The following is a 68,623-nucleotide window of genomic DNA, read 5'->3' on the forward strand; positions in this document are numbered from 1 at the left end:
TGCTGAAACCTTGGTCCATTTATTTATATAGCACATAGTTCGGTTGCATGGGGTACCGGTGAATGTGGTGTCGGATAGGGGTATGCAATTTGTGGCCAGATTTTGGAGAGCGTTCTGTAAGAAGTTGGGGGTCACGTTATCATTCTCCTCTGCTTATCACAATCGTCGTTAGAGCAAATTCTGAGATGCCTGGCCTCGTCCAGACAGGAAGACTGGTGCGAGGTATTACCCATGGCAGAATTTGCATTCAACTGTCCTATTAATGAATCTACTGGAAAGTCTCCCTTTCATAACAATTATGGGTTTATCCCGCAGTTTGGTGAATTTTCCCGCATGGATTCAGGTTGTCCTGGTGCTGAGGCCATGGTACAACATTTGAGAACCCTTTGGAGGGAGGTTCAAGGGAACATCTCTAAAGCCCAGAAAAGGTACAAACGATTTGCAGACAGGAGAAGGGGGTCAGCTCCGGCATTGGCAGTGGGGGAGATGGTGTGGATGTTCACTCGTAGCATCAAGCTTAAGATACCCTCTATGAAGCTGGGCCCCAGGTTTATTGGTCCATACAAGGTTGTGGAGGTGATCAACCCAGTGGCCTATAGATTACAGTTGCCCACCTCCTTCAAAATATCTAATGTCTTCCACAGGTCCCTATTAAAACCTGTGGGGATGGTTAGAGAAGATTCCTCATCCAATGTTCTGCCAGTGTTGGTAGAGGGTCAGCTGGAGTACGAGGTAGGGTGCATCATTGATTCACAGTGGGTGCGCTGGAGGCTTCAGTACCTAATACATTGGAAGGGATTTTCCCTTGAGGATCGGTCATGGGTTCCGGCCAGTTCTGTGCACGCTGATCGACTGGTGCAGGCTTTTCATACCAGATACCCTGAGAAGCCTGGGGGTCCAGTGGCCCCCCGTTAAGAGGGGGGTACTATCATGGTATAGGGCATGGTTCATGTCCTGCTCTCTCAGGGTTAGTATTGCTGGCCTCTGTTTGGATCTGGGAGGGGTATTTATACACACTCCAGACTAGGATTCTGTTATGGACCTGGTGGTTAGGAGCACCCGGAACAACCTGATGGTTAAACTCACACAGGACAAGCTCTGGGAAGTGGGAGCTCTGCTGACCACAACCCCTAATCCTATCACACAACTAGAAATAGCCGTGGAGCGTACCTAACACGACCTAGACGCCTCTTCACAGCCTAAGAGCTAACTAGCCCTAAAGATAGAAAATAAAGCCTACCTTGCCTCAGAGAAATTCCCCAAAGGAAAAGGCAGCCCCCCACATATATTGACGGTGAGTTAAGATGAAAGTCACAAACACAGAAATGAAACAGGTTTCAGCAAAGGGAGGCCAGACCTACTAAACAGACTGAGGATAGGAAAGGTATCTTTGCGGTCAGCACAAAAAACTACAAAAGACCACGCAGAGTGTGCAAAAAGACCTCCGCACCGACTCACGGTGCGGAGGTGCCACTCTGCATCCCAGAGCTTCCAGCTAGCAAGGCAAAATCATGATAGCCAACTGGACAAGGAAACAATGAACAAATAATTAACTAGCAGGGACTTAGCTTCTGCTGGAGTAGACAGGTCACCAGAAAGATCCAAGAGCAAACTGAACCAGTACAAGAACATTGACAGCTGGCATGGAGTAACGATCTGAGTGGAGTTAAATAGAACAGCCAGCCAAAGAATAAACTACGTCACCTGTGGAAGGAACCTCAGAAGCAGCAGCTCCACTCACAGCCACCAGAGGGAGTCCATGGACAGAACTCGCCGAAGTACCATTCATGACCACAGGAGGGAGTTCGAAAACAGAATTCACAACAGTACCCCCCCCTTGAGGAGGGGTCACCGAACCCTCACCAGAGCCCCCAGGCCGATCAGGACGAGCCAAATGAAAGGCACGAACTAGATCGGCAGCATGAACATCAGAGGCAAAAACCCAGGAATTATCTTCCTGACCATAACCCTTCCACTTGACCAGGTACTGGAGTTTTTGTCTCGAAATACGAGAATCCAAAATCTTCTCCACCACATACTCCAACTCCCCCTCGACCAACACCGGGGCAGGAGGATCAACGGAGGGAACCATAGGCGCCACGTATCTCCGCAATAACGACCTATGGAACACATTATGGATGGCAAAAGAAGCTGGAAGGGCCAAACGAAATGACACAGGATTGAGAACTTCAGAAATCTTATACGGACCAATGAAACGAGGCTTAAACTTAGGAGAGGAAACCTTCATAGGAACATGACGAGATGACAACCAAACCAAATCCTCAACACGAAGTCGGGAACCAACACAGCGCCGGCGGTTAGCGAAACGTTGAGCCTTCTCCTGGGACAATGTCAAATTGTCCACCACATGAGTCCAAATCTGCTGCAACCTGTCCACCACCGTATCCACACCACGACAGTCCAAAGGCTCAACCTGCCCTGAAGAGAAACGAGGATGGAAACCAGAATTACAGAAAAAAGGCAAAACGAAAGTAGCCGAGCTGGCCCGATTATTAAGGGCGAACTCAGCCAAAGGCAAGAAGGACACCCAATCATCCTGATCAGCAGAAACAAAGCATCTCAGATATGTCTCCAAAGTCTGATTAGTTCATTCGGTTTGGCCATTTGTCTGAGGATGGAAAGCCAAAGAAAAAGACAAATCAATGCCCATCTTAGCACAAAAGGACCGCCAAAACCTCGAAACAAACTGGGAACCTCTGTCCGAGACGATGTTCTCCGGAATGCCATGCAAACGAACCACATGCTGGAAAAACAATGGCACCAAATCAGAGGAGGAAGGCAATTTAGACAAGGGTACCAAATGGACCATCTTAGAGAAGCGATCACAAACCACCCAAATGACCGACATCCTTTGAGAGACAGGGAGATCTGAAATAAAATCCATGGAAATATGCGTCCAGGGCATCTTCGGAACCGGCAAGGGCAAAAGCAACCCACTGGCACGAGAACAGCAGGGCTTAGCCCGAGCACAAGTCCCACAGGACTGCACAAAAGAACGCACATCCCGTGACAAAGAAGGCCACCAAAAGGATCTAGCCACCAAATCTCTGGTACAAAAGATTCCAGGATGACCCGCCAACACCGAACAATGAACCTCAGAGATAACTCTACTAGTCCATCTATCAGGGACAAACAGTTTCTTCGCTGGACAATGGTCAGGTCTATTAGCCTGAAACTTCTGCAGCACACGCCGCAAATCAGGGGAGATGGCAGACAAAATTACCCCCTCTTTGAGAATACCCGCCGGCTCAGGAACACCCGGAGAGTCAGGCACAAAACTCCTTGACAGGGCATCAGCCTTCACATTCATAGAGCCCGGAAGGTACGAAACCACAAAATCAAAACGGGAGAAAAACAGCGACCATCGAGCCTGTCTAGGATTCAACCGTTTGGCAGACTCGAGATAAGTCAAATTCTTGTGACCCGTCAAGACCACCACACGATGCTTGGCTCCTTCAAGCCAATGTCGCCACTCCTCGAATGCCCACTTCATGGCCAACAACTCTCGATTGCCAACATCATAATTGCGCTCAGCAGGCGAGAATTTTCTAGAAAAGAAGGCACATGGTTTCATCACCGAGCCATCAGAATTTCTTTGCGACAAAACAGCCCCTGCTCCAATCTCAGAAGCATCAACCTCAACCTGAAACGGGAGCAAAACATCTGGCTGGCACAACACAGGGGCAGAAGAAAAACGACACTTCAACTCCTGAAAAGCCTCTACAGCCGCCGAGGACCAATTGACCACATCAGCACCTTTCTTGGTCAAATCAGTCAACGGTTTAGCAACACTAGAAAAATTAGCGATGAAGCGACGGTAAAAATTAGCAAAGCCCAGGAACTTCTGCAGGTTCTTCACAGATGTCGGCTGAGTCCAATCATAAATGGCCTGAACTTTAACAGGGTCCATCTCGATAGTAGAAGGGGAAAAAATGAAACCCAAAAATGAAACCTTCTGAACCCCAAAGAGACATTTCGACCCCTTCACATACAAGGAATTCGCACGAAGGACCTGGAACACCATTCTGACCTGCTTCACATGAGACTCCCAATCATCCGAAAAGACCAAAATATCATCCAAATATACAATCATGAATCTATCCAGGTACTCTCGGAAGATGTCATGCATAAATGGACTGAAACACAGATGGAGCATTAGAAAGCCCGAATGGCATAACCAGGTACTCAAAATGGCCCTCGGGCGTATTAAATGCTGTTTTCCATTCATCGCCCTGTTTAATTCGCACAAGATTATACGCCCCTCGAAGATCTATCTTGGTGAACCAACTAGCCCCCTTAATCCGAGCAAACAAATCAGACAGCAGCGGCAAAGGGTACTGAAATTTGATTGTGATCTTATTAAAAAGGCGGTAATCAATACAAGGTCTCAAAGAGCCATCCTTCTTGGCCACAAAAAAGAACCCTGTTCCCAACGTTGATGATGACGGGCGAATATGACCTTTCTCCAAGGATTCCTTTATATAACTCCGCATAGCGGCGTGCTCTGGCACAGATAAATTAAACAGTCGGCCCTTAGGAAACTTACTACCAGGAATCAAATTAATAGCACAATCGCAATGCCTATGAGGAGGTAGGGCACCGGATTTGGGCTCTTCAAATACATCCCGGTAATCTGACAAAAACTCAGGGACTTCAGAAGGAGTGGAAGGCGAAATTGACAGCAATGGAACATCACCATGTACCCCCTGACAACCCCAGCCGGACACAGACATAGATTTCCAATCCAATACTGGATTATGGACCTGTAGCCATGGCAACCCCAAAACGACCACATCATGCAGATTATGCAACACCAAAAAGCGAATATCCTCCTGATGTGCAGGAGCCATGCACATGGTAAATTGAGTCCAGTACTGAGGCTTATTCTTGGCCAAAGGCGTAGCATCAATTCCTCTCAATGGAATAGGATACTGCAAGGGTTCCAAGAAAAAACCACAGCGCCTGGCAAACTCCAAGTCCATCAAATTCAGGTCAGCGCCTGAATCCACAAATGCCATAACAGAATAGGACGACAGAGAGCAAATCAGCGTAACGGACAAAAGAAATTTAGACTGTACCGTACCAATGGTGGCAGACCTAGCGAATCGCTTAGTGCGCTTAGGACAATCGGAGATAGCATGAGTGGAATCACCACTGTAAAAACACAGCCCATTCCGACGTCTGTGTTCTTGCCGTTCAGCTCTGGTCAAATTCCTATCACATTGCATAGGCTCAGGCCTATGCTCAGAGAATATTGCCAAATGGTGCACAGCTTTGCGCTCACGTAAGCGCCGATCGATCGAATGGCCAAGGACATAGACTCATTCACACCAGCAGGCGTGGGAAATCCCACCATGACATCCTTAAGGGCTTCAGAAAGACCCTTTCTGAAAATTGCCGCCAGGGCACACTCATTCCACTGAGTAAGCACAGACCACTTTCTAAACTTCTGACAATACACCTCCACTTCATCCTGACCCTGACACAAAGCCAGCAAGATTTTCTCTGCCTGATCCACTGAATTTGGTTCATCATAAAGCAATCCAAGCGCCAGAAAAAACGCATCTACATCACGCAATGCAGGATCTCCTGGCGCAAGGGAAAATGCCCAGTCTTGAGGGTCACCACGCAACAAAGAAATAATGATTTTTACTTGTTGAACGGGGTCACCAGAGGAGCGGGGTTTCAAAGCTAGAAACAGTTTACAATTATTTTTGAAATTCAGGAATTTAGATCTATCCCCAGAAAACAAATCAGGAATTGGAATTCTAGGCTCTAACATCGGATTATGAACCACAAAATCTTGAATGTTTTGTACCCTTGCAGTGAGATGATCCACACAAGAGGACAGACCTTGAATGTCCATATCAACACCTGTGTCCTGAACCACCCAGAGGTTAAGGGGAAAAGAAAGACAAAAAACACTGCAGAGAAAAAAAAATGGTCTCAGAACTACTCTTATCCCTCTATTGAGATGCATTAATACTTTGGGCCAGCTGTACTGTTATGGACCTGGTGGTTAGGAGCACCCGGAACGACCTGATGGTTAAACTCACACAGGACAAGCTCTGGGAAGTGGGAGCTCTGCTGACCGCAACCCCTAATCCTATCACACAACTAGAAATAGCCGTGGAGCGTACCTAACACGACCTAGACGCCTCTTCACAGCCTAAGAGCTAACTAGCCCTAAAGATAGAGAATAAAGCCTACCTTGCCTCAGAGAAATTCCCCAAAGGAAAAGGCAGCCCCCCACATATATTGACGGTGAGTTAAGATGAAAGTCACAAACACAGAAATGAAACAGGTTTCAGCAAAGGGAGGCCAGACCTACTAAACAGACTGAGGATAGGAAAGGTATCTTTGCGGTCAGCACAAAAAACTACAAAAGACCACGCAGAGTGTGCAAAAAGACCTCCGCACCGACTCACGGTGCGGAGGTGCCACTCTGCATCCCAGAGCTTCCAGCTAGCAAGGCAAAATCATGATAGCCAACTGGACAAGGAAACAATGAACAAATAATTAACTAGCAGGGACTTAGCTTCTGCTGGAGTAGACAGGTCACCAGAAAGATCCAAGAGCGAACTGAACCAGTACAAGAACATTGACAGCTGGCATGGAGTAACGATCTGAGTGGAGTTAAATAGAACAGCCAGCCAAAGAATAAACTACGTCACCTGTGGAAGGAACCTCAGAAGCAGCAGCTCCACTCACAGCCACCAGAGGGAGTCCATGGACAGAACTCGCCGAAGTACCATTCATGACCACAAGAGGGAGTTCGAAAACAGAATTCACAACAGGATTCCCTGTCAGCTATACTTTCATTTAGTCTGTGTGCCTGACCCCTTGAGTTTGTGCTCAGTTTGCATTTTCTTGTTTGCTCTCCATGCTTTACTCTGCTTGTTTGTTCTGCTGGTTTTCTGATCTTTGGCTCCCTTTCTGACTATCCCTCCGCCTCACCCCTCAGTGACCTCGTTATTACCTGGTTTTGATCTTGGTGGCACGTTTAACTATTCTCCAGTGTGTATCATCTCCTTTGAACCCTGGCATCTGGAGCTGCCCTCGACCACCTCCTACCCTGTCACGTGATTCAGGCCCTGTTTGCTACCCGGTGAGTTCCCCGGCTCTCAGCTCCCTTGCTGCAGAGCGCAGCTCTCCCCGCAGCAGTAATACCTTGGAGTCGTGGCAATCTTTGTTGCTGAAATTATTTTGTTTTCTCACACCAAGCCCAAAATTAATTGTCTTAACCTTAAAAGCTAACATTATGTCTGCCTGCAGCTACCACTATGGGGAGCTTAAAATATTACTGCATATTGTTTTACTATTAACCCCTTCGCGACATGCGCCGTACTAGTACTGCGCTGCCGGCACTGCATTAGTGCCAGCAGCAGTACTAGTACGGCGCACCGATCACCGCGGTTCTCGCGCTGAGCGCCGCGGTGATCGGGTGCGGGGGTCAGCTGTATATGACAGCTGACACCCCGCAGCAATGCCCACGATCGGCACTATCGCCGATCGCGGGCATTTAACCCCTCTGATGCCGCTGTCAGTAGTGACAGCGGCATAGAGGGGGCTCGCGCAGGGACGGGGGCTCCCTGCGCTCTCCCACCGGAGCAACGCAATGAGATCGCATTGCTCCGGTGACCCGGAAGGAGTCCCCAGATCCAAGATGGCCGCCGGACTCCTTCCGGGTCATGAAGTGACCTGGCTAGCCGGCGCCTGCTGAGAGCAGGCGCTGGAAGCCAGCTAAACTGCATGTCAGATCGTTGATCTGACAGTGTGCTATGCACAGTGTCAGATCAACGATCTGATCTAATACAGAGATGTCCCACCCTGGGACAATGTTAGAAAGTAAAAAAAAAAAAAATAGAATGTGTAAAAAAAAATAAAAAAAAATCCCCAAATAAAAAAAAAAAACATTTCCCAATAAATCCATTTATTTATGTAAAAAAAAAAAAAAACAATAAATGTACACATTTTTGGTATCGCCGCGTCCGTAACGACCCGCTCTATAAAACTATCCCACTAGTTAACCCCTTCAGTGAACACCGCAAAAAAAAAAAAAAAAAACAAGGCAAAAAACAACGCTTTATTATCATACAGGCGGACAAAAAGTGGAATAACACGCGATCAAAACGACGGATATAAATACACATGGTACCGCTGAAAACGTCATCTTGTCCCGCAAAAAAAAAGCCACCATACAGCATCATCAGCAGAAAAATAAAAAAGTTATAGCTCTCAGAATAATGCGATGCAAAAACAATTATTTTTTTATATAAAATAGTTTTTATTGTGTAAAAGCGGCAAAACATAAAAAAAATTACATAAATGAGGTATCGCTGTAATCGTAGTGACCCGAAGAATAAAACTGCTTTATCCATTTTACCACACGTGGAACGGTATAAACGCCCCCCCTAAAAGAAATTCAGGAATTGCTGGTTTTTGTTCATTCCGCCTCCCAAAAATCGGAATAAAAAGCGATCAAAAAAGTCATCTGCCCGAAAATGTTACCAATAAAAACGTCAACTCGTCCCGCAAAAAACAAGACCTCATATGACTCTGTGGGCCAAAATATGGATAAATTATAGCTCTCAAAATGTGGTGATGCAAAAACTATTTTTTGCAATAAAAAGCGTCTTTTAGTGTGTGACAGCTGCCAATCATAAAAATCCGTCAAAAAAACGCTATAAAAGTAAATCAAACCCCCCTTCATCACCCCCTTAGTTAGGGAAAAATAATAAAATGTAAAAAAATGTATTTATTTCCATTTTCCCATTAGTGCTAGGGTTAGGGCTAGGGTTAGGGCTAGGGCTAGGGTTAGGGCTAGGGTTAGGGCTAGGGTTAGGGCTAGGGTTAGGGCTAGGGCTAGGGTTAGGGTTAGGGCTAGGGTTAGGGTTGGGGTTAGGGTTTCAGTTATAATTGGGGGTTTCCACTGTTTAGGCACATCAGGGGCTCTCCAAACGCGACATGGCGTCCGATCTCAATTCCAGCCAATTCTGCTTTGAAAAAGTAAAACAGGGCTCCTTCCCTTCCGAGTTCTCCTGTGTGCCCAAACAGTGGTTCCCCCCAACATATGGGGTATCAGCGTTCTCAGGACAAGTTGGACAAAAACTTTTGGGGTCCAATTTGTCCTGTTACCCTTGGGAAAATAAAAACATAGGGGATAAAATATCATTTTCGTGGAAAAAAAAATATTTTTTATTTTCACGGCTCTGCGTTATAAACTGTAGTGAAACACTTGTTGGTTCAAAGCTCTCACAACACATCTAGATAAGTTCCTTGGGGGGTCTAGTTTCCAATATGGGGTCACTTGTGGGGGGTTTCTACTGTTTAGGTACATCAGGGGCTCTGCAAATGCAACATGACGCCTGTAGACCAATCCATCTAAGTCTGCATTTCAAATGGCGCTCCTTCCCTTCCGAGCTCTGCCGTGCACCCAAACAGTGGTTCCCCCCAACATATGGGGTATCAGCGTTCTCAGGACAAGTTGGACAACAACTTTTGGGGTCCAATTTGTCCTGTTACCCTTGGGAAAACAAAAACATAGGGGATAAAATATCATTTTCGTGGAAAAAAAAATATTTTTTATTTTCACGGCTCTGCGTTATAAACTGTAGTGAAACACTTGTTGGTTCAAAGCTCTCACAACACATCTAGATAAGTTCCTTGGGGGGTCTAGTTTCCAATATGGGGTCACTTGTGGTGGGTTTCTACTGTTTAGGTACATCAGGGGCTCTGCAAATGCAACATGACACCTGCAGTCCATTCCATCTAAGTCTGCATTTCAAACGGTGCTCCTTCCCTTCCGAGCTCTGCCATGCACTCAAACGGTGGTTCCCCCCCCACATGTGGGGTATCAGCGTACTCAGGACAAATTGGACAATAACATTTGTGGTCCAATTTCTCCTGTTACCCTTGGGAAAAAAAAAATTGCGGGCTAAAACATCATTTTGTGGAAAGAAATAATGATTTTTTAATTTTCACAATGCTACATTCTAAACTTTAGTGAAACAATTGGGGTTAAAAGTGCTCACCACACAACTAGATAAGTTCCTTAGGGGGTCTTCTTTCCAAAATGGGGTCACTTGTGGGGGGTTTCCACTGTTAAGGCACATCAGGGGCTCTCCAAATGCGACATGGCGTCTGATCTCAATTCCAGCCAATTTTGCATTGAAAAGTCAAATGGCACTCCTTCCCTTCCGAGCTCTGCCATGCGCTCAAACAGTGGTTTATCCCCATATATGAAGTATCGACGTACTCAGAACAAATTGCACAACAACTTTTGGGGTCCAATTTATCCTTTTATCCTTGGGAAAATAAAAAATTTGGGGCAAAAAGATCATTTTTTGTGAAAATTAATAAAAAATTTTTTTTTACGGCTCTACATTATAAACTTCTGTGAAGCACTTGGAGGTTCAAAGTGCTCACCACACATCTAGATTAGTTCCTTAGGGGGTCTACTTTCCAAAATGGTGTCACTTGTGGGGGTTTCCACTGTTTAGGCACATCAGGGGCTCTCCAATCGTGACATGGGCTCCGATCTCAATTCCAGCAAATCTTGCATTGAAAAGTCAAATGGCGCTCCTTCCCTTCCGAGCTCTGCCATGTGCCCAAACAGTGGTTTACCCCCACATATGGGGTATCGGCGTACTCAGGACAAATTGTACAACGACTTTTGTGGTCCAATTTCTCCTGTTACCCTTGGTAAAATGAAACAAATTGGACCTGAAGTAAAAATTTTGTGAAAAAAAAGTTAAATGTTCAATTTTTTTAAACATTCAAAAAATTCCTGTGAAGCACCTGAAGGGTTAATAAACTTTTTGAATGTGGTTTTGAGTACCTTGAGGGGTGCAGTTTTTAGAATGGTGTCACTTTTGGGCATTTTCTGTCATATAGACCCCTCAAAGTCACTTCAAGTGTGAGGTGGTCCGTAAAAAAATGGTTTTGCAAATTTTGTTGCAAAAATGAGAAATCGCTGGTCAACTTTTAACCCTTATAACGTCCTAACAAAAAAAAGTTATGTTTCCAAAATTGTGCTGATGTAAAGCAGACATGTGGGAAATGTTGTTTATTAACTATATTATGTGATATAACTCTCTAATTTAAGGGCATAAAAACTAAGAGTTTGAAAATTGCTAAATTTTCATAATTTCCGACAAATTTTTGTTTTTTTCACAAATAAATGCAAGTCATATCGAAGAAGTTTTACCACTATCACGAAGTACAATATGTCACGAGAAAACAGTGTTAGAATCACCATGATCCGTTGAAGCGTTTCAGAGTTATGACCTCATAAAGTGACAGTGGTCAGAATTGTAAAAATTGGCCCTGTCACTTAGGTGAAAACAGGCTTTGGGGTGAAGGGGTTAAAGAGTAACTTAACTTGATTTCATTTATTATTGATCAGCCTTTGTAAAGTTATGAATCTTTTGTAATATTACATTACTCTATTTTGTTTTCTTCTATCTCCAAAATCATGCTGAAAGTGCTGGTTTATCTGCCTAGCTCGTGCTCTTTTCAAAGATACACTGGACTGTAGTTTTAGCAACAATCTGTTCTCATACACTCACTGTGTGAGTGTCATGATCCGTTCCAGGGTTTATTAGTGTCTGCCCTTTTTTGGACGGATCATATCAAGGGTTAACTTTGCTCTGCCTCATTCTGGGTTCAGGTTTGCTATTTGGCTCCCATGAATCTTGCTGGCAGTGTCAGTTGTAGTTCTGTCTTCGGCTTGTGAACCTGACTCTGGAAACCCTTGGTTTGTCCTGCTGTGAACCTTGACTTGTCCTGTGTCTGTTATCCCCCTCTGTCTGCCCTTTCCCTGCATTTGTCTGTTCTGATTGATTCTCTGATTCTGATCTCCTGGCTTGGCTATTGACTCTGTCTTGATTTGTCCCTATTGTACCGTATTTTGCTCGCCCTGGTTTACTGATCTCTTGCTACGTCCTGACTATCCTTTCTGTTTTATTCCTTTTTGTTCTGACGTGTTATCTTGTGCCCTGACTCAGCTTTTTCTGACTACTCTCTTGCCACTAGGTGGCATCTGTTCAGCTGCTCAGTGTGTGCATCCCTATTAAACTCCCCCTGGTGTAGGTTGTGCTGTATTGCACTGCAGCTTCATGACAGTGAGCTTCTCTGCTCCCCTACCCAATGCTCATATAATGAGAGTGTTTGTTTCTAGTGTATCATGTAGGATTAGTGTTAGACCTGCAGTTCAAAACAGCTACTAAAGCAGCTTGAAGTAGGCAGATAAAACAGCACTTTCAGCATTGTGTTGGAGAATGTAGCAAGATAAGGTAATGGCATATATTACAAACATTCATAGCTTTGCAAAGATTGTTCAATGAAGTAACCTTAAGGTTACCACATAAGAATGCATTCACGTTTTAATTTTTGTAATTCTGTTTGCACATCATTCTGCATCACACAAATTCCTTCACGATCAATGCATAATTATTAGATTTATTTTACAATTCACATTTGTGTGTAAAATAGCAGCAGTGCAACATGAATAGTAAAGACACAACTGAATAACGGAGGTCACAGTCTTCAGGTTTTACAAAGCTTTGTCCATTTTCATCAGGTTCACATGAATGCCATTCACAGAACGTAAGACAAGCTCCTGAATCATCCTTGGTTCATTGTCAGGGTCTAGATCCAGTTGGAATCTCTGTAAAGTCAGTGCGATGGTAACTTTCATCTCATTCATAGCAAAGATCTGTCCAATACAATTCCTAGAGGAGAGAATATAAAGGTTAGTTGATTATTTTTATACATAACCAGTACAATATATAACATAAAATAGTAAAAATTATGTTAAAAAGAATTTTGGTTGTGGCAAGTGACTGCAGCTGATAGCAAATCTACTATTTACCTATAGAACCCCACACAATCTCGAATAGTGATGTTTAACTTGCAAGTTCTGTGCCTCAACTGTGATGTGTAACTACCAAGCTCTGTGTCTCAACTGTGATGTGTAACTGCCAAGCTCTGTGTCTCAACTGTGATGTGTAACTGCCAAGCTCTGTGTCTCAACTGTGATGTGTAACTGCCAAGCTCTGTGTCTCAACTGTGACGTGTAACTTCCAAGCTCTGTGCCTCAACTGTGATGTGTAACTGGCAAGCTCTGTGTCTCAGCTTTGATGTGTAACTGGCAAACTCTGTGTCTCAACTGTGATGTGTAACTGGCAAACTCTGTCTCGACTGTGATGTGCAACTGGCAAGCTCTGTGTCTCAACTGTGATGTTCAACTGGCAAGCTTTGTGTCTCAACTGTGATGTGTAACTGGAAAGCTTTGTGTCTCAACTGTGATGTGTAACTGGCAAGCTCTGTGTCTCAACTGTGATGTGTAACTGGCAAGTTTTGCATCTCAACTGTAATGTGTAACTGGCAAGCTCTGTGTCTCAACTGTGACGTGTAACTGGCAAGCTCTGTCTCAACTGTGATGTGCAACTGGCAAGCTCTGTGTCTCAACTGTGATGTGTAACTGGCAAGCTCTGTGTCTCAACTGTGATGTGTAACCGGCAAGCTCTGAGGCTCAACTGTGATGTGTAACTGGCAAGCTCTGTGTCTCAATGTGATGTGTAACCACCAGGCTCTGTGCTCAATTCTGACATGCAACTGCCAAGCTCTTTGCTTCATATCGAGTAAACGCCTTCCTAGTTAAACTGTATGCAAGTCACAGCATCATCTTCAAGTGGAATGTAGAAGTAGGGGAGCATTCAAAGATGTCTTACCTTGCTCCAGCTGAGAATGGAACATATGCATGTGAATGTCTATTTGATGAATTCTCAGGTGAAAACCTCAGTGGATCGAAAACCTAAAATCATAAGATACACAAACACCTGCTAGTAAGAACACAACACAAACTACTAAGGTTCATTCACAATATATATAGAATACAAAAAGAACATCGTCAATAACCTGAAACTCATCACGAAAAGTCAAAACAAAGAAAATTATGGTCAAGACCATGTGGTCTATCATGCATCTCAAATTCTTCATAATTTTGGGCAACGTGTTGTTTTTCCAAAGTCAGTACATTACATCATACACATCACATATCTGATATATCCACAAGATCTAGGTAGATATTACAATTCTAATGCCAATGACTTACAGGGACCATTAAAATTATTCTATACAGCTAAATACCTATGGTGTGTGGCCTCCACTTACTTCAGGGTTATCCCAAACACTGGGAGATCTGTTCATGCAAAACATACTCAGTACTACCAGGGTACCTGTCAGATCAAAAGATAAAAAGAGGAATTCATGATTAATTGCTATAAGATAATGCAACAAAATATGTAACCAATATAAACTATATTCCTAGCACAGAAACAGCACATCCGGTATGGATCGGCGCAAGCATCCAATGTACAAAAAAGCCACAAAGACAAAAATTGAAAGAAGCGCTCCAAAAGCAGTGTAATATAAAAGTGGTTTGTGACATCCAAAGTTGAAAATAGCTATAGAAGACCTGAGACGTTGCTAGCTGTCTCACGAAGTTTGGGTTTGGACACAATAAACCCTTCTTTCATCTGACTTTTTGGAGCGCTGCTTTTGAGTTATGTCTTTGTATCGATTATTTCATCAATTTCAACAACAAACCTATTAATATTATTGTAAGAAAGTGACGGGACAAGTAGATTGGTATATTTTCCCAGGAGTCCTCCTATCCGTACATCGCTCCAGGAGATAGAGTTGCAATCAACATTATTTAATCCCCGTTGCAATTTTAATTTATTAGCAAAAATGTACAAACTTTCTGCTGTTTGAATCAAACAAGAACAATATAAAATGGTCGATACCATGAACAGAAAAAGTAGATTCGCCAAATTCAACACAAAATTCAGTTTTTTACTAAATACTGCAGTCTCAGAATTATTCACCCCCTTCATGACCAGTGTTTTTAGTACTTAGTAGGGCACCTCTGGCTGTTGTGACCTGCTACAAATATGATGCAAAGCCTTCAGCTTTGCATCATATTCAGTTGCCTTCAGAACACTAATTGCTGGGTTTAGATGCCGCAGTCGACTTATTCAGATCCATTCAGAGATGTTCTATGTGGCTTAAGCCAGGAGTTTGCGATGATAATTCCAGAAAATGATTTTTTTTTTAGAACTTAGTCGTTCCAGGTGTTGGGCTAATTAATTGCTAGATTTAGAAAACTGCATGCATTTTAGTATATGGAAAACTGTTTGGAGAGGTAGAAGGTGTCTGTCCAAGATACTGCTATTCTGCAGATGGAGCAAATTTTTTTTAAATTTTTTTTCTGGAGGATTATATCATGCCACATATACAGTATGTTAAGCTGATGTATAGTTAGTGTTCAGCTGAGCAGGTGTTTAATTTGTGCCCGAATGTAACAAAATTAGTTTATCCCAGCATTGGCTCTCACATTGAAACAAGTCTGTATTGAGATAATCAAATGTGAAGGGCAGGATTTTGTTTTATTTTGTACTTTTTTTTATTATGGTTTTATAGTTTTAATTTTCTTAAAAAATTGACCGACCTTTGGGCAAGCTCCGTCCATCAAAGAATGTGATTGGTTCTTTCAGCTCACGAGTTATTGCCGGTACAGGAGGGAAGAGGCGCATACTCTCCCTTATACACATAGCGGTATATGGCAGCTTATTCAAGTCTTCCCTAGAAACACAAAAATTAACAATAGAAAATACTAATATCACTCTATCAATATTGTCTACTCTGTCAGTTATGTATAAATGGTCACACCCATGAGGAGCTTCTCACTGACATTATTAGGAGAAAACCTATGACATAAAAAATGTTTATAAAACCTGTGATCATGGAAATCTTTTTAGATATTTTCTCTAGTGACATGTTCTTCTAGTAACCTGAAGGAGCAGACATGGCTTCTGTAGCTGTCACACACCAGTAAAGTGGCCTGCTCTGGACCTGTGTGTGAGTTGGAAGTGTATTCCAGGCCTAGCCAAATCAACCTGAGGCTGGGGTTTACACCAGCCGATATTAAGGAACCGCAGGTAAGTGGTAATTTAATAGATTATTTAAACAGGCCCATGCAATATTACTGATTAAATAGGACAATGGGCTGTCGAGAATGATGATCTTTCTAGCAAAACAAAAAATCCTTTCATCTAATGAAGGTGATGGAATTCCTCGGAATGCTTTTTTTTTTTTTTGCAGCACTGTCATTGGCTTTATTCTATTGATGATAACATAAAAGCCAATAAATATTATATATTAGGATCTTACCATTCTACTGTGGTCCGATCTCCCAGGACCTCTCTAGCCTCCTCCTGGCATTTTTCCTGGTGCTCGGGATATTTAGCTAGGCAATATAATGTCCAGGAGATGGCACTGGCCGTTGTATCATGTCCTGCAAACATGAATGTGTCCACCTCTGCCCGTATATCTTTATCAGATAGACCCTGACCATTTTCATCCTGATCAAGACAGACAAAAGTCTTTGTAACGGCAAATATTTGGATAGTATGGGAGTTGTCCTTCACTCTTGCTCATGGGCGGTGCTTAGTATGGCAGCTCTGTCTTGTTCACTTAAGAGGAGCAGAACGGCACCACCTTCCATCTGTAAGTATCGTACAGTATACTTGCCCACCAGACAATACTAGGGTTTACCTCTTTTACTTAACTCTAAGGGCTTATCTCTGTAACTTAAGCCTTGCCAATGAAATATCTACAGTAGGTCTTTCCACCTACCATGTGCCTTTCTATGTATTCTCGATCTTCTCAATCTCCAAGTACAACATCTAATTTTATTTCCAAATTTAGTATTAAAAAGAAATCAGGAACCTAGAACTACTATTTGATATTTATAATACTGTTATCTTCTAAGGTGGCAGAGAGACCTTTAGATGCCCTTATGACACCGGGGCCTGGGTGCAACTACTTCTCCCCCTCGTATAACCTCTCCCCTGGATACATGGTAAATTATACTTTTCAGTACCTTGGCACATAAGAGAATGTCCAGAAAATCCAAATGTCTCTTCTGCTTGATCTTCTCAACCTCTCGCTCCTGTTTTAGTGATTCTTTCCTCAGTTTGATTACGCTATCTATATGAAACCGGAGAAAGTAAATTAGTAAATGAAGACAGCTCTCGGAATAGCTGTTTTTTTGGGAGATTTCACCAAACTAGTTGCATGGTTCACCTCTGTGACATAATTGCCAAATCTCCTGTAACGTCCAGGAGACTTTTGGAATAAGGGTAGACCTCTTGGACTGCCGTAAGAGTCAGCAAGTTTCTTGGGTCTTGCCAAGCTTGTCTAAAAAAGTCGCCAACGGCGGGCCTCACTCTTTGCAAATGTACATTCCATGGATGCTTGTCATTGAGAGTTAGAAAGTATGCTCCATGGTGGAAATGCAAATAGTATCTTCTATACTACTGTGGCCAGGCTGGTCTATCATTGTATATGTGTAAAATATTTTAATAAGCTAATTTATTGAATTATTAAATATATAAAAATATCTAGTATTTTAAGATAAAATGTACAACATTAACAAAATCTTTACTTATTTTTTAAAACTGGTAAATCATTTATGATCTACCTGTGTGTTCGTGTGCTATTTTCAGAGCTCTCCGGAAACGAAATCCATGCGGGCTCAAGTTAAAAATAAAATCATTATGATATTGCAAGTTGCAGGTTCTATAATCCACGAAGAAGCCAAGTTCATACACAGCCTTGATGTAGGCATGCTCACTGCAAAAAGAAGAAAGCGGTCACGCATCTTACAGAACCCAGTAAGTACATGTCACGGCTTCTACTAAACCACAAAACAATTCGGAAAACTGACATGTTTACAGATTAATCTTTTCTTTATTATTGATTAATAATAAAAACAGCACATAAAATTGGGAGAATTAGCCCTCATTCAGACGTTCGTTTCTTTCATTCGCGTTCTAACCCCGTTTTTCAGGGATAGAACTCCTCTTACACAGTACAGTCTATGGGACTGTACACATTTCCGATTTTTATGTGGCTTGAGTGGTCCACCAACATCACTGAGACACACCCGATTGCATGGGCAATGCACGTCTATGGGTCGGTGACAAAAAACGGGACAGCACTTCGATGCCATATGAGCTAAGTGGAAGAAGGTAGAAAAACGTTTCCTTTTTTTTAAATTTCTCATCTGAGAAAAAGTGATGAAACTTGGACCAAACTTGATGAAAATTTGCTGAAACCCTGATCAACGCCATTGATAAAATTACGATAATTTTTCTCATATGTGAAAAGAAAAAACGAACGTCTGAATGAGACCCAACCCAAAGGAAACTACTAAATGGTTGTATAACACAGAAGATTAAATTATATCAATATACTATGGGCCACTAGATAATATTTTATGTGAAAAATTAATCGCACACCGATGATGGTCAGAGTAATAAGTGATTGGCATTACCCTATGATCAAGCGAGGCAAAACGTGATTTTTGATGTTCCAACACCACAGGGTCTGTATAGATATCCTACCATTATGATACATTTCAGATTTCTTTGCTTGCATTACTCTGACTATTTTCAGTGCTGGATCGATTTTTTTTTTATACGCCTTAGTATATGATAAGAAGTTGTTAACTACTTACAAATATAAAGTCTCTTTAACCTATTGTTTATGTATGTACATATTACCTGGTAGTCAGTAGTAGCTTACAATATCATTTAATATATTGTGTTTGTATTATTTATCCTATGTAACCCTTGATGTTGCCTTTGTATAAACCTCCCAAAATTTGTGTTTTTTTTTTCTTTTTTAAATTAAAAATATAGATAAGATTAATTTGTGTATACTATTGTTGTCTGGATTGTTTTTTTGGTTTAGTATAATACTCCCGAGTTGGACACGGAAGCCATTGGCTCTCTCTCCTATAGGTGCTTGGCTAGTTATAGGTTTTCTTATGACATGACTTTGGCAGCAGGATGCAGGTTGCCTGAGGAGGAGAGTCCTGTTGCCACCAAGTTGCAAATGTGATGGGACCACCACGACTGGGATACTTCTCTCCAAGGACCCTATTGTAACTACATGATATGCATATTTCGTATTGTTAGATAATACATTGTTGGTAAAAACCCAACCTGTTATTCTGGCAGTTGCTCTCATAACTGAAGGCGCATTTCATGATGGTGTCCAGGGTCATGAGACTGACGTGATGGAAAAGCTCCACTGGTTTCTTATTTGGGACCAGTTTCTCCCATTTTTCCTAAACAAGATTCAGCATTAACCCAAGTCATTACAATCAGAAAATAAGTTGGCTGTTTAGAACGACGTTGGGGTGACTGAGGTGGTTTCTAAACTTGGAAATTTCTCCTTACCAGCATGACATTAACACTGTCGGACATCACTTTGACATACGGCTTCAGGACATCATAATGGAATCCCGGTGTCAGCATTTTTCGGTGTTGGAACCATTTCTTCCCTGTCAGCACCACCAAACCTTTCCCTGAATGATATGAAGGCCAAAGACAGGTCAAAGTAGGGGACCTATATTTCGAGTTACTGTTACTGGGCAGAGGAGCATGCACAATAATTGTAGATTTAGTAGACCTAAATTGTAAAGCTTATTTAGGTGAAAAAATAGCCAATATTGTTACACATGAGCGAATGGATTTGATAGAAATCAAATTTGATCTCAAAGTTTAAATAAGTCGATGAATCCAATGAGTTTGAAAAATGTGTAATTTGCTTCACGTGTCTAGAGTGGCCACTGCTTTTTTTACACATTGCAGAAGATTGCATTCGCCAAAGAAGGCTCAAAAGACTTCCATAACACCTTGCAACTATCACATGGTATAACAATCAGGAGGGACCACCATGTCCCTGACTAAATGGACTTTTGGATCAGCAGACTGGACCTGTGGTGAGAACCTGGATATGTGGTGAGAACTGACCCAATGTTGCTTAGGGCATACAGTTTTGACTAACCTCTAGTGTACGGTCAAGGAGGATATTAAAGAATACCAAGTGGTTTTCTCTTGCCCAATTTGGACAATATCATCATATGCAAGTGTTTAAAACCTTACAAAATGAATCAAGCATGAGACAAAGGCCAGTCTTCATTCCACTTTCAGATGACGCCAATTAAAAGATTGTCCATAGCATCTCCCTGCCCTTTTATTATGTTCCATTCTGTTCTGCTGCTTCCACCAATGCCTCTCCTGTGTGTTCATCATGTTTTATTTATACAGTGCAGCTGATGCAGAGGTTGCAAGTACTGGTTCTATACAGCACATGTCCTGCCTTTCCATCATATTGTATACGGTGCTATTGCTGCCACTGCGACTGGCAGTAGACAGGCACACATCTCCGGCCTTTCCATTGTGTTTTATATCTCTATTGTACTGCTGCTAAGGAAGCCAGTGCTGGTCGTACACAACTGGACATTTTTTTGCCTATATATATTTTATACTATGCATTTTCTGCTAGTGTCACTGTTGATAGACAGCCAGGCATCTCCTGCCTGCCATTGTGTTGTGTTCTATATATTTACTGTACTGCTGCCAGGGATGGGAGTGCTGGCCCTACACAACTTGTTGCCTGTACATCATATTTTATACTGTACAGTTGTTGACAGTGTCACTACCGATAGACAGACACACAACTCCTGCCTGTCCATTTTGCTCTATATTTATACTGTATTGATGCTGGAGCCCTAACCTGCACAGAGTAAATAAGATAAATTTTAAACTTATCCCCCCAAAAATTGGATAATTTTTGGACGGCTTTTCAAAAAGCCATTGCTTTTTTCACTTTCCAAGCAGAAAACTGTTATGAACGTAACACACTCTGTCAGAAAAATATGACTTATTTCCCATTGTTCCGGGGACACAACCAGAGCTGGCCTACTACTCCTCCCACCATTGGTTTCTGTAGGACCAAATCCTACATACAGCCTTCCCCTCTCTATCTGTGATTGTCCACCCCCTCCCTTCAAACAAATGGTTGGCTTGGAATGCTGAATTTATTGCCTGCCAGAACTAGCAGAGCCAAATGCATTTTCCTTCAAAAAAACTCTTTGTCTTCTAAGCAAAACCCTCAAAGTCAAATTCAATAATACACATTAATCCCAGAAAACAGCCTAGATGTGAGTTCAGCAAAGTTGGGAGTTCTTAGTTTTATGGTCGAAGCATAAAACAGGAACATCCATCTTTGGCATTCATTCAGGGCCAGGAGACACAGCTGAACACCATGCTGTGGTGGTACTGGATCATTTCTATGGGATCTCTCCTCCCCTTTATCGACATGTCATACCTATGACTGAGATTTAGTAAGTTTCATATTTTTATCCCATTTTATTTCATAACTGTTTATACATATTTGCATTTTGTCTCTTTTGTAATATCAATTGTATTTTTTGTAAACACTGCCGATTCTTCTGGAGTAAAATTATAAATTTGCGAGCTGTGTTCTTCTTGTACTATGAGTGACCCGCCACGTACTCTGCACAAATCCGCATTACCAAACGGGTGGAACAGGAAACGGGTGTCCGATCCACCTATAAGAGGTGGGTGGTGGCAGCATAGTTTTCATATTTATGTGGTGTTGGGAATTTAATGGTGACTGGATCGAGGTATATATATGTTCCTATCAGGAACTGGTGGTGTATACATACATCCAGTCAAGTCACGTGCCACAATATTCAACATAAATTAGAGCAGCTGCACTCATTTACTTATCCTCTGTCAATACTCTTATTGGTCAGCAGGGTAAGGGGCACCAGAAAGATGCAAATTCGAACTAAGTTTCCTGACACACGTTCACTCAGATGTAACAGAAAAAGGGAAGACCTAGTACAAAGAGATGCCACACCCACACCCAGCTGGTCCCTGTACAGACTGGAAAGACCCTAGCCGCACAACTCAAACACCATCTCTGACATGGCTCCCTAAACGGCCACTGAGGGGTTTCTCGTGCCTCCTGAAGAATCAGAGGGAAGGTGGTAACACAATGCCCACAAGAGGAGAAGAAATTGTGCAGGAAGATACCAAACCCAGGGTGATAAAATTAAAACAAGTTCATATAAGGTAGAGAGCGAAAGCCAAATGTAAATGGAACAAGTATAACCTCCAGAAACCTAAAGAGGTAAAAGGAAGAGGAACTGGGAAGGAAAACAAACAGACTCGCTGAAGTGATTCACTGGCATTTACCATGCAAGTTAAACTCCTTAGCTGAAGGGCTGGAACTCCTAAACCCAACCCAACCTAGAGGTATAGCCAGCAAGGAAGTGCAGCGAAGGATGAATATTTAAAACCTAACCCAGTATGTGATAGGGCAGACCAAAATAGGAAAATGAAAAACACCTGGAGAGAAGCCAACCAAGAAAAAGTAATAAAGACAATTACTGTAGAACCTGTTGTGAATTCTGTGGCTGAGTTCACTTCTGTGGTCACAAGTGGTATTGCAGTCTCTGGGCTTCCTCCCTCAGGTGTTTTGGTGAGCTCGTTGGCTGCCTTGCTATTTAGCTCCACCTGAGTCTGTCTTCCTTGCTCCTTGTCAATGTTCCAGTGTTGGATCTGAGCTACTGCATCTTTCCTTGGGCCTGCTGCTCTGCTAGATAAGTGCTTCTAGTTTGTTTTCTGTTTTTTCTGTCCAGCTTGCTATTAACTTTTGCTGGAAGCTCTGAGAAGCAAAGGGGTGCACCGCCGTGCTGTTAGTTCGGCACGGTGGGTCTTTTTGCCCCTTTGCGTGGTTTTCGTTTTAGGGTTTTTTGTAGACTGCATAGTTCTCTTTGCTATCCTCGCTCTGTCTAGAATATCGGGCCTCACTTTGCTGAATCTATTTCATTCCTACGTTTGTCTTTTCATCTTGCTAACAGTCATTATATGTGGGGGGCTGCCTATTCCTTTGGGGTATTTCTCTGAGGTAAGTCAGGCTTGTATTTCTATCTTCAGGCTAGTCAGCTCCTCAGGCAGTGCCGAGTTGCATAGGTAGTGATAGGCGCAATCCACTGCTGCTTATAGTTGTGTGAGGATAGATCAGGTACTGCAGTCTACAGAGATTCCACGTCTCAGAGCTCGTCCTATTGTTTTTGGTTATTGCCAGATCTCTGTATGTGCGCTGATTACTGCACGCTGTGTTGCCTGATTGCCAGCCATAACAGTACAAGGAGCCACACCAATGATTCCCAATAGAGGGAAAAAAGAAATCCTGACATCATTTTTTTTTCTTAGCTCTGTCTTCAGTCTTTTTTTTCCCCTAGACATTAGAGTGCTTCAGGATACAGCTGTGGACATGGATATTCAGGCTCTGTGCTCCTCAATAGATAATCTCGTTGTAAATGTACAAAAGATTCAAGATACTATTGATCAGAAATCGATGCTAGAACCAAGAATTCCGATTCCTGATTTGTTTTTTGGTGACAGAACTAAGTTCCTGAGCTTCAGAAATAATTGTAAGCTATTTTTGGCCTTGAAACCTCATTCTTCTGGTAATCCTATTCAACAGGTTTTGATTATTATTTCTTTTTTGCGCGGCGACCCACAGGACTGGGCGTTTTCTCTTGCACCAGGAGATTCTGCATTGAGTAATGTTGATGCATTTTTCCAGGCGCTGGGATTGCTTTACGATGAGCCTAATTCAGTGGATCAGGCTGAGAAAAATCTGCTGGCTTTATGCCAGGGTCAGGATGATGTAGAAGTATATTGTCAGAAATTTAGGAAGTGGTCAGTACTCACTCTGTGGAATGAATCTGCACTAGCGGCTTTGTTCAGAAAGGGTCTCTCTGAAGCTCTTAAGGATGTAATGGTGGGATTTCCTATGCCTGCTGGTTTGAATGAGTCTATGTCCTTGGCCATTCAGATCGGTCGTCGCTTGCGCGAGCGTAAATCTGTGCACCATCTGGCGGTATTGTCTGAGAGTAAACCTGAGCCTATGCAGTGCGACAGGACTATGACTAAAGTAGAACGGCAAGAACACAGACGTCTGAACAGACTGTGTTTCTATTGTGGTGATTCTACTCATGCTATTTCTAATTGTCCTAAACGCACTAGGCGGTTCGATAGCTCTGCCGTTATTGGTACTGTACAGTCCAAATTCCTTTTGTCCATTACCTTAATGTGCTCTTTGTCATCGTATTCTGTCATGGCGTTTGTGGATTCAGGCGCTGCCCTGAATCTGATGGATTTGGATTATGCTAAACGTTGTGGATTTTTCTTGGAGCCTTTGCGGTGTCCTATTCCGTTGAGAGGAATTGATGCTACACCTTTGGCCAAGAATAAGCCTCAGTACTGGGCCCAGCTGACCATGTGCATGGCTCCTGCACATCAGGAAGTTATTCGCTTTCTGGTACTGCATAATTTGCATGATGTGGTCGTGTTGGGGTTGCCATGGCTACAAACCCATAATCCAGTATTAGATTGGAACTCTATGTCGGTAACCAGCTGGGGTTGTCAGGGAGTACATGGTGATGTTCCATTTTTGTCTATTTCGTCATCCATTCCTTCTGACATCCCAGAGTTCTTGTCGGACTTTCAGGATGTATTTGAAGAGTCCAAGTCTGATGCCCTACCTCCGCATAGGAATTGTGATTGTGCTATCGATTTGATTCCTGGTAGTAAATTCCCTAAGGGTCGTTTATTTAATTTGTCCGTACCTGAACACACCGCTATGCGCAGTTATGTGAAGGAGTCCCTGGAGAAGGGACATATTCGCCCATCGTCGTCACCATTGGGAGCAGGGTTCTTTTTTGTAGCCAAGAAGGATGGTTCGCTAAGACCGTGTATTGATTACCGCCTTCTTAATAAGATCACTGTTAAGTTTCAGTATCCCTTGCCATTGATTTCTGACTTGTTTGCTCGGATTAAGGGGGCTAGTTGGCTTACTAAGATTGATCTTCGTGGTGCGTATAATCTGGTGAGAATCAGGCAGGGAGATGAATGGAAAACGGCATTTAATACGCCCGAGGGTCATTTTGAGTATCTGGTGATGCCGTTCGGACTTGCCAATGCTCCATCTGTTTTTCAGTCTTTTATGCATGACATTTTCCGTGAGTATCTGGATAAATTCTTGATTGTTTACTTGGATGACATTTTGATCTTCTCAGATGATTGGGAGTCTCATGTGAAGCAAGTCAGAATGGTTTTCCAGGTACTGCGTGCTAATTCCTTGTTCGTGAAGGGATCAAAGTGTCTCTTCGGTGTGCAGAAAGTTTCATTTTTGGGGTTCATCTTTTCCCCTTCTACTATCGAGATGGATCCGGTTAAGGTTCAGGCCATCCAGGATTGGACTCAGCCGACATCTCTAAAAAGTCTGCAGAAATTCCTGGGCTTTGCTAATTTTTATCGTCGCTTCATCTGTAATTTTTCTAGCATTGCCAGACCATTGACCGATTTGACCAAGAAGGGTGCTGATTTGGTTAATTGGTCTTCTGCTGCCGTGGAAGCTTTTCAGGAGTTGAAGCGTCGTTTTTGCTGTGCCCCTGTGTTGTGTCAACCTGATGTTTCTCTTCCGTTCCAGGTCGAGGTTGATGCTTCTGAGATTGGTGCAGGGGCGGTTTTGTCACAGAGAGGTTCTGGTTGCTCAGTGTTCAAACCATGTGCTTTCTTTTCCAGGAAATTTTCTGCTGCTGAGCGTAATTATGATGTGGGCAACCGAGAGTTGCTGGCCATGAAGTGGGCATTCGAGGAGTGGCGTCATTGGCTTGAGGGTGCTAAGCATCGCGTGGTGGTTTTGACTGATCATAAGAACCTTACTTATCTTGAGTCTGCCAAGCGCTTGAATCCTAGACAGGCCCGTTGGTCGTTATTTTTTGCTCGTTTTGATTTTGTGATTTCATACCTTCCGGGCTCTAAAAATGTGAAGGCGGATGCTCTGTCTAGGAGTTTTGTGCCCGACTCTCCGGGGTTATCTGAGCCGGCGAGTATCCTCAAGGAAGGAGTCATTGTGTCTGCCATCTCCCCTGATTTGCGGAGAGTGTTGCAGAAATTTCAGGCTAATAAACCTGATCGTTGTCCGGCCGAGAAACTGTTCGTCCCTGATAGGTGGACTAGTAAAGTTATCTCTGAACTTCATTGTTCGGTGCTGGCCGGTCATCCAGGAATCTTTGGTACCAGGGAGTTGGTTGCTAGATCCTTCTGGTGGCCATCTCTGTCACGGGATGTGCGTGCTTTTGTGCAGTCCTGTGGAATTTGTGCTAGGGCTAAGCCCTGCTGTTCACGTGCCAGTGGGTTGCTTTTGCCCTTGCCGGTCCCGAAGAGGCCTTGGACACATATTTCGATGGATTTCATTTCTGACCTTCCCGTTTCTCAAAAAATGTCGGTCATTTGGGTGGTCTGTGATCGCTTTTCTAAAATGGTCCATCTGGTGCCCTTGGTTAAATTGCCTTCCTCCTCTGATTTGGTGCCTTTGTTCTTCCAGCATGTGGTTCGTTTACATGGCATTCCTGAGAATATTGTTTCTGACAGAGGTTCCCAGTTTGTCTCGAGGTTCTGGCGAGCCTTTTGTGGTAGGATGGGCATTGACCTATCTTTCTCCTCGGCCTTCCATCCTCAGACTAATGGCCAGACCGAACGAATCAATCAGACCTTGGAAACATATCTGAGATGTTTTGTTTCCGCTGACCAGGATGATTGGGTGTCATTTTTGCCGTTGGCTGAGTTCGCCCTTAATAATCGGGCCAGCTCGGCTACCTTGGTCTCTCCATTTTTCTGCAATTCTGGGTTCCATCCTCGTTTCTCTTCAGGACAGGTTGAGTCTTCGGACTGTCCTGGTGTGGATTCTGTGGTGGACAGGTTGCAGCAGATCTGGACTCAGGTAGTGGACAATTTGACCTTGTCCCAGGAGAAGGCTCAGCTTTTCGCTAATCGCAGACGCCGTGTGGGACCCCGACTTCGTGTTGGGGATCTGGTTTGGTTATCTTCTCGTCATATTCCTATGAAGGTTTCCTCTCCTAAATTTAAACCTCGTTTTATTGGTCCGTATAGGATTTCTGAGATTCTCAATCCGGTGTCTTTTCGTCTGACCCTCCCAGACTCCTTTTCCATACATAATGTATTCCATAGGTCGTTGTTGAGAAGATACGTGGCACCTATGGTTCCATCTGTGGAGCCTCCTGCCCCTGTTTTGGTGGAGGGGGAATTGGAGTATATTGTGGAGAAGATTTTGGATTCTCGTGTCTCTAGACGGAAACTCCAGTATCTGGTCAAATGGAAGAGTTATGCTCAGGAAGATAATTCCTGGGTTTTTGCCTCTGATGTCCATGCCCCAGATCTTGTTCGTGCCTTTCATGTGGCTCATCCTGGTCGGCCTGGGGGTTCTGGTGAGGGTTCGGTGACCCCTCCTCAAGGGGGGGGGGTACTGTTGTGAATTCTGTGGCTGAGTTCACTTCTGTGGTCACAAGTGGTATTGCAGTCTCTGGGCTTCCTCCCTCAGGTGTTTTGGTGAGCTCGTTGGCTGCCTTGCTATTTAGCTCCACCTGAGTCTGTCTTCCTTGCTCCTTGTCAATGTTCCAGTGTTGGATCTGAGCTACTGCATCTTTCCTTGGGCCTGCTGCTCTGCTAGATAAGTGCTTCTAGTTTGTTTTCTGTTTTTTCTGTCCAGCTTGCTATTAACTTTTGCTGGAAGCTCTGAGAAGCAAAGGGGTGCACCGCCGTGCTGTTAGTTCGGCACGGTGGGTCTTTTTGCCCCTTTGCGTGGTTTTCGTTTTAGGGTTTTTTGTAGACTGCATAGTTCTCTTTGCTATCCTCGCTCTGTCTAGAATATCGGGCCTCACTTTGCTGAATCTATTTCATTCCTACGTTTGTCTTTTCATCTTGCTAACAGTCATTATATGTGGGGGGCTGCCTATTCCTTTGGGGTATTTCTCTGAGGTAAGTCAGGCTTGTATTTCTATCTTCAGGCTAGTCAGCTCCTCAGGCAGTGCCGAGTTGCATAGGTAGTGATAGGCGCAATCCACTGCTGCTTATAGTTGTGTGAGGATAGATCAGGTACTGCAGTCTACAGAGATTCCACGTCTCAGAGCTCGTCCTATTGTTTTTGGTTATTGCCAGATCTCTGTATGTGCGCTGATTACTGCACGCTGTGTTGCCTGATTGCCAGCCATAACAAGAACCATCAGCATTTGGACAGGGAAGAAAAGGCAATAGCTCAACAGACAGGGGAACTGACCATGCAGCAGCAGGTCAGCAGATTGAATCCCCAAACTGAGCCATGACAAAAACTTGTTGAAGCGCGCAAGAAAGGAATAATATTTTGATGGCTTGTTAAATAGCCATTGCTTCTTTATTTTCCAAACAACCCTGTTGTTTCTTTCAAAGAAGGGATAATTTTTACACCACCTTTTGCCAAAAAGCCATGGCTTATTATACAGTATTTACATTGCATGTGTATAAACATTAGAATTGCAAGCATCTGCCTCCATAATAAAATCATTTTTGGACATTAATTAGTAATTGGAGGCTTTGCAGTGCCTTCGACTTAAGGTACCGTTACACTAAACGACTTACCAACGATCACGACCAGCGATACGACCTGGCCGTGATCGTTGGTAAGTTGTTGTGTGGTCGCTGGGGAGCTGTCACACAGACAGCTTTCTCCAGCGACCAATGATCAGGGGAACGACTTCGGCATCGTTGAAACTGTCTTCAACGATGCCGAAGTCCCCGGGTAACCAGGATAAACATCGGGTTACTAAGTGCAGGGCCGCGCTTAGTAACCCGATATTTATCCTGGTTACCATTGTAAAAGTAAAAAAAAAAAAACAGTACATACTCACATTCTGATGTCTGTCACGTTCCCCGCCATCAGCTTCCCGCACTGACTGTGTCAGCGCCGGCCGTAAAGCAGAGCACAGCGGTGACGTCACCGCTGTGCTCTGCTTTACGGCCGGTGCTGACAGTCAGTGCAGTGAAGCTGACGGCGGGGGACGTGACAGACATCAGAATGTGAGTATGTACTGTTTTTTTTTTACTTTTACAATGGTAACCAGGATAAATATCGGGTTACTAAGCGCGGCCCTGCGCTTAGTAACCCGATATTTACCCTGGTTACAAGTGAACAGATCGCTGGATCGGCGTCACACACGCTGATCCAGCGATGACAGCGGGTGATCAGCGACCAAAAAAAGGTCCTGATCATTCCCCAGCGACCAACGATCTCCCAGCAGGGGCCTGATCGTTGGTCGCTGTCACACATAACGAGATCGTTAGCGGGATCGTTGCTACGTCACAAAAAGCGTGACGTTGCAACGATATCGTTAACGAAATCGTTATGTTTGAAGGTAACTTTACCTCAAATTGTTTTTTTGGGGAAAAATGTGGCTAAAGCCGTTAAATTTGACATTCAAAAGATTTGCTTATCTTTAAATATTAATTATTCAGAGATGTGAAAATCTATGAAGTTTCTTAAAATATGAGAAATACATTATCATGGGGCAAACTTTCTGTAAAGTTCAAGGTCAGGTTACGTACCTATAATTGTGGATAGGAAGTGAAAGGCTAAGTTGTCCTTTGGATCTATTAAAAAAAATGTGTATATATATTTAAGATTGTAATAGATTAAATAAAATTCTATATCACTGTACAATTGTAAGATCATTGTCAGTTGGTAGATGATCACATTACCTAGGAGCCACGAGTATCAAGAAGACCAAATATTCTCTGTGAACAAACATGTAAAGATAATTTCCCTTATGCAGACTGGCCATCTCCAGGCCACATCAGGGACATCAGGATGGTCCAATGAAAATGTAATATTTCAATGACATTGCTTTAATAATCTGATTTAAAACAAGCCACGCATACGGTGGGGACAAGTATTTGACCCCCCCGATTTTGCACGTTTTCCCACCTATAAAGAATGGAGAGGTCTGTAATGTTTATTGTAGGTACCATTCAACTGTGAGAGACAGAATCTAAAAATAAAAACTAGAGAATCACATTGTATGATTTTTAAATAATTAAATTGCATTTTATTGCAAGAAATAAGTATTTGATCACCGACCAATCAGCAAGAATTCTGGCTCTCACAGACCTGTTTTTCTTTAAGAAGCCCTCCAACTCTGTACTCATTACCTGTATTAATTGCACCTGTTTGAACTCATTATCTGTATAAAAGACACCTGTCCCCACAATCAATCACACGCCAACCTCTCCACCATGGCCAATACCAAATAGGTGTCTAAGGACACCAGGGACAAAATTGTAGACCTGCACAAGGCTGGGATGGGCTACAGGACAATAGGCAAGGAGCTTGGTGAGAAGGCAACAACTGTTGGTGCAATTATTAGAAATTGGAAGAAACACAAAATGACCGTCAATCTTCCTCAGTCTGGGGCTCCATGTGAGATCTCGCTTCATGGGGTAAAGATGATTCTGGGAAAGGTCAGGAATCAGCCCAGAACTACACGGGAGGATCTGGTCATTGACCTGAAAAAGAGCTGGGACCACAGTCTCAAACATTACCATTAGTACGACACTACACCGTCATAGATTAAAATCCTGCAGGGCACATAAGGTCTCCTTGCTCATGCCAGCACATGTCCAGGTCCTTTTGATGTTCACCAATGATCATCTGGATGATCCAAATGAGGCATGGGACAAGGTCATGTGGTCAGATGAGACCAAAATAGAACTTCTTGGTATCAACTCCACTCACCATGATTGGAGGAAGAAGAAGGATGAGAACATTGTCCCAACCATGAAGCATGGTGGGGGAAAACATCATACTTTGGGGGTGCTTTCCTGCAAAGGGTACAGGATGACTGCACGGTATTGAAGGGAGGATGGATGGAGTCATGAATTGTGAGATTTTGTGAAAACAAACTCCATCGCTCAGTTAGAGCATTGAAGATGGGTTGTGGCTGGGTCTTCCAGCATGACAATGACCCAAAACACACAGCCAGGGCAACTAAGGAGTGACTCTGAAAGAAGCATTTCAAGGTCCTGGAGTGGCCTAGCCAGTCTCCAGACCTGAACCCAAAAGAAAATCTTTGGAGGGAGCTGAAACTCAAAGCTGCCCAGCGACAGAACTGAAACCTGAAAGAGCTGTATATGGAGTAGTGGGCCAAAATCCCTGCTGCAGTGTGTGCGAACATGGTCAAGAACTACAGGAAACGTCTGACCTCTGTAATTGAAAAAAAAGGTTTCTGTACCAAATATTAAGTTCTGTTTTTATATTGTAACAAATACTTATTTCATGTAAATTATGTAAAAATCATACAATGTGGTTTTGTTTTTTTATTGTTAGATTCTGTCTGTCACAGTTGAGGTGTACCTTTGATAAAAATTACAGACCTCTCCATTCTTTGTAGGTGAGAAACCTTGCAAAATCGGCAATGTATCAAATACTTATTTTTTTTCCACTGCATATTTGCGATCAGGGAAAATAATTGCTTCTGTTTCAAGCCCCAGAATTTTTTATTTTTTGAAACCACAGAAATGTAATATGAACCTGAATGATCTATCTACCATAGCCATGATTGTTGTGTATAGGTTGCTAAAAATATGCCTGGAAACATGGTGGTCATACTATTCCTCTAGGATGTTCCTATAGGAAAACATCACATACAGTTGTGCTCAAAAGTTTACATACCCCGGCAGAATTTTTGCTTTCTTGGCCTTTTTTTTTTATAGAATATGAATGATAATACCAAAACCTTTTCTCCACTCGTGGTTAGTGGTTGGGTGAAGCCGTTTATTGTCAAATTACTGTGGTTTCTCTTTATAAATCATAATGACAACCCCCAAAAAATCCAATACTACAACATTGCTTTTAATGAAAAAATGTCCCACAAACAAGTACAAGATGTTCTTGTGGGACAAAACCTTTGCACAAAGTTTAATAAATCATTCACACACATACAGTAGAGAGAATATGAAAAGGTATAGAAAAAAATTCAAATGTAAAAATATATACTGTATATAAAATAAAAATGATAACCAGTATTATTCCTCACCTTGTCTGGACAAAATGGCCTTCATATAATCTGGATGATAGACAAAGAGGTAGGCAAAGAAATTTCCAAGCCACAGGGGGAAGGCACAGTCAAATTGTTTTGCATAACTATTTATTAGGTCCAAATCAGTCCCATCTCGCTTAAACTGTTAAGAAGAAGAAAGATTTCAGCTAAAACCAGGAAGGTCCAACCAGCATCCAGAGTAGAAGACCCATCTAGACTACACATATGAATAAAGTTTCCATCTATAGAGCATCATGTTCTGCAATCGTGTGACCTTCAGTCACCTCCAAATGTGGATGACTTCTGCTGGAGCTTTGTAGCCCAATTATATGTCCGAGACTGGAACCACTGAAGGATCCTGGTCCTGTTTTCTGTGTCCTAGCCCCTTTATATGTTTGCAATTTTTCAATCGGGCTTCAAAAAAATATTATACAGACAATCCTGTAATTCATTCTAATAAAGTAGAGATGTGTTTGTAGCATTTTCCCTGCTTTATAGTTGTGGTTCTTCAAAGACCACTAGTGAATAACAACTTTCACCATTGTTTTTACAGAAATAGTGAGAGCACATATTGTCATCCAGAGTTCCAAAAAACCAAGGGTTTCACAGAATCCTGATCTCAGCAATAATATTCCTCTTTCCTAATGTATTGCCCTGTGTATATGCCTCAGACTTTTGGCCAGGTGCCCTGAAACCCAAGACCAGCACGCCTTTCAACTTTTAGGAAAGAAACTACAGCATGTATCAGATGCCACAATCAGGAACATCTAAGGAAAGATTACACTATTGAAAGTAGAACAGAGATAATTTCCAAAAAAGACTAAACAAAAAGATAAATCCAATCAGATTCATGCACAAATATTTAGAATGGTGCCTTTAACCCCTTCTCGAAATAAGACACCCTCATGTCTGACTATTAAGGCAGTACTATGTTCAGCTACCATGTGCATGGATTTTGCTAACATCAAGCTTTTTCTGTTTTAAACACCTCCTCAGATTTCTGTGATTTACATCCAGCATCTGTGGAGCAGTACACCTGCTGGTTAACCCATCATTTGCTATAAGCCTCAAGAACAGGTATTAGAGTGTTTTCACATTACTTGCATCTGCTGCTGGTTAACCAATCATTTGCGGACAGCATCATGAGCTTTATTTATAGACTGTTATCACTACGTTACAATCTGCTGTGGGTTCTATAACTTGCATATGCTCTGGCCCATCGTTTGCTGCAGGCATCATGAACTGTTACTAGAGTCAGTTCACATTACTACCTGCTGTGGACTCTACTTATATCTGTGTGCAGCTTCAGACCTGCTGTTTTACAACATAGCCTGTTGTCCAAGTCCTTGCTGTTCCACGCGCCTTCAAGCCTGCTGTACCAACACCCTGGGACCTGCAACTTCATGAATGCACTTCACTAGCTAAGCCAACCAGTGCAATACAAGACCTGACGTTGTAATGTTGAAAAAGTCTCTTGGGACACTTTGGAGAAATAGCCATACCACTGGTTTCATGAACAAATCAATGTAATGCCATCTATTAGTGTCCTCAGAATGAAGTCTCTCGGGAGTAGAATCCCCCATAAAGGCCTTTTCATGCCATCAGGGGGTGCAGCTTCGGTGATGGCACCGCTAGTCACCGAAGCTCCGTTACCTTCAATTCATTCATTCCCCAGTCGTTTACACATTAGCAGGCTCCTGGTTTTAACCCCTTCAGATGGATTTACATCATGGGACATGGCTGTACGGTGGACAGGTATGGGATATTGATGTTTTTTTATTTTCCTTTTTTTTTTACAGGAGAACAAGGGTCTTCAGTTGGATTGAGCATACAATAAGGATACTAAAACCTATGTGTTTATTTATTTCATTAAAATACTTTATTCTTAACGTGTGTGTGTTTTTAACCCTTTACTAATATTGGATTAATAATGGAGAGGTGTCTTATTGACATCTCTCCATTATTAACCAGGCTTAATGTCACCTTACAATAGCAAGGTGACATTAACCCCTTATTACCCCATATCCCACCGCTACACGGGAATGGGAAGAGAGTGGCTAAGTGCCAGAATAGATGCATCTTACAGATGTGCCTTTTCTGGGGTGGCTGGGGGCAGATGTTTTTAGCCAGGGGGGGGCAATAACCATAGTCCCTCTCTAGGCTATTAATATCTGCCCTCAGTCACTGGCTTTCCCACTCTGGCGGAGAAAATTGCGCAGGAGACCACACCAGTTTTTTCCGTGATTTAACTCTTTATTTTAACACCTAGAGCTCCAAAATTTTGCACACACAAATTACTAACATTATTAGTGAGGGATATGTAAAAATATAATGGATATGAAATGGTTTACTGTATGTAAACCATGTCTCATATCCTGTCGGGTTTGGTAAGGACTTAGCAAAAGCCGGCAATTGAATTACCGGCTTTTATGCTATCTAGCTCTGCATTAAATATAAATACAGTATATACATATATATGTGTGTGTCAATGACATATATATACATTACAGACCAAAAGTTATCATGCTACGTCTTGGAGGGCATACCAACTCCCATGGTTTTAGGACTTCCTTGGTTGAAAAAACATAACCCGGTCATAGACTGGCGGTCCAGGGAAGTAGTCAGCTGGGGTCAGTCATGTAAGGACTGCTGCCCAGGAGCTACGATCTCTGCCGTTCTTCTAAAACCTTCCCCTTCCCCTTCGGTGGGGCAGCAGAGGTGCTGCCAGGGACTAGGGGCAAGACTTTACCCTCACTACAGGTTAACCCGGTGGGTCAGAGACCTCTTAGGAGGAGGGGTCAGATGAGGGTGGTGGTCCCCTCGGAGCATTGTGGGGGTGTGAGTGTAGTGACACAAGGGGACGCCTCTGTTGTCAATTCCTCAAAGAATTTTCCGTCCTATGGCAAACGTTTGCATGGAAATAAACGTTCAGGTCCGGGTCCGGACGTGTGTGTGAATGAGTACGTATGGGTGTCCACCAAAAACATCAGGTGGAAGTGTGCAACTGGGACCTGGAGTTCCAGGGTGATTGGGCCATATCGGGTGTCGGCCATTCTCAGCCCGGGGACTTTTCAGTTGGAGTTACCCCCAGTTATGCCTGTACACAACTCATTCCCCAGGTCGGCGCTCTGGAGATTTTTGGCTCCTCCGGAGCCTACGTTGCTGGCATTTTCATCAGGTCACGTTTGCCATAAACCTGGGAGTCAGGTGCCTGACGAGGTGAACTCTGGTGGATCTTGGCATCCTCATCGTAGGTAGGTCTGGTGAGGTCTGATGTTGAGTGTCCAGAGGCCACTCATTGAAAGGGGGGTACTGTCACGATCCATGTTTGGATCTGTGGCAGATCTGGTTTCCCTCTGATTTATACCTTTTTTTCCTTTCTGGTCATTGGGGGTTAATGCAGTCCCTCCCCCCCGGTGGCCGCTGGTGTTATTGCATTGCATTGCTGCTGGGTCAGCTGATGTTTGTGACCACTCCCACCATCCTTTGTAAGGTCACCTGGTGCATCAGCTGACTGTTGGTTATACAGGTCCTTTTAGGAGTAGCAGCTCCTTGATGTCAGCCAAGTCTGGTGTTTGGAGCTCAGTTGCTGTACTATCTATGTTGTGGAGTCTGCAGCGGCGTGCACAAGCTAAGTTCTGAGTATTGTTTCTTTGTAGTTTGTGCATTCACCTTTTGGTATCATGTTCCCTTCTCTCTCATATTGTTTATTTCGGTTTATTTGCTTTGTGGTGCTGTTTACACTGTTCACCTCCTGGGGTGGGGGTTGGGGGTTTAGTTCAGGGTTTAACAGGAGACAGGGACAGGTCGGTGACTTGGGCCTCCCTACCTTCAAGTGAACCCCCAAGTTAAGGAAAGACAGGGCTACCCCTGTGTCAGGCATCAGCAGCAGAGAACACATTAGCACGTTACATCATTAAATCGTCAGCAACATTTTCATTGAGTGACTTCCACCGTCCCTTTTTTAATGGCTAATGGTTTAATGGTTGTCTTTATTAAGACCGATGCATAACTATGAACATAGTCCCTTTAAAGAACATATTTCTTGTACAGTCTCTTATTACCATCAGAATTCAGTACCAGGGTAAAGCGTGTAGAACCATCCAATACCCTTGATCCAGAAAAAATGGTTGGAACGGTCAAACCACACAAAAGAATAAAAGTATAGCCCAACCAACAGCATGTTGACTTTGACATAATTCAGCCAACAACAGAATATATACACCAAATATTAACTATCAGTAATTGGCCAGCATAGACTAACAGATATGTGCCATCCAGTTACCTCTTCAGGCTCAACAAGATTCGAACACTCGCCATCTAGCACCCGGGTCACATATACGTAAGGACTGTGGGGTGGAGGTCACACATAAATAGTATGACACTTTAAATAGGTCATCATATTCATTCAGGAAACGAAAACCTAAACGCTGCACCTGTCAGGTGAACATTAGAAATGTTTTTGTATCTGTGATGATGAAAATTTCCACTTAATGAGAAGTAACAGAGACTTTGAAACTGAAAAATTAAAATGCAAATCCCATGAAAAAGTTGCGTCAATGAACATTAGGGTTTATCACCATTTTTGGAAAGAAATCCAACGCCACTTACCTTGTGAGCAATGCCATACAGCCAGTGACGTTCAGGACCCGGAAAAGCACTCAATGCTGTCTCCAGCTTCTTCTGTGTCAGGAAGACTCTGGAGATCTTGTAGACCAGGTACAGGACACACAGGTAGACTGCCCAGTGCAGGAGCTCGGCGAGGCTCAGGGAGAAGAGACCTTGCAGTATGGAAGAAGCCATGTCTGGATTTTCCTGCTATACATCCAGGAACATATATAATAGTACCAGGAAGAGCTGCAGTCTCACATATCCAAAGGGCAATGAATAGAGGAGGAGACAATTACCTGGGGAAGGGGTGTGCAGTGGCACATACACAGACATTCCAGTGATCAGTGCACGAGGGAAACCGGATTGTGCAGAGTGAGAAGGCAGGCAGCCATAATGGTATTGTTATCTATTAAAGATATTTATCTGTAGGAGGCTTTGGAGCCTTCTATTATAAAGACAATGCACCGCTATAATAATAGGTTAAGAAATTCATCAGGAGAGGATTTAGAACCTCTTAAAAAATGCAGAAAATAGTGTTCAAGGGTAAATATCAACTTTAAGGCCGGCGTCACACTTGTGAGAGCAATGCATAAACTCACGCGAGTCTCTTGCCTCAATACCCGGCACTGCCGCTGGCATTCGGGACCGGAGCATTCAGCTGCATAAAAATACATGCAGCCGCACACTCCGGTCTCGAGTGCCGGGTATTGAGGCGAGAGACTAGCGAGAGTTTCTTGCGTTGCTCTCGCAAGTGTGACCCCGGCCAAAAGTAAAGGTTCACACTGGATGAACCAAGGGGAGACGCTGGCTGCACGACTGCTCGTGAATGTGGCCTGTGTCTTGGCCGACAAGTAGTGATGAGCGAGCGTGCTTGGATAAGGTGTTATTCAGCATGCTCGGGTGCTAACCGATTGACTTTTGGGTGCTCAAATACTTTGTAGAGAAAGACATGGACAGCACATCCAAAATTCATACACCAATCCAAAGCCACGAGGCAAAATTTACCATCCTGATCAGACTGTATGATGCCCGCTGCCATGTCTTAGTGGATCCCTAGCCTTTTCCTAACCTTATTGGTGTGGCGCCATGCACCAACCATAGGGAAAGACCTTTCCGGAGCGCAGCTGGGAGAAAAGAGCCAGGAACCGATTTTGACTGCGGTAATAATCCAAGATACATTTATTTTGTAACGCTGAAACATTTCAGAGTAGAACAATAAGACTATGTTCACATGCAACATTTTTGCAGCATGTTTCTTTTTGCTGCATTTTTTATGCAAATTAAAAGCTGCTATTTAAAGAACCAGTAAAAGCAATGAGATGTAACAAATCTCGCGTACACGCTTGTTTTATTTTCCCCAACTGAATTTGAGAACTGCAGCGTTTTTTAAATCTGCAGCACGTCAATTATTTTAGCAATTTTCTACCTTTTTTTTCCACGATAGACAGCAATGAGAAAGTGGGAAAAAAAAACACTGCAAAAAATGCAATGGCATTCTTTGCAAAGTTTTTGATGTGCTTTTTGGTGAATAAAGCTAGCTTTATCAAACTTATACTCTAGACATAACTCTCATTTAATCTGCACCCAAAAAACAATAAAATTACCACAAATGCAGCAAAATTAGCATGTTGAAAACAGCATTTTTACTGTCAAGAAAGAAGGTTTTGGCTGCGGAAAAAAATGCTGTGTGTGAACATAGCCTAATGCAACAAGTGACCAATTCAAGCCGTCTATTGTTCATAAAGCAGGAATCTGATGCTTCCTTTTAAGAGGAAATTTGTGCTTCTCAATTGAAAAATTTGGGCTCATTCTGTGATTTCTTGAAAAACAGTCCGAGGCTTTCCTAGCAACAGGACTGACGTGAGCAACGCCAGTCTTCATGAATCGGAGGCCTAAAAGTTTAAATTTCTAAAAAAGTTTAATTTCTAAAATATTGAAAAGGTTTCATAAACTTGAAAGAGGTGATAATTGGAGAAAAAAGCACTATTAAAAAGAGAAGCCTTTTTGATAGCGAATCTTAACATGAGATTTTCATGGGGGATTAAATTATGGAAAATATTTTATGTTTATTTTTTAAAATGTTTGGTCGGGAAAGCTGTGGCCAATCCTTGTATTTCGGGAAGACATTGGACCAAATTGCATGGACTTGTGAATGAGCCCTAGAGGCCATCGTAGTGATGTAACATCATTGTGGCATTGCATCTACAAATGGTTAGACATGTATTATCAGATTATGCTAAGACTAAGGGGACATTTATTTACTTATATTATATTATTATTACTTATTATTATATTATATTTAGACAATAAATTGCCTAAAAAAATTATTTGTAGAATTGAGTAAAACAAAATATTCCAAGCACGGTAGAAAGCAAATAATAAATGAGGGAGCTTCATCCTGTTTAATCAGGACTTGCACTTCCGAGAACCATGGAAGCCTATGAGTACTTAGAGATTTAGTATAGATCATTCTGAACGTATCGTTTGCTTTGGGCTTCATTCAAACGACCACTGGCGGTCATATTGTCCTGGTTGAAACTAATCAGAAATGTTACTGTCTGATAACATATTCTATATTATACTTCTATGCTGAGAAATGTCTTCAGCAATACATATTGGTGCACTATCCCCAGATGTTACTTACTTATAAGTCCGCAGAACTTCGGAACACTTTAGAATTGTGTGAGTTCCGTGGAATAACTGTCAACATTACGGATTGTCCTGGCTCCGCTAAGACCTTTGGGCATTAGGGCAGTGCTCAGGGGTTCAAGGCCACAGAGGGCTTATAGCCCAAGTCAAATGTAATAGGGTAGTTGGGCTCAGGATGAGTTTTTCAGCTGCAAATCCATGACAAAATCTGTATGAATAACTTGTAGTAAAAATCCACCTCAAAAACTCTCTGAAAAAGTAAAAATCCCTGGTGAATTTACTTGCAGAAAATCTCTGCAGCAGTTTAAATTTGTTAATATGTCATCTACATGGTTGTGGATTTTGGCTGCCAAATTTTTCACAGAAAATCCATTGTTCTGCTGCCTCCCTCAATGAAGCTGGAAGCATCCTCGAGGCTATTATTTAACGAGAATGCATTCCTGACTAATTCTGCTATTCCATTTAAATTCCTGTAAGGGGCATCACACAATATCCTTCAGGAACTGACCAATCCATAATTATTAGTTGTTATTTTACAATACGTATTTTTGTGGCTCATAGCAGCAGTACAACATGAACAGTAAAGACACGACAGAAGCACGGAGGTTCAAGTCTTCAGGATTTATGAAGCTTTTTCTATTTTCTTCAGGTTCAGGTGAATGCCGTTCACAGAACGTAAGACGAGTTGAGGGATCAACTTTGGCTCGTTGTCGGGGTCCAGACTCAGCTCAAATCTTGGTAACGTGAGTGCGATGGCAACTTTCATCTCATTCATAGCGAAGTTCTGTCCTATGCAGTTCCTGGGGGAGAGAATATAAAGGTTTTGGTCTTAATTGACAATTTTTACCCTGTTATCTTATATTTTGTACTCATTGTGTAGAATAATAATAAAAATAAGAACTTTGATTGTGGCAGGTAAATGCCACTGATGCCAAATCTACAGGCTTTATATATGAACACCCAAAACATGCCATACAATAGTGTATATTGTGAGTGGGTACAAGCTGAGATGACTGTTTTATATAGGCTACCTGAGACAGAAAACGAGACAAACGGCTAGGCCCGGCAACTATCAATTAAATGACATGCTGTATTATAAATTGTGTTAACAGTCAGTTCTTCTTACTAGTGTCAAGCTCCAATTTCTATGCACAACTCTCACAGGTAACCACAAAGCTCTGTGTTTGATCCTTGACGTGTATCCGTCAAGCTGTGTTCCTCAACCAAGATATGTAACTGCTAACATCTGTGCCTAAAATCTGATCTATAATCTCCAATATTCTGTGCCTCATATTGAATAAAAGCCTCTTCTAATTAAACATTATGCAAGTCATTGTGCCGTCCATAAGTGAGATTGTAGCCAAGTTTTGTTTTCAATTCTGATGTTCTTTGCTTCAGATCTGATGTGTAACCACCAAGCTTTGTGCCTCAACTCTGATGTGTAACTACCAAGCTCTGCACCTCAACTCTGATGTGTAACCACAAGCTCTGTGCATCAACTCTGATGTGTAACCACCAAGCTCTGTGCCTCAACTCTGTTGTGTAATGGCCAAGCTCTGAGGCTCCACTCAGATGTGTAACTGCCAAGCTCTGTGCCTCAACTCTGATGTGTAACCACCAAGCTCTGCACCTCAACTCTGATGTGTAACCAACAAGCTCTCTGCCTCAACTCTGATGTGTAACCGCCAAGCTCTGTGCCTCAACTCTGATGTGTAATGGCCAAGCTCTGCACCTTAACTCTAATGTGTAACCAACAAGCTCTCTGCCTCAACTCTGATGTGTAATTGCCAAGATGTGTGCCTCAACTCTGATGTGTATCCACCAAGCTCTGTGCCTCGACTCTGATATGTATCCACCAAGCTCTGTGCCTCAACTCTGATGTGTAACCACCAAGCTCTGTGCCTCAACTCTGATATGTATCCACCAAGTTCTGTGCCTCAACTCTAATGTGTAACTGCCAAGCTCTGCACCTCAAGTCTAATGTGTAACGCCAAAGCTATGTGCCTCAACTCTGATATGTATCCACCAAGCTCTGTGCCTCAACTCTAATGTGTAACCACCAAGCTCTGTACCTCAACTCTAATGTGTAACCACCAAGCTCTGTACCTCAACTCTGATGTGTAACCACCAAGCTCTGCGCCTCAACTCTGATGTGTAACTGCTGTGCTGTAATGCCTTGCATTGAATAAAAACCTCTCATTGAACTTTATATGAGTTTTAGTATGATGTCAATGAAGGGAGTCCATTTTTAAAATTTTCAAGATGTCTTACCTTGACCCAGCTGAGAATGGAACATACGCATGTGAATGTCTCTTTGATGAATTCTCGGGTGAAAACCTCAGTGGATCAAAATCCTAAAATCATAAAACAGACGACTCATAAATTGGGTTGTGAAAATGTATTGCTTCATTGTACAACATAATAGAGTTCATTCACAATATACAGTATATGAAGGACAATGTTAACTTAAAATTATACATGAAAGGCAGAGAAAACATAATATTATGATATAATTATATGATTGCCGACTATGTGGCCAATCAAGCGCAAGTCGAATTGTTCATACATTTAGGGAAAGTGGTAATTGTTCATCCATAATCAGTACGTTTAAGATCTATCTATGTATCTAGGCTTCACTTACCTCAGGATTATCCCACATGCTGGGTGATCTGTTCATGCAAAACATACTCAGAAGTACAACAGTACCTGTAACATCAAAGTATAAAGAATGAAGTTATAACATATAGTTTTAAGATAATATACCGTAATACAACATGCTAAAACTTATCATTCCTTCAACATCAATTACTCCAAAATTGTGTGTGTGTATGTGTGACCCTAGTCACTATTCACGGACAGGCCGTGAGGCAGAAGAGTCAGACGTTCTGGGGTTAATACCAAGAGAGTACACAGATAACCAAGGGAAAAGATGGAGGCGTAAGTCAGGTCACAGTCCAGGGTCAATAACAAGAGATAGCAAATCAAAAGCCGAAGGAAAGGACAAAGGGGTAGTGAGAACACGGTCCAAAGGGTCAGGAAGCATAAGATCAGAACTCAGAGCAACAGAAACAGGCTAACATCCACCAAGAAGCACAAACATCTTCTGGCAGGGATCAGGGGCAGACAGCTCAGTTATGTGACAACCTGTAGAAAGTCCCGCACGTCCCAGTCACAGATTGGGCAGCAGAGCTGTCAATCAAGGCCCCAGCAGACCAGCAAGCCAATCACAGTATTGGACAGCCAAGCTGCCAATCAAGACACAGCCAGCTAAGCAAGACAGTTTCAATAGAACAGCATAGCAATCATTCACTGAGCGGAGGAATTGTGACATTATATATATATATATATATATATATATATATATATATATATATATATACACACATAATCGAAATTTAACACAGTTGGTTATTTGCTATTTGCAGAGGGTGTAGGACCCCTGACAATTAGCTGATTGCAGTTTTATTTTGTGTTGTTATTTTTTAAATTTTTTAAATACTTCAGATTTAAAAAAAATGTGACTGACCTTTGGGCAAGCTCCGCCCATCAAAAAATGCGATTGGTTCTTTCAGCTCACGAGCTACTCCTGGTACCGGAGGGTACTCTCCTTTATACACATAGTGGTGTATGGCAACTTACTCAAGTCTTCCCTGGCAACATAAAACAACAATAATAAAATCAATAATAGTACAATGTTTACACTGTCAAATATTTTAAAAAAGGGCGACTCCCACGAGGAGCTTCTCACTGACTTTATTGGGAGAAAGACAGTGACAGAAATAAGACTTGTAAAATCTGTGATCATGAAGACTTACTAGAACAAAGGAAGACAATTGTTATTAAGTACACTCCATCCCACACACAGTATGATGCCCTCACTGTGCTCTCCACCCCACGCACAGTGTGCTGTCCCTACAATGCACTCCACCATTAAAATTAACGTCCCACTGAATCAAGGTACGGATATTAGTCCCAAAAACATAGTTATGGAGCCTATGGGAGGCCTGCCAGGGATAGGGCACTGCACTGTACACCATGAGTCCAGAAGTCTTCCGGATGATGTCGATTTATGTATGACGAATGTACTGAGCCTCTGTATTGCAAATGTGAAATTTACAAAGTTTTGCACCAGAATCCGAAACCATCAACTATTGCTTTATCTTCCGTTTCCTTGGCTTCATTTTTTCAGCACAGAGTATGCCACAAATGACACCATCCAGTCACAAGGAAACAGTATTGCTGATGTCACCCACCATATCTACATTCATGTGCCAACCACAGAAGCGCAAGAAAACATGCATGGCCACCAACGGCGACAAGGATCCAACCCTTGCCGATTGTACTTGATATTGTGCGTTGCAATAGGCCACCATACAGTGTTTCCCCTTAGCCTGGGATAGCTGTTAACAGCAACGTACAGGTCCCATTTATCTGCACAGTATAGACGGATTAGGTGTGTCGTGTTACTGCATTTGTTCTTTTGCATGAATTAGTTAGCTCTAATTACACTGCACTCATGTTCTCACCCACAATACAATATTCTGTCTAATTCTTGGCTTAGTGTTACCAGTATTCATTACACCCATTACCATGGTAGATAAGTAAAAGCTTACATAAAACATTAGACATGGGGAGTGGCAATCACTCCAGAATTTCTTCTGAAACCAAGCCTTGTTCTGTTGGAAAGTCCAGTGAAACCCAGGCTTCATCTTCTTCACATAGTAACATAGTTAGTAAGGCCGAAAAAAGACATTTGTCCATCCAGTTCAGCCTATATTCCATCATAATAAATTCCCAGATCTACGTCCTTCTACAGAACCTAATAATTGTATGATACAATATTGTTCTGCTCCAGGAAGACATCCAGGCCTCTCTTGAACCCCTCGACTGAGTTCGCCATCACCACCTCCTCAGGCAAGCAATTCCAGATTCTCACTGCCCTAACAGTAAAGAATCCTCTTCTATGTTACACACAAAGTAACATAGTAACATAGTTAGTAAGGCCGAAAAAAGACATTTGTCCATCCAGTTCAGCCTATATTCCATCATAATAAATCCCCAGATCTACGTCCTTCTACAGAACCTAATAATTGTATGATACAATATTGTTCTGCTCCAGGAAGACATCCAGGCCTCTCTTGAACCCCTCGACTGAGTTCGCCATCATAGTAACATAGCGTACTAAGATTTCTTGTTGCTTAATTGAATCTTTCATGCCCTTCACATACTGCAGTTTTCCAATGCCAGGAGAAGCAAAATGACCCCAGAACACCAAAACCCCCACCATGCTTTCCTGTAGGCATGACTGAGCCTCCATCATGCTTCACTATAGAGAGACAATTCTTTTCAGCATATGCTTAATTTTTGCTCCTCTAGAAATACCACTGATCCATATGCCTGAAAAGTAGTTTTGTTTCATAGACCCACAGAACAAAATCCCTAAACTCCTCTGGCTTATTTTCATTGTTTTGAGCATATTGAAGCCAACTCTTTTTGTGCTTTTGGTTCAGTAGAGGTGACGTCTTGGGGTTTGGCTTGGAGGCCTCCAACATTTAGTATGCACCTTACTGTGCAAACTCAAACCTCAGTGCCTGCTACCACCAAATCCTGCTGCAGGTTTTTGACTGTGACCCGATGGATTTTGACTAGTTACCTACTCAGAAATCTGGTGTCAGCTTCTTCCTGTCATGTCCAGGTTGTGTAGCAAATGTTCCTTTCATATTGAATTTGTGAACCATGTTTCCAGTTGTATCTCATGCAACATTCAGCTCCTTTTTGTAACCTTTTTCTTGTTTGTACAAAGCAATAATCTCTTCACTTTTTGGACCACTCTCTTGATAAGAATTATAGCATTTTTTTTGCCTCCTTTGTTACCTTTTTGGGGCAATAGTACTTTGTAGGATTGCAAAAATTTGGCAGTTTTTACTGTGTAGTGGGCACAAATGGGGAATTATATCTGTATTGGGAATGAAAGGGGACATTATTTCTTTTCAATCCAAATAATTACTTGTAAGGGAGTACAGCTGTGGGCATTATCGTCATGTGGGGTTACACTGGGTCTAAAGTCAGGACTGCTAGTTGTACAGGAATGTAAGGACTATGAGTGTCCGATTTTATTGGCCAGTGTACATAAGTGCACCCTTAGCCTTGCCACAATTATAGTGGTAATAATAATAATAATAATAATCTTTATTTATATAGCGCCAACATATTCCGCAGCGCTTTACAGTTTAACAGTTTCAAACACAACAGTCATAGGTAACAATGTTAACAATACAGTAATAAAGCAAAATAAGACAAAATAAGACGACCCTGCTCGTGAGAGCTTACAATCTACAATGAGGTGGGGGAGATACAAAGCACAGGTGTGTATTTACAATGATGTATTTACAATGATGGTCCAGCCATCTTCATAGAGTGGGGGGTAGATGGAGATACTGAATGGGCTACACACACACACAAACATAAAATGACTTTGATTAGGGAACGTGATAGGCCGCTCTGAACAGATGAGTTTTGAGCGAGCGCCTAAAACTATGCAGGTTGTGGATGGTCCTAATATCTTGGGGTAGAGCATTCCAGAGGATTGGCGCAGCACGGGAGAAGTCTTGGAGTCGGGAGTGGTACCACGGCTTAGTGCTCTTTTTGCTGCCCAGTCATGGGCTTGGATCTGTTGATTCCACCACAAAAAAAACAATACATAGTATTATATATTGAATGTTCTTACCACTCGACTGTGGTCCGATCTCCAAGAACCTCTCTGATTTAGCCATACAGTATAATGTCCAGGAGACGCCACTGGCTGTTGTATCGTGTCCTTCAAACATGAACGTGTCCACCTCTGCCCGCAGATCTTCATCAGATAGACCCTGACCATTTTCATCCTGATAAAGAAAGACACTCATAAAGAAAGACACTCATCTCTATTAATGAAAATGTTGAGATAATATAGAGATTGTTCTGGATATGACTTTTTCCAGATACATCTCCCCTCTTGACCAGGAAGGACAAAGGAGCTCCACTTCCTTCCACCCATGAGCATAGAACTGTCTACGTATCCGTCAGATAATGCTAGAGGCTATCTTCTTTCATTTGCATAATTTAAAGGGACAATGAAATCTCTATAACAGGGTGTCCGACCCAACTATGTTGAAAAGGATTTATTGGACCTTCTCAGGCTCCAAGTACAAGCTTGGTTTAATTTTATGTCATAAATTAGTATTAAAGTAATAATAAAATAATATTCAGCCAAGGATCTGGGTCTCAAAATAAAATATGCAACATGACCCCCACTCACTTATTATGTGGCATTATAGAACTGATAACTTCTTAACTAGAAATGTAGCAGAGGGGCCCTGGGGCCCTTTAAGACACCATGTCCTGAGTGCAACTGCTACCTCTGCTTCTTCCCTCGATAAATAGTAAATTATATGTGGAGCATTTCAGTACCTTGGCACACAAAAGAATGTCTAGAAAATCCAAATGTCTCTTCTGCTTGATCATCTCAACCTCTGTCTCCTGTTTTAGAGATTCCTTCCTCAGTTTGATTACTCTCTCTGTATGAAACCAGAAAAAGCAAATTAGTGGGGTGCAATCATAATGGACACCAAACTAGTTTCACTGTCCTCCTCTATGGCTTATTTGGAACGTCCAGGAGGCTCCCGGAGTAAGGGGAGATTTCCTGGAAAAGTCAACGAGTCTCCCTGACCTTGCAAACCTGGATAGAACCTCCTATCAACCAGCTATTCTCAAAGGTATTTTCATTTTAGGGAGGACGGGAATGTGAAGAGATGGAACGTGGAGGTGTATGGACTCTAGAAAAATGTCCGCACTCATTCTTTGTGACTTCCAGTTGTTGAGTAGTTGAATCATGACAGCGTGCAATGTGCACACTGTCACGCTTCCCCTGTGTACCCAACATAAGTGGAAGATCACGCAACCTCAACTATGTGATTTGCATAGTTGCATTCATGTTCCCACTAGATTCTAATCCCCTTCTCTCGATTTTGCTTCTCTCATCACATCCATTCTAATTAGATTTATTCCCAAATTTTACAAAGTTTCTGGTGTTTGCAATAAACCAATGAAACAAAAACAATGTAAATTGTTCAACACAACTAATCTAACAACTACAAGTGGTGTCTACAAATTCAGCACAAAATGTCACTTTTACTGACTCCTGCAGTTTCACAAATATTCATCCCCTTCATGACAAGTGTCTTGCTTACTAAGTAGAGCCCTTCTGGCTGTTATGTCATAACATGGAACCTTAACCCATTACTTATGGTCAATGGCTCCCAGAATCTTCTATTTTTTGGCTTCTGTGCTGCATTCAACTTCTTTATATCCTATCAAAGATTTTCTATGAAGTTCAAGTCATGTGACTGTGACAGCCACTGCAGAATCTTCCAGGACTTCTTCTGAAACCAAGCTTTGGTGGACCTTGAGGTATGGTTGGGTTCATTGTTCTCTTGGAAGGTCCAATGACACCTAAGATTCATCTTCTTCACAGAAGACATGACATTTTCTTAAAGGATTTCCTGTTACTTGATTGAATCTTTCTTGCCCTCCACACACTGCAGATTTCCAGTGCTAGAAGAAGAAAAATGACTCCAGAACACCACGAGCCCCCACCATGCTTCATTATACACATCACTGAACCACTGCCATTCTTCACTGTAGACATCATCAAGCCACCACCATGCTTTATTGTAGGCATCACTGAGTCACTGCTATGCTTCACTGTAGGCATCACTGAGCTGCAGCCAAGTTCCACTGTAAGCATAATGAGCCACCATCAAGTTCCACTATAGGTATCACTGTGTCACTGTTATGCTTCACTGTACGCATCACCGAGCTACCACCATGCTTAACTATAGGAATCACTAGGCCCCTCCCTACTTCACTTTAAGCATCATTAAGCCTCCACCATTCTACACCGTAGACATCATGGAGCCCCCGCCATGCTTTCCTGTAGGCATCATTGGGCCCACCATGCTTCACTGTAGGCATCACCAAACTGCCACCATGTTTTACTATAGACATCATCAAACAACCACCATGCTTAAAAGTAGAGATCACTGAGCATTGACCTTGCTTCGCTGTAGGCAAAAGGTTCTTTTCAGGGTATGCTTCATTTTTCCTCCTCCAAAAATACCACTGACCCATTGGCCTGAAAAGTTACAGTGTTGTTTCATTGCTCCACAGAACAAAATCCCTAAACTCGTGACTTATTTCTATGGTTTTGAGCATATTGGAGCAGACTCTTCCTGTGCTTTTGCGTCAGTAGAGGTGATGTCTTGGAGTTCTGGCATGGAGATATTCAGCATTTCATGCACTTTACTGTACAAACTGAAACTTCAATGCCTGATGCCACCAAATCTCACTGCAGGTCTTTGGCTGTGACGCAAGGGTTTTTGATCATTTACTACCTCTGGAGGCAGCCAGTGACAACCTCCTCTTCCCATCACGTCAAGGTTCTCTAACAGACGTTCCTTAAATCTTGAATGTGTAAATCACATTTCCAGCTGTATCTCTAGGAATATTAAGTGCCTTTGTAATTTTTGAAACCTTTTCTTTGTTTGGACAAGGTGATAATCTCTTAACTTTTTGGACCACTTTCTTGACAAGAATTATACAAACTTGAAGCCATTATCCACGAGGAATAGGCTAGGATTCCTGAGGAACACTGCCAGAAGATGGTGTCTGCCTGGTATCTGGTTTCTGCCTATACATCACATTTGCAGCAGGTGATAACAGCCAGAGAGGCCCTACTAAGTACTAAAGAAACTGGTCTTGAGGAAGTTTAATAATTTGAAGACTGTGCAATTTAAAATTCTTCTTGTTTGGTTGGTTTATTGCAAACAGCTGAAAGAATATAACATTTTCCTATAAAACCTGCGGTAATTTGCAAATGGGATGAATAATTTTGCTTGCAAGTGTAGAATGTAGAACTTTTTTAAGTTAACATTTTGTTTTCTAAAAAGAAACTTGTGAATAATTTATGATCTCTTCTGACCTGTGTGTTCATGTTTTGTTTTCACTGCTCTCCGGAAGCGGAATCCATGTGGGCTCAGGTAGTAAATAAAGTCATTATGATATGGAAAGCAGCGGAATCGGTGATCCACCAGGTAGGAGAGCTCATACACGGCTTTGATGTAGTCATTTTCACTGCAAAAAGAAGAAAGGTCCTCTGGCTAAGAGAATCCTTTTGCCACCAGGTAGCAAATTGGATTGAACCAACCAAGTTTTGGGCACCTTGACTGCAAGGATCCCATGGCAGCTAAATTATATACTTCTACTATATGCACATCCTTGATAATCTGTGTAGTTTTAGGCATGATTTTTTTAAAACAATCAACCTGTTATTCTGGCAGTTGCTCTCGTAACTGAAGGCGCATTTCATGATGGTGTCCAAGGTCATGAGACTGACATGATGAAAAAGCTCCACTGGTTCCTTTTTGGGGGCCAGCTTCTCCCATTTGTCCTAAACAAGATTCATTGCAATCAGAAAATAGCTCAACATACAGTGGGGAAAATAAGTATTTGATGCACTGTCAATTTTGAAGATTTTCCCACCTATATACAATGGAGAGGTCTGTAACTTTTGTCGTAGGTACACTTCACCTGTGAGAGACAAAATCTAAAAATAAAATCTAGACAATCACATTGTATGTGTCACGATCCATGTTTGGATCTGTGGCAGATCTGGTTTCCTTCAGATTAAAACTTTTTTTCCTTTCAGGTCATTGGGGGTTAATGCAGCCGGTGGCCGCTGGTGTAATTGCATTGCAGCTTGTTCTGCTGATGTGGGTGGTGACCACTCCCACCTTCCTTTAAAAGGTCACCTGGTGCATCAGCTGACTGTTGGTTATACAGGTCCTTTGGATACCAACCTTGCTGGAATAGGAGCTTGCTGAGTGCTGTTGTTCTACAGCTGAATACTTATTCCTGGTGCCTTACTCTGCTGTGCGGTGCATTGCAGCAGACAAAGCTAAGTGTGGTGTTATTGTTTCTTTGTCCCTTTGTGGTTTGTAACTTTCCCAGTGTTGTATTAGTGCAGCGGTGGGACCAGTGCTCTCACCTGCCAGTTCCCTATATAGGGATTAGAGCAGGGCTAGTGAGGGACTAGGTATCCTGGTCGGCAATGGGTTGAAAGAACCTGTATAGGGACGATAGCAAGATCAGGGCACAGCCTCAGGTGAGTGCAGGAGGTGCCCATTCCCCGTTCCATACCGACAGGGCCCACCGTTGTTAAAGTGTCCCCGGTGTACCCTTGTGTGTTTCGCCGTTTTGTGACCGACCACCTGCCAGGTCGTGTCACACCAGGACAGTCACATCGTGACAGCATGATTTTTAAATAATTAAATTGCATTTTATTGCATGAAATAAGTATTTTATCACCTACGAACCAACAAGAATTATGGCTTTAACAGACCTATTAGTGTTTCTTTAAGAATCCCTTCTACTCTGCACTCATTACCTGTATTAATTGCACCTGTTTGAACTTGTTACCTGTATAAAAGACACCTGTCCACACACTCACCTCTCCACCATGGCCAAGACCAGAGAGCTGTCTAATGACACCAGGGACAAAATTGTAGACCTGCACAAGGCTGGGATGGGCTACAGGACAATAGGCAAGCAGTTGGGTGAGAAGGCAACAACTGTTGGTGCAATTATTAGAAAATGGAATAAACACAAGATGACTGTGATCCTTCCTCGGTTTGGGGCTCCATGCAAGATCTTGCCTCGTAGGGTAAGGATGATTCTGAAGAATCAGCCCAGAACTAAATGGGGGGACCTGTTCAATAGCCTGAAGAGATCTGGGACTACAGTCTCAAACATTATCGTTAGTACCACACCCCAACTCGCCCATGCTGGCAAATGTCCAGGTTCTTTTGAACTTCACCAATGCCCTTTGGATGATTCAGAGGAAGTATGGGAGAAGGTTGTGTGATTAGATGAAACCAAACTAGAACATTTTGGTATCAACTCCACTCGCCGTATTTGGAGGAAGAAGAAGTTTGAGTACAACCCTAAGAACATTGTCCCAACTGTCAAGCTCGGTGGGGAAAACATCATACTTTGGAGGTACTTTTCTGCAAAGGGGACAGGACAACTGCATCATATTGAAGGGATGATGGGTGGGGTCATGTATTGCGAGAATTTGCCAAACAACCTCCTTCGCTCAGTAAGAGCATTGGAGATGGGTTGTGGCTGGGTCTTCCAGCAAGACAACAACCCAAAACACACAGCCAGGGGAACTAAGGAGTGGCTTCATAAGAAGAATTTCAAGGTCCTGGAGTGTCCTAGCCAGTCTCCAGACCTGAACCCAATAGGAAATCTTTCGAGGGAGCTGAAACTCAATGTTGCCCAGAGACAACCTCGAAACCTAAAAGATCTGGATAAGATCTGTATGGAGGAGTGGGCCAAAATCCCTACTGCAGTGTGTGCAAACTTGGTCAAGAACTACAGGAAATGTCTGACCTCTGTAATTGCAAATAAAGGTTTCTGGTCCAAATATGAAGTTCTGTTTTTCTATTGTATCAAATACTTATTCCATGAAATAAAATGGAAATTAATTATGTGAAAATCATACAATCTGATTTTATGGATTTTATTCTTAAATTCTGTCTCTCATAGTTGAAATGCACCTACAATAAAAATTACAGACCTCTCCATTCTTTGTAGGTGGGAAAATGTGCAAAATTGGCAGTGTATCAAATATTTAATTTGCCCACTGTAGATTGATGTTCTCCTATGTCTTCTAGTTACTGTTTTACATTAGAGAAGGTTTCTGGATCTTGACATTTCTCCTTACCAGCATGACATTAACACTTTTGGATGTCACTCTGACATACGGCTTCAGGACATCATAATGGAATCCCGGTGTCAACAGTTTCCGGTGCTGGAACCATTTCTGCCCTGACAGCACCAGCAAACCTTTCCCTGAATGATATGAAGGCCAAAGACAGGTCAACGTAGAGGACACATAGGAGGACTATAGCAGGTCTTACTAGAGGGAGGAGCATGCATAATAATTGCATAAAATAGTCTTAAAATGTAAAGCTTAAAAAGATGTAAAAAATAGCCACAGTTATCCTTCACATATATGTAACTATGTATGGACTTTCTTAGCATATATGAGAGAAAAATGTTTAATAGTGCAGACCATCCTTACAATTCAGGTCATGTGACGTACCTATCCATGGGGTTATGAAGTAATAGGCAAAGTTGTCCTTTGGATCTATAAAGAAATGATATGTGGGTTAATGCATTTATTTAACATAGCGACTTGTATTAATTAACATAAAATAGAGGTACTAGGGTTTGCCTGGATCAACAGAGAATCACAGTTACATGGAAGAAGCATGAAAGATACAAAATGAATAAAATGCAAACGAGAAAATAAGAATATCTACAGTATAAAACAGCAATGTTCCTCACCTTGCCTGGACAGAATGGCTTTTACATAGTTTGGATGATAGACAACGAGGGAAGCAAAGAAATTTCCAAGCCATATGGGAAAGCCATAGTCAAACTGTTTAGCATATTTATTCACCACGTCCAAATCTTTTCCATCTTGTTTAAACTGTTAAGAAGAAGAAAGATCTCAACTAAAACCTATGATGGTCCGACAACTGCTCAGAGTAGAAGGTCCAACTAGATTTTTACATTTCAAGGCAGTTTTCAAGCATCGTCTGCATTTTTTTTAACTCTAGTAACCCCAATCTTGTAGGGTCTCAAAAAGAAGGCATTACTATTATATGGGGGCTGAAATATGGAAAATAGTACTGAAGAGGGTCTCTAAAGGGGACGTTACTATTATATGGGTTGGATGACACAATTACTGTGCAAGGGCTTAAGGGGTTGGATACCGTGTATTGAGCACAAAAGGGGCTTTAGAACAATGTAGGGGCACAAAGAAGGCTCTTAGATGTGCCTGTGAAGCACTCAACAAAGCACTATTACTGTTTTGGGGAGCAAAAGGACATCGTTACCATCTGGGGCACTTGGAATGAGAATTAAACCAATTCTACAATGACCAATCATGACTGGAAGAAGTTGTCATGATGGTCTGGGCTAAAAAATAAAAGCAGATGAGAAAATTGTTTACAATCGGAGAAGTTACACGTGAATCACTGCATGTATCTGTAGTATCTGTACTGAATCCTCTAAATACTAAGATATGGGGGCACCACAGGATATCCAACAAGGGATCCAACCCTGTCCTGAGAATATGAATACACAAGAAACAAAAAGAAAAAGCACAGGCCATACAAAATGGGGATCACCTGAACAACAGAAATATATACAAAAACACAGCTTTATTTGAAGTACAAAGGAAAAAACACACCATTAAAAACATTTAAAAACACACATAGAAGCTGGTGCCTAAAATAAGGCAAATGCCTGTAGACAGGTAAAGGGGGAAAAATATAATAGGGTATAAGGCTTAAATAAACAAGCAAATACTCCTAAGTGCACTATATGGACAGCATATTGCTCAAATGTCAAAGCATCAACGATAAATGCATTCTCATCACATAAAGCATAAGTAGCTATCCTATGGTAGAAATGTATACAGTACACTAAAGGAGCTAGAAAAGAGCTAAAAATGAAGCTCAGAAGCCTAAGGTAGTGCAACACCCCTGATGAAGCCACCGTAGTGGCGACACGCGTCGGGTACTTGCTCTTTCTATGCCTGTCAGCACTGTTGGGTTATTACACCCGCTGTTTGTTTGGGGTAATGATTTATGTGCAGGACTTTCTAGCCCTGCATGTAGGTGGTGCACTCACTCAGGGTGCTTTATTTCGGCAATACATTGACATGTCCTAGCTTTAGGGAATGTAGTGCCATTATGCTTGTTCTACTCTACATCATTGGAAGTATAGGACTGTGAGAGAACTCTATTTTCATGCCTATATACACCTGAGTGATTTCATAGTGTGTGCACTACCTTAGGCTTCTGAGCTTCATTTTTAGCTCTTTTCTAGCTCCTTTAGTGTACTGTATACATTTCTACCATAGGATAGCTACTTATGCTTTATGTGATGAGAATGCATTTATCGTTGATGCTTTGACATTTGAGCAATATGCTGTCCATATAGTGCACTTAGGAGTATTTGCTTGTTTATTTAAGCCTTATACCCTATTATATTTTTCCCCCTTTACCTGTCTACAGGCATTTGCCTTATTTTAGGCACCAGTTTCTATGTGTGTTTTTAAATGTTTTTAATGGTGTGTTTTTTCCTGTGTTGTACTTCAAATAAAGCTGTGTTTTTGTATATATTTCTGTTGTTCAGGTGATCCCCATTTTGTATGGCCTGTGCTTTTTCTTTTTGTTTCATCTGTACTGTATCCACTAATGTGATCTACTGCGCTCTTGCATAGATCTGGCATAAATTACTACATGGTCATTGTGTAGTTTGCTCCATTTTTTCGCGGGTCAGGAGGTGCCCATGAAAGGATGAAACAAGAAATACATTAAATACTTAATATCTATTGATTGTACTAATGTGAATTACCCTAATTGCAAAGTTTGAAATTCGGAGTATGACGTAATATATACATGGTGGTAATATTGGTTATTTATACTCGTTTATATTCAGTCAGTACGGTAATATTATGACATCATGGTGTAGTCATCATGGTGCGGGGATATTATTTCCCCTTGAGTGGTTGTATTATTGGTAATTTTATTCTTGCTTTACTAGAAATAGGTTTTGCTCAGTTAAAGCAATTGGATAATATCTTCAGGAATAATTATTGGTGATTGTATTTTATGTAGTGGTAAATTATCAAACATAGAATGTTATCTTATTGTCCAAACTTTATTATGTTAGCCACCGTTGACTGTAGATTGTGTGTATGTATATATATACAGTATATATGTATATATACACACATATGCTCAGACTGGCTGGTGGGGGAGCAGGTGATTCCTCTGGTGGCCCCTCTGAAGGCATGCTGTTGAGCAGTGCTAACACAACACTAGCTTCAATGTTTACAGAGAAAGGCGTCATCCAATCATTCGTTAAACAGACTATCCAGTTTAGCATCATATTAAAGAATAAGTAGATTTGTGAACAATGGTCAGGGTTTTTTTTTCATGTAGCTGAACAGTGGCCTTCTAAATTGCCACCCCTGTCCAAAACTGTATGTATACACAGGTGCTTCTCACAAAATTACAATATAATCAAAAACTTAATTTATTTCTGTTCTTCAATACAAAAAGTGAAACTCACATTATACAGAGTCATTGCAAACAGAGTGATCTATTTCAAGTGTTTCTGTTAATGTTGATGATTATGGCTTACAGCCAATGAAAACCCAAAAGTCATTATTTCAGAAAATTAGAATACTTTATAACACCAGCAACACTTTTTCTGCCACACTTTTTCATTCCACTCAACTTTCCATTAATATGCTTGGATACAGCACTGTGTGAACAGCCGGCTTCTTTAGCAATGAGGATCACCCTCCTTGTGGCGTGTGTCAATGACTGCCTTCTGGACATCTGTCAAGCCAGGAGTCTTCCCCATGATTGTGGAGCTACTGAAACAGACTAAGGGACTTCTTTAAACACTTAGGAAGACTTTGCAGGTGTCTTTTGTTAATTATTCTAATTTACTGAGATCATGACTTTTGGGTTTTCATTGGCTGTAAGCCATAATCATCAACATTAACAGAAATAAACACGTGAAATAGATCACTCTGTTTGTAATGACTCTATAGAATATATGAGATTCACTTTTTGTATTGAAGAACTTAAATAAATTACGATAACTTTTTGAGGATATTCTAATTTTGTGAGAAGCATGTATATATATAGAACGATCATTCACTATGGCTGACAAGATCTATTTAGAAAAAGTGTTCAGTATGATCCGTTGAGTTCAGCAACTCATTTCTCACTGTGCTGTTCATGGACAGTGAATGATCCATCGAAACACAGATTGCCCATGCTCAAAGTATAGCCAACTTTGATGCCCTCTGTCAGAAAAAGTTAAAAAGAAAGCCCCCACGTAATGTTTAACACTGCAGTTGCTGCAGGTCTTGATTCCGTCTTAGTAATGAGATATTTATTTTGAATTACAAAATAATTAATAATGAAACATAACTTTGGGAATGATAAACAAATAGCACGTACACTTCATAGAATCATTATCAGCAGGATGAGAACTATGGAACCAGATAAAACTGAGGCAGAACTGGCACAAAGGGCATAAATATCTGTGAAGTTTGTTCGCTGTCTGCTCCTCTTTGTCCCATTTTTCTATACTATACATAGTGAGCAGCTTTTTTATGGTATGAAAGGTGAAGGTGAATCTCACCAGTCATGTGGCCTCCTGTTTATCCACAAGTCCAACAACGGGACATTCCATAGTAATTGCACAGTTCCACCAGATACGTACGGTATATCTAGTTGACACCTGGTAAATTGGGCAACACGGAAATACTACCATTATGTTCTGGGGTTCGGGAGGAATACCCATGGATTCTGCAATAAGTAATAACTTTAAAAGGATTTACGGTGACGCTCCGGGCCCTGATATTCTTCTCTTCCCGGAAACAGCCCAATGAAGCTAAGATCCTAAAGTTTAGAAACTGTTAGCAGAGATCCATTTTAATGCTTTCTAAAAATGCAGATTTTTCATTTATTTTAATTACCCTAAATATGCACTCGCCAAGTTTATACGGTTGGAAATGGATAATTCTCTGGTTGGAGCTACTCCACATTTTACGAAAAATGCCCCTCTTTATGTCTTCACCACATGCTCCAAACTTGATTTCCCACCTTCCAGGGACTCCATGACACAAGAAACCTTCTAAAATCAATGGTTTTGTGAGCAATTTGACAACTTTTCTGGGATGTCCTCTTTTTTTTCAAGGAAATTTGGCAAGCATGCCTTAATATGGTTAGGATCTGGTTACAGTCACAAAACAAGGTTGACAGCCATCACTCACTTGTAAGGATTGGAGAGACTGGTGGTGCACCCCTGATTAGTATGGCACATTGACTTAATTAGGATAGTATACTCAGAGATTTGCTTGAAATCCAGAAATCAAAGGCAAGCGAGGAAACAAAATCTGCACTGGTGGGCAGCACGGTGGCTCAGTTGTTAGCACTGCAGCGATGGAGTCCTGGGTTCAAACCCCACCAAGGACAACATCTGCAAGGAGTTTGTATGTTCTCCCCGTGTTTGCCTGGGTTCTCCGGTTTCCTCCAACATTCCAAAGATAAGGAATTTAGATTGTGAGCCCCATCGGGGACAGTGATGATAATGTGTGCGGTAAGCTCTGCGGAGTATGTTAGCGCTATATAAAAATAAAGATTATTATTATTAGAAATGTTTTTCTTCATTTATTATAGAAGTTTCTGTTCATTCACTTTCCAGGCAGAGACTTTATATATATAAAACAAGCAGGGATTTACAGGGAGAGAAATGGGAAGCGCAGACTTCTGAGTGTAGCAGTTAGTTTCCAAAGGTGTGTACTCAGTGTATACTCAGTGTGAATCCACTCACCTTTTTGGTGTCTTGAGATACTGCGTATAGATCCAATCCATGGATCACTCCTTTCCTATTTCCTTTCAGTTTGCTGCAGAGATCTGGGAACTGATGAGCGCTCTGAACAGTGCTTTCATAGGCGATAACACTTTGTAAATGTTTTTCATTGGAAAGATCTGTTTGTCAGACACACCCAGATACTCAGATATGCAGCATTTTGCACTCTGAGGAATCTAACAAAATTCATATACCAAATAAATTTTATACACAAGTTTTTTCACACAAGGGAAAAAAATTTTTTTTTAAATTTCACACACACATAAATTTTTCACTAAAAGAATTTTTCTTTTCTATAAACACTATAAATATAAGGCTATGTTCACAAATAGCGTCCTGTCCCTGCGGGTTCTCCCGCAGCGGATTTGATAAATCTGCAGGGCAAACCCGCTGCGGTTATCCCTGCAGATTTATCACGTTTTGTCCTGCGGGTTCCGCTGCGGGATTTTACCCCTACTATTGATGCTGCATATGCAGCAATATGCAGCATCAATAGTAGTGTTAAAAATAATAAAATAATTATATACTCACCCTCTGATGTCCCGATCTCCTCGGCGCTACAGGCGGCGGTCCGGTTCCAAAGATGCTGTGCGAGAAGGACCTTCGTGACGTCACGGTCATGTGACTGCGACGTCACTGCAGGTCCTGGTCGCACAGCAACTCTGACCGGACGGCCGCGTGCAGCGCTGAGACTTCAGAGGGTGAGTATAGCATTATTTTTTATTTTAATTCTTTTTTTTTTATACAAATATGGTTCCCGGGGCCTGGAGGAGAGTCTCCTCTCCTCCACCCCAGGCACCACCCGCACATTATCCGCTTACTTCCCGCATGGTGGGCACAGCCCCATGCGGGAAGTAAGCGGATCAATGCATTCCTATGGGTGCAGAATTGCTGCAATTCTGCACAAAGAAGTGACATGCTGCGGGTTGTAAAACGCTGCGTTCCCGCGCGGTTTTTCCCGCAGCATGTGCACAGCGGATTGCGGTTTCCATAGGGTTTACAGGTTACTGTAAACGCTATGGAAACTGCTGCGGACCCGCAGCTGCAAAATCGCCGCGGTTCCGCGGTAAAAACCGCAAAGTGTGAACATGGCCTAATTATACTATACATAGTAAAGTGTGATTTCATACTAAAACATAAAATCCAACAAACATGTACATTGTAAGGCTAGTTTCACACTAGCGTTTACCTGATCTGCGGCGGGCTGCGGACTTCCTCTGTGAAGCCCTGCCCTCGGCCGCACCTCCGCTGCTAGCTCCGCCTACATCTGCATGCGGCCCGCATGCAGCCTGCATACCTATATTTAACATTAGGTACGCAGGTCATGCGGCTCTATGCGGATTGTGCCGCATGCGTCGTTTTGACGATGTGGAAAAAAAAATGCTACAGGCTGCGTCTACGCTGGTCGCCGACGACGAATGCGGCACCATCCGCATACAGCCGCACGACCTGCGTACCTAATGTTAAATATAGGTATGCAGTCCGCATGTGGGCCGCATGCAGATGTAGGCGGAGTTAGCGGCAGAGGTGCGGACGAGGGCGGGGCTTCACAGAGGAAGTCCGCAGCCCGCCGCAGATCAGGGAAACGCGAATGTGAAACCGGCCTAACAAAACCACTTCCTAGCACGTTTTAGTGCTAATTTTTTTATTTTTATGAGATACTTCTAGATCAAGAACATTTTTTTTTCTTTATTAACGTCTGCGGGAAAAGTGATATCCCAGTCATTCCTGTTTAATGCCACAATAAATTCTTGAGCTTCTACTTCAGTGCCTTTCCAGAATATAATTAAGTCGTCAATGAAGCGACGGTAATATAATGTATTACAGTAAGGTAGTTTGGCATTTGGAAATAGTCACAATATGAAAGAAGGAAGTGTTTTTTTGGTTTTTTTTTGTTCTAATGTATATGTTTGTAGGATTTTACGTTATAGTATGAAATCACACTTTACTATGTTAAACAACATAACATAATTTTTTATATATAGTATAGTTATATTTATAGTGTTTATAGAAAAGAAAAAAATTATTTTAGTGAAAAATTTGTGTGTAAAAAAATTTTTTGTGTGATTTTTTTTTTACTTTTTTTTTTCTTGTGTGAAAAAACTTTTGTATAAAATTTATTTGGCATATGAATTTTATTAGATTCCTCAGAGAGCAAAATCCTGCATATCTGGGTATCTGGGTGTGTCTAACAAACAGATCTTTCAGCCCCCACCCAAGTTGACATGCGGGGATATCTGCTATAAAATGTGTTCAGATAGATCTGTTTATATGCATGACATTATACCTGAGGAAGACTCCAAGAAGTCGAAACCGGTTGTATTTTAGTTTGAAATAAAAATCATCCTTGAATCAGAACATCAAGTTCTATCACCATCCTTCAGGAGCGCATATTGCTGGGAAAAAAAACACTTACAACATGCAGAGACTTTAAAAACCGTGAAAAGTAAAATGCAAATTATATGAAAAAGTTTGATAAAGTATCATTAGGGTTAACCAACTTTTCGGAAAAAAAGAACAAAACATAACATCACTTACAGTGGAAAATTAAAATGCAAATTCCATGAGAAAGTTGCATAAATTAACTGAAAAAAAATATATATATAACAGCATTTACCTCGTGGACATTGCCATACAGCCAGTGACGTTTAGGACCTGGGAAAGAGCTAAATACCCTCTGCAGCTTCTTCTTTCTCAGGAAGAGACTGATGACTTTGTAGACCAGGTACAGGACACACAGGTAGGCTGCCCAGTGCAGGAGCTCAGCGAGGCGCAGGGAGGAGAGTCCTGGCAGCGTGGAAGAAGCCATGTCTGGATTTAGGTCTGTGTTATACAACCAGGGACATATATTGGTGACAGGAGGAGCTACAGTCTCACAAATCTAAAGGCCAAAGAATAGAGGAGGACTAACACCTGAGGAAGGTGTGTGCACCGGCTGATATACACAAACACACTAGTAATCATTACATCAAGCAAGGAAACTGGATTGTGCAAAAGAAGAAAGAAAAATGCGTAAAAGCTATTTCTATCCAGGGACTTTGGCGTTTTGTATCAGAGAAAAAGCTGCACTATTAGGCTATGTGCACACGTTGCGGATTAGCCTCTGGAATTTTTTGTGCGGATTCTGCTTCTCTTGGCAGAAAATGCAGGTGCGGATTTGATGCGTGTTTTATGCGGATTTTGTGTGGATTTTCTGCAGATTTACTGCGGATTTACTGCAGATTTTGTGCGGATTTCATGCGTTTTTACCCCTGCAGATTTCTATAATGGAATGGGTACAAAAACGCTGCAGATCCGCAAAAAAGGAGTGACATGCTACTTCTTTTAATCCGCAGCGTTTCCGCACGGAATTTTCCACACCATTAGCACTGCATTTTTTTTCCATTGATTTACATTGTACTGTAAATCACTTGCCGATCTGCAGCGTTTCTGTACCGTAAAAAATGCTGCGGATCCGCAGGAAATTCACAACATGAGCATATAGTGTTAGGGCTAGCGGAACGCACCGAGTAAATATAGATGTTTATTATTATTGATGCGTTCGCAGCCTGGGGTCCACCGTGCAGGAGAACCTGCTGCTAGTAAATGGTAGCACTATTTGGCGGTATAGACTAGCTCTGTTACTTCACAGAGTAGCCGTGAAAGGAAAGCACTGCGCCCTGTTAGACTTCACAGGAGCACAGGCTAACTGCCCAACAGAGAGCAGTCAGTGGTCATGCATGCACACAATCTCCTCACCGGAGGTGCCGGTATTCTAAGGGCTTATTTCAGCCAGGTCCCTGAATACACTCAAACACACAATCTCCTCACCGGAGGTGCCGGTATTCTAGGGGCTTATTTCAGCCGGGTCCCTGAATACAATCTCACATGACCACACTGGCGCAAAGCACATAACTCAGAAAGATACTAGCGCATGGCCGTGCAGACATGCGCACCTTATATAGCTGCAACTACAGGACCTTCCAAAAAAGGACCAATGTGAAACTGCCACAGAACTTGAGCAAGTTCAGGACCTTCCTAGAGTCCCAATGGGAACAGCCGCACTACCTGAGCATGTGACCCTTGATCTCCATTGAGAGATCTTACCCTCGGCATGTCAGAAGGGGAAAAGTAGGACTTAGTCCCAAAGATGTCTGCTCGCTCCTGACCAGTACTGGCTACAATGGCAGAAGCTTGAAGGGCAGCAGTAACCCTTCGCACAGTGTCAGACTGAGCATGACGCTGGGACTGACGCCTCCGCTGAGCAGGCTCCACTGCGGCAGGAGATGAATGGGAGACTGCAGCGGAGATGGCTCAAGATTCCCGCTGTGTAGAGGCAGGAACTCGACCCCTAACATATAGCCTAAAGATATATGAAGAAATTATTCAGCACGTAATTTAAAGCCTATTTAAAAAAAATGCAGAAAATCATGTTCAAGAATGAAAATCAACTTAAATGGGAAACTTTTGCTTTCAATTTTTTCATGAATAATTTAGGGAAATTCTGTGAATTGTAGACAGTCAGTGGCTTTCCTAGCAATAGGATTTATTGCCTGCGGACAGGAGCTGACTGGCATACAGGAGAGGAGCACTGAGGAGGCAGCCGAAGTCAAAAGAGGAGCACTGGGGAGACAGATTGGGGGCAGGAATGAGCAGTGAGGAGGCGGCCTGAGACCAAACAGGATCACTGGGGAGACGTCCTGAGGGCAAAGAGGAGCACTAAGGAGGTGGCCTGTGGCAGAGCGTAGCATTGAGGGGTCAGCCTGACACCAAAGCGGAACACTGGGAAGACAGCCTAAGGGCAGAGAGGAGCACTGAAGAAGTGTGCTGAGATGAAACAGGACCACTAGGGAGATGGCCTGAGGATAGAAAGGAACACTGAGGGGGCAGCCTGAGACCAAAGAGGGACACTGGGGAGACAGCCTAAGTGGTAGAGATGACCACTAAGGAGGTGGCCTGAGGCCAAACAGGACCACTTGGGAGACAGCCTGAGGGCAGAGAGGGGCAAGGAGGAGGTGGCCTGAGGGCAAAGGGGAGCACTGAGGAGGCAGACTGAGACCAAAGATGAAGAGTGGGGAGACGAACTGAGGGCAGAGAAGAGCACTTGTAATGACCAGAGGTCCGAATAAGATCCAGTGAGTCACAAACCAAGACCAAGGCAGAAATCTCCAACGGTATTTACTCAAAGGCAAAATAATCAAGGTAATATGGAGAATATTAAGACAGATGCACCCCAAAGATACACTAATTCAGCAGCAGCTGAAATCACTGTGCCACTCAAAGGTCTCCTGAGAACTGTATACTACAACAGACTAGTAAGAAATTTACCTAACAGGCAACTATAAACAGGAACAAGTGTAAATTGAATGTAGTGTTATTAAGGGAGCCCCTGGAATGGCACACTGAGTATAACTTACACAACTCTAATATAAGATACACCTCTAAAGTAACAATTTAACACTCTGAGCAGAGATACCCGGGTATCTATAACTATGGTACCGTATCCTGAGATGGATTTCCTCTCAGGCAGGAATCCGCACAGGCTGCAGCCAGTTCATATTTTCAGCGCCAATAAGTTACAGCAAGCTCCTCTTGTCTTGTCGGCCGATGCCGAGCCCAAACGCCGGGGACTTAGTTAGTGGTCTCACGATGTAGTCTCTGCTTCTGTAGCTCCTAGGAATGCTTCCACGATAACCCGTCCGTCTCTGTATCAGCAGTCTGTCCAGACTTGGTTCTCCACTCAATGCACAGGGAATCCACAGACTTCCAAATACGTACTGGGTTCTTAGTAAAGTCTCAGTCTTTTGTTAAATAAAGGGTTAACTCCTCTCCAGGAAACGTTAGCCACACAAGTCTCTCACAGAGTTAAACAAAAGGTTAATTCTTCTCCAGGGGAACGTTAGCAACAAAAAGTCTCTCAAAAGCTTCTTTTCCTCCAAAAACACTTGCAGTAAATCCACACACAGTCTCTCTTTAAGATATCACAGCAGCTTCTGCCTTTGCTTCCCGCCTTTTTCTCTCTCAGCTCTCACTTCCTAGTTTCACTTTACACCCGAGACACTAGACCCCACCCAGCAGCACACATTGTCTCTGGGAGTTTTGCACGGTCTGTTCTCTTCTGCAATAGGCAAAAACCACAGGGTCCTAGTGCCCTCTCAGTGGGACTACAGTTCACCCTCTTACATGCCACCCCACTAGAGGTTGGCGTCCTCGACATACCTTCCCACTCAAATTCATCTTGAGCATATCGCTGAGGCGGTATTCCTGCCGTAGATCGTGTAGTTCTCCTGAGTCCTACATCAACAGGTGCGACCTTAGAGGGAGCTAGAGTCTCTTCCATGGTCGTGTCAGTGGGCGTAAGTGGAGTTGTCTCCTCCTGCGGCTCGATGTCCTGTGATACAGCGTCAGGACTAAGCAGTTGACCTGATGCACTCTCCTCAACAACATCCTCCATATCCCCAACATTCTCATCACCCGAGGCCAGATCGGTCACAGGGGGCAAATAAGCAGGCGCAGGAGTAAGCACACCATCAAACTCAAGATCATTCAGAGCTTCCGCCCCTTGAAACATGGCCTCTGGCTCTAGGGGGGTAGGCGCCGAATCTTCAAACCAGCACCGCTGTAACATGTTACGATGCAAATTACGGGTTGGCCCCCCTGTCCCCACCGGTTCGACCTCGTACACTGGAATCTCAGGGTTCACCTGTTTTTTTATCAGATACGGTATCGCCTCCCATCGGTCACTCAGCTTTCCTGACCGTCGTTTTGTCCTCACCAACACTCTGTCTCCCGGAGAGAACAGCTCTGTTTGTACAGGTCGTGTGTCCTTATGGACCACCTGGCGAAGGCGGTCACCCACCACCTGATGCACCACCCTCAACCGCCGCCGATGCTCTCGTACCCACTCGGATGCAGTCCGAAGGGGGGCGGAGGAGGGATCTGGCATGCTCAAATCCTCAATGTCTCGGCCAGGTCTACCAAACATCAACATGTGTGGTGAGTAACCAGTAGTACTGTGCACCCTGTTATTGTAAGCCCACATCAATTCGGGGAGATACTCAGGCCAGCATGTCTGTTGCTGACTCTCTAAGGACCTCAACATTTGCAACAGGGTCCGATTAAAACGCTCACACGCCCCGTTACCCTGAGGGTGGTAAGGCGTTGTTCTCGACTGCTCGATACCATAGAGCTGGTGCAACTCTTTCATCAGCGTTCCCTGAAAGCAGGCCACTTGATCTGAATGTATTCTCTGCGGACACCCGAACACTTGGAAGAAATGTCGGCACACTGCCTCAGCCGCCGACTTGGCCGTCTGATCTCTTGTCAGCACCGCTACAGCATACTTGGTAAAGTGATCTGTCATCACCAGGCAGTAGGAGTACCCTGATGTAGAGTACCCTATCAACACGTAGTCAATCATGAGTAGTTCCAGTGGAGCTGAAGTCTTAATAGACTGTGTGGGAGCCCGCTGCTCAGGGCTTTTGTTGAGCCCACAAATTCGGCACTGCCGACACGCGTCGGCCACCATCCCTCCCAACTCAGGGCAGTAGAGGACTCGCTGCAACCACTGAAGTGTCTTTTCACTTCCAAAATGGGCCCCCTTCTCATGCGCCTCACGAGCGACCACCGGCCCCATCCCCACAGGAATTATCAGTTGGTACCGATGCTGCAGCTCCGATGGCAGGTACACCTTACGATACAAAAGACCTTGTTCCACACACAATTTATCCCATTGTCGAAGGAGTTTCATTCCTTCCATGGACAACTGAGCCTTGTCCTCTGCACTGGGCCAGGCCTTGTTTTGTACCCAACGGCGCACAAGTGCAACGTCCGGACACTCATCCTGGACTCTTGTCCAATCTGAGGGTGTTTTACCCAGGACACAGGGCATCCCGGTGGCCACCCCACTTGAGTGTACCACACTTTGGAAGATAGGTATTTGCCCCAAAGCTGGAGTTTCAGTATCCTCAAGTTGTTCATCAACATCTTCCCCGGATGACCCAAGGGGCACTCTTGACAATGCATCTGCATTGCCGTTCTCTCGACCAGAGCGAAATTTAATGCGGTAATTGAACTTGGCCAGTCTGGCGACCCACCGCTGCTCCAACGCCCCCAGTTTTGCATTCTCTAAGTGAGCTAGCGGGTTGTTATCTGTCATGACTAGCACCTCAGCTCCTGTTAGATACTCGGCGAAGCGTTCTGTCATTGCCCACACCAGGGCCAGCAATTCCAGACGGAATGAGCTGTAGTTAGCCGGATTTCGCTCGGAGTCTCTTAAAGATCTGCTGCCATAAGAAATCACTCGTTCTCGGCCGTCCTGCACCTGTGCTAGTACTGCCCCCAACCCATGAAGACTACCATCGGTATACAACAAAAAAGGGGTGTCAAACCGGGCGTAGGCCAGCAATGGGGCACTCGTTAGGGCGGTTTTCACTCCATCAAATGCCTTTTTCTGTAGGGGCCCCCATGGAATGGGGCGATTTCGAGGACCCAGCGCTGTCCCTCTCAAAAGTTCATTCAAGGGACTCACCACTTGTGAGAATTTAGGCACAAACCGCCGATAGTATCCTGCTAGGCCCAGGAAGGCCCGCACTTCTCGCAGGTCACAAGGAGGTGGCCACTCTTGTACCGCCTTAATCTTACTGGCTAAAGGTAGTACCCCGTCTGGGGTCACCAGATGCCCCAAATATTCAATCTGGTTTCGTAACAGCTGACATTTTTTTGGCTTTATTTTCAGGCCGTAGCTCTTGAGCCGCCGGAGAACTTGACGCAGCTTCTCCAGATGATCTTCAAATGAGGTTCCGAACACCACAATGTCATCCAAATATATCAGGACTGATTCAAAATTTAGATCACCCAAGCAATGTTCCATCAGGCGTTGGAAGGTTCCCGGGGCGGTAGCGAGGCCAAAGGGCATCCGGTTGAACTCAAAGAGCCCCATTGGCAATACAAACGCCGTCTTGGCCCGATCTTTTTCAGCCATTGGGACCTGCCAGTACCCGCTTGCCAAATCCAACGTTGAGAAATACTTGGCCCGACCCAGGGCCGACAGGGATTCTTCAATACGGGGTAAAGGATATGCGTCCCGTACGGTGTGGGCATTCAATTTCCGATAGTCCACACAAAATCGGAGTGTCCCATCCTTCTTGCGGACCAAGACTACAGGGGCCGCCCAGGGACTCCGGCTCTCTCGGATCACTTGGTTGTCCAGCATACTGGCCACCATGCTCTTCACCTCTTGATAGAGCGCCGGAGGAATTTGGCGATATCTTTCTCTAATGGGTGGAGTATCCCCCGTTGGAATCTCATGCTCAATCGTCTGGGTACACCCGAAGTCCTCTCCATGTCGGGAAAAGGTCTCTTGATGTTCCCACAAAACTCTCTCCAACTGCTCCAACTGCACGGGGGTCAGCTTCTCCCGATCCACTCCCATCTGCTCCATGATCACATGAACATTCCATTCCTCCGTAGGAGGTTCAGTCCGGCCTACCTCGACCGCGAATGTCCAGGATGACTGTTGGTCTGGTCGCAATTCGAACCCTGCATTTTCCGGCACCTTCTCTGCCGGCACGAACAGTTCAGCCAGTATGGTCCCAGCGGGAATTGCAACAGCTTCATCTAAAACATTGATGCATCGGACCGGTACTCGTCCATTCTTCACAATCGCCAAAGAACGGGCCACATGTACCTTGGCAAATGAGGAACCCTCTCGGACGGGCTCAAGTAGCACTTCAAGCCCATTCAATCTCTGTGCAGCTCCCACAGGCAGCATTAAGAGTTCCTCTTGTCTGGGTCCCAGCAGGATCGGGGCCTTCGAAGTCACTCGGACCCGGCCCACCCGGCCACCTGGGACCGCACTTTTCAGCAAGTCGCAACTCAGCACTAGACGGTGTAGAATTCTCTGTGTGGGTCGGTGTCTTGTCGCATGGGCCCAGTATCGGGGTCCTTCACTGGCATACATCTGGTGATTCAAATCTCGCAGCACGTTCATTCCGAGCGTCACTTCCATCCCTCTTCTAGGGGGGTGATCCACCAGTACTACCCCTTTCTGCCCCAGCTCTTGACCAAACATTTTTAGTTGCATCCACACGATCCCTTTTACTGACAATTGACCATTATTTGCGGCGGTCAGTCGTATCACTCGGCCATCCTCTGGAATCACTAGTCGACTGAAGTATCTCTCATATACTTCTAGAGGCATTATAGTACATTCGGATCCCGTGTCAACCAAGCACCTCATCTTCCGCCCTTCAAACTCTGCTTCTATCACTGGACTACATGCAAACAAATCTTGTTCATTCCGTCGAGGGCTTTGTGTGGGTGGGGCCGCTGCTGCTTGCCCTCTCATGGCAGCGGCCGGAAGTTTAAAGCCGGCGACGGGGTTTCTGGGGCTGTAAGCGCCCGGCAGTAACGCGAGATGTGTCCCTGGCGGCCACACTTCCAGCAGGTGATTGTTCCTCGTGGGCGAGGGCTTGACTCATTCTGATAGGACGACCTGGCCATTTGCGGGGTCACCGTTCCAGGGGGTGAGGCAGGAGGTTCCCGCGAGGGGGTAGAGGCGGGATCAACTGTCAGTTGAGACAATTTCAGCTTCAACTCCTTCACTTCAGCACGCAGAGCTTGTACCACGCTTACCAGCCCCTCTCCCCCCGACCCTGATGACACACCTTCCTCCAGCTGGGCACTGTTCACTGACCCCTCGGGAACATAGGCCGATTTCTCTTCCCTTTCCACTGCAGCTCGGTAAATCTGCCAGAAAGATAACTCTGGTGCAACCCGGGCCATTTCCAACAGTTTGTCCCGGAGAAGTCTATTGGCTACACCGGTGATGAATTGGTCCCGGAGCAAGCGGTCTACCTCCCGGAATGCCCCCATGGCCCCCGGGTCTAGTCGCTG

At 43.1% G+C, this 68,623-nt stretch overlaps 1 protein-coding gene, 1 long non-coding RNA gene and 1 pseudogene across 2 annotated transcripts; 1 reads left to right on the forward strand and 2 right to left on the reverse strand.

Moving 5' to 3' along the window:
- Positions 1-12,463: 12,463 nt before the first annotated feature.
- Positions 12,464-36,805, reverse strand: LOC138648325 (cytochrome P450 4A12A-like). The gene is made up of 12 exons (XM_069737969.1): positions 36,527-36,805; positions 31,913-32,057; positions 29,427-29,471; positions 19,338-19,465; positions 19,101-19,225; positions 17,573-17,724; positions 16,973-17,079; positions 16,261-16,451; positions 15,539-15,672; positions 14,200-14,264; positions 13,758-13,840; positions 12,464-12,755 (listed from the first exon to the last, which is right to left on the reverse strand). Exons 1-12 carry the CDS (start codon positions 36,716-36,718, stop codon positions 12,578-12,580), a joined length of 1,545 nt encoding a protein of 514 aa, XP_069594070.1. The 5' UTR covers positions 36,719-36,805; the 3' UTR covers positions 12,464-12,577.
- Positions 36,806-36,814: 9 nt separating this feature from the next.
- LOC138648327 (uncharacterized) lies at positions 36,815-40,620 on the forward strand. Its single transcript, XR_011315094.1, has 3 exons — positions 36,815-36,922; positions 39,825-39,918; positions 40,574-40,620. It is a non-coding gene; the product is annotated as an uncharacterized lncRNA (long non-coding RNA).
- Positions 39,689-60,598, reverse strand: LOC138648326 (cytochrome P450 4B1-like; annotated as a pseudogene).
- Positions 60,599-68,623: the final 8,025 nt, after the last annotated feature.

Source organism: Ranitomeya imitator, chromosome 8 (genome assembly GCF_032444005.1).
Source record: "Ranitomeya imitator isolate aRanImi1 chromosome 8, aRanImi1.pri, whole genome shotgun sequence".
Classification (NCBI taxonomy): domain Eukaryota; kingdom Metazoa; phylum Chordata; class Amphibia; order Anura; family Dendrobatidae; genus Ranitomeya; species Ranitomeya imitator.

Excerpts from the sequence above, each read along its gene's own strand:
- LOC138648325 (XM_069737969.1), bottom strand. The coding sequence starts at position 36,718 with ATGGCTTCTTCCATACTGCAAGGTCTCTTCTCCCTGAGCCTCGCCGAG. Across the intron at positions 14,265-15,538 it reads TGGACGGAGCTTGCCCAAAG|GTACCCTGGTAGTACTGAGT; the intron begins GTCGGTCAATTT and ends TTGATCTGACAG. Across the intron at positions 13,841-14,199 it reads GTGTTTGGGATAACCCTGAA|GTTTTCGATCCACTGAGGTT; the intron begins GTAAGTGGAGGC and ends TTATGATTTTAG.